Source organism: Oryza sativa, chromosome 10 (genome assembly GCF_034140825.1).
Source record: "Oryza sativa Japonica Group chromosome 10, ASM3414082v1".
Classification (NCBI taxonomy): Eukaryota; Viridiplantae; Streptophyta; class Magnoliopsida; order Poales; family Poaceae; genus Oryza; species Oryza sativa.
Window position 1 is genome coordinate 2,689,764 of NC_089044.1, and position 70,950 is coordinate 2,760,713.

The following is a 70,950-nucleotide window of genomic DNA, read 5'->3' on the forward strand; positions in this document are numbered from 1 at the left end:
CAATGGATGGTGGACAGAACCGTCGTTGTTTAAAGTGAACACTGGTACTAAAATTTGATCAGTCTATGCTAGGTTTTAGGCTTGTGAAAAGAATTGTAAAATTAGCTTTATGCAAAAGAACCTGAAGCCATTCCTTGAAATACCCTCTATCATATGCATTGTTATTGTGGTGGCTTGCTGAGTACGGTTGGTACTCACCCTTGCTATTTATATATCTTTTAGGAGAGTGTTGAAGAGAAGCCCTTGTCGGTACGCTTGCGTATCCCACAAGATGATCGGAGTGCGGTCTTGTTCTAGGTCTCGTTCCCCAGTCGACTGCTTGTGGCATGTTAACCGGGCCCTTATATTATTTTGTCTTCCGCTGTTGTTCTCTGATAGTTGTTGGCCTACCTGGCCCTAATGTAAGTATTTAACTCTTTTAGCCTAAATTCATTCGTGATATGTTGTGATCCAACTATGTATGTGTGTACCAACTACTGATCCAGGGATTGGTACGGATAAACACAGAAGATTTCCGATTTCCAAAATCGGGGGTCTACAGTAAGAGTTGACACAAATTTGTAAGAGACTGTTTTAACAATGACCTTGTTATTTCTAACACAAAGTCGGCGTGGGGGCAGTTTGTCAAGTCAAGAAAAAAAAATATATCATGGACCCCATGCTGGCGTATCCACCCTAGCTGGCTTACACACATGTATAAACAAATTGTCCATTAACTAGTGTTAGATGAACATGACATATATGTATGTTAAGACTTGAACAAGTCCACAAGAGCACAGTCAAGGAAAATATATGATTACAAGTTAATTTCCTGTATGATAAAATGTTGCCGCTGTTACCGGTCGCACTTAATTAGTTATATACTACTACGTATGTGCTTATATATATTGGATACGCGGGGGAGTTTCAAATCACTCAAATCCACCTCTGATCTCTCGCTTGGTCCGCATTTGTGTGTAAGTGAGTAGATAGAGAGAGAGAGAGAATGGGTGTCTCAGGTGTTCTTGAATGGTGGCAGGAGTGGCAGCTGCGCACCCTGGTCCTTAGCAGCACAGCCATTCAACTGCTCCATTACCTCTTTGCTAACAGGCGTAAGCATGCCACTTCTTCCCAGTTCAGAACCATAATATGGCTTTCTTACCTTGGCAGTGACGCTATAGCTATATATGCTCTCGCTACCCTATTCAACCGTCACAAGAACCAAGATTCCACATCTAGCTCCACCGCACAAGGCAGTAGAATCCTCGAGGTGGTATGGGCTCCCATCCTCCTAATCCACCTTGGTGGGCAGGATTCTATAACCGCATACAACATCGAAGACAACGAACTCTGGAAGAGGAATGTCGTCACCATGGTGTCCCAGGTAACCGTGTCTATCTATGTCTTTTGTAAGTCATGGCCAGGCGGCGACAAGAGATTGTTGCAGGCAGCTATTCTCCTGTTTGTTCCCGGAGTCCTGAAATGCATTGAGAAGCCTTGGGCTCTCAGGAGTGCTAGCATTAACAGCCTAGTTAGCTCCGATGACCTTGTTCCAAGGACAGGAAAGGGCAATGAACAAGGGGGTAGTATTTCTCTTGAGTCCTACGTGGAAGAAGTAAGGAAATTTGTCATAGGAAACGGTGATCCTTTTGAAGTTAATGTTAATGCAAGCGACTGTTGGAGACAACCATGAGCCCTATAAGCTATTCGTAGATCTCTCACTTCCATACTCTATACGGCTTCTTGACCTGAAATCATGGTGGAAAATGACGCAATTAATTTGACGCATATATCCAGTTGACAAAAAAGCTCACCGAAACGTTTTATCGTCTCTACACTAAATCAAAGATGCTCGACAAACAACAAAATAGATACTTACTTACAGGCTTTCTACGGGTAGTATCTGTTTACCTACCGTTTGCAGCAATTGGCTTATTTCACAATAGTCATAGACAAGCTTATAACAGATATGACATAAAGGTTACATATACAATCTTGTGTTGTACTGCTTTTGTCGAGGCATTTGCCGCACATGGTTGGAACACTCCTATGATGGATAATGTTCTGCCATGGTTTTACAAGGTTTCCCAGTGTAGGTTAATAGGTTCCTATGCTGGTGGTAGCACCAAGTCATGTGACTCAGTTGTCGACATTATAGAACTGGTACTGCAACATTTAAAATCTGGGTGGAAGGATTGCATAACAGATTTTCCCTCTTATAGGGCGTTTAGTGATCATAGGGGTCAATGGGCGCTTCGGCGCAACAACTGTGACCAAGAAGACCTGGCTTGGAGTCTTAGAGTACCATTTGATGAAAGTGTCCTTCTCTGGCACCTCGCCACAGATTTCTGCTTCATAAGTAAAAGATGTACCAATGAAGTAGCCACTCGGAGCATAGAAATTTCCAACTATATGATGTACCTTTTGTTGGATAATCCAGAGATGCTAATGGCTGGTACCAGAAGGAATCTGTTCATAACTGCCATTCATGAGTTGGAGGGCATCCTTGGGAACGAACCACGTGAGATCCAGGGTCTTGCACAGAAGATAATTGTCAATGTGGAGTCCACTAATGGTGACCCTAGTTTTATCCGTGCGACGCTTGTGCACTTTCTAAGGTGTTGTTGAGTTTAGGTGATGAGAAGATGTGGAAGGTAATCAAAGGTGTATGGGTGGAGATGCTCTGCTTCTCTGCATCTAGATGTAGAGGGTACCTACATGCCAAGAGTCTAGGTACAGGTTGGGAGTTGCTCACCTTTGTCTGGCTCTTGATGTTATACATGGGGATGGAGCCCTTGGTGGAGAAATTACAAAGGGCGGAGTTTTCAAGTGTAATAGGAAGTGGAACCACCGCTGATGCGCCATCGTCCTCTAATGAGACCTTGGCAGAGAGGGAACCGAAGACTGAGGTTCCAAATGGAGGAGGCATCAGCGCTGCTGCTCCATTGTCTTCTGATGAGACCTTGGCAGAATGGAACCAGAAGATTAAAGCTCCAAGTGGAGATGAAGGAAACATCGGTGATGTGCCATCGACTTCGCCTGACATCATTGTTATTGATATCAAGGAAGACAATGCTTCTTGATGTATATGATGCTTATGGAGAATATTTTACTGGTGTTTCTCATTCCTAGTTCTAATTTCCTTTTTCCTTTGCAGATTGTTCAGTAGTTCCGTTTCATCATAATTCTATCGTTATGGTTCTCTACTATTGCTGACAAATAAAATCTATGTAATGTCGTGTGCGTTTCATGTTACAATTCCTACCCTGTGTGCAACAATTGGATCTGGTGAGTATAATTTGAACATTTTATTGATTATCTTTTGTATCGTTGCCAAAAGATTACAACTCCACTTGTGTATTTTTTATTTTTTGTCATACAAAAATCCCATGGATCCATAATCCATTCTACCAACACGCAGTGTCCCGTGCAGAAAAAGAATAACAGAAACGCTACTTGAGTTTGATTTAGGACCTGTTTAGTAAAGTTTTCACTTATCCCGTAGAGCTGGAGTTATACAACTCGGGTATTCTACTCCTAAAAATTACATATAAACATAAAGCGACATTCTTTTCCTCCAACTTTAAAATAGGAGATGTACTAAATGGACCTTAAAACCTTCCTCCCGCCACGAGCCACGCACCACATGGCGTAGCATATACTATGCGTATGTTTGGGGGAGCTTTGTAGCAGTTGTATCTTCTCTCAGAATCAAAAGCTTTCCCAAACAGTCCAGCTTTTCAAGCTACTTCTCTCAGTCTCAAGCTTTTATATAGCTGTGCGGCTGTGTTGGGCATGTGAGTGCGAGGGTGTGGCATCATGCAAGCCTTGGGCTTGGCACACGACGCAAGGCTAAGTTCACTCTAGGTCCCTCAATTTGTCACCGAGTTCGAAATTCATCCCTGAACCGAAAAACCGGATATAATGTATCCTCCAACTTACAAAACTGTGCAAACAACGTCCCTTGGTGGTATTATCCCCTGGTTTTTGCTGACGTGGCACATGGCTCCTTTGACTAGGTATTCATCCCGCATGACATTGGCGTGGCGCTCACGTGGCAGTTTGGTGTAAAAAAAATGAAAACTAAAAAAGTAAACAAATATGCGGGACCCACAATTCAGTTAAACAAAGAAAATAAAACAGTGGGACCCACATGTCAGTGGCCCCACTTTCCTCCATCTCACCCTGAGATCTCTCTAACTGGAGGAGGAGACGAGGAGGCTGAGGCCGTAGGCCTCTCTGCCACCTCGTCGGCCACCGCGCGCCACTTGTCTCTCCTTCCGATTGCCGTGTGCCGTTCTTCTATCCCGTCGGCCACTGCGAGCCACTCCTTTCTCCCTTGACCACCGTGCGTCGTTTCTCTCTCCCTGCCGCGCCGCGCGCCGTTCTCCTCTCTCCCGTTGGCCGCCGCGCGCCGCTCCTCTCTCCCCGCCACGCCACGCGACGTTCTCCTCTCTCCCGACGGCCGCCGGACGCCGCTCCTCTCTCCCCGCTGCACACCGCGGGCCGTTCTTCTCTCTCCCGTGAGCCGCCTCTCATCGCTCCTCTCTCCCTCCGGCCACCGTGACCACAAGTCGCTCCTCTCGCCGCTTCTCTCTCCCCGCCGTGTCACGCGTCATTCCTCTCTATCCCATCGGCCACCACGTGCCATTCCTCTCTCTCGCCGTGCGCTGCTCCTCTCCCTCACCTGTGTCGTGTGCCGCTCCTCTCTCCTGCCGACCACCGCGCACCGCTCCTCTCTCCCCGCCACGCCGTGCTCCGTTCTTCAATCCTGTCGGTCGCCACGGGCCGCTTCTCTCTCCCTCAGGCGGCCGTGCGCTGTTCGTCTCACTCTCGCCGGCTGCCACTCGTCGCTCCTCTCCCCCATCGGTCGCCGCTCCTCTCTTCCGCCGATCACCGCGTGCCACTCCTCTCCTCTCTGCCTGCAAGTTCGGGCGCCCTTCCCGCAACCCGTCGCTGGTCGCCGGCCGCCTGCTGAGATTGGAAAAAGGAGGAAGAGAGAGATAGGTGCGGAGAGATGTGAAGAAACGCTGACATGTGGGGCCCACGCTGACTCATCGATGTAAACTCGGGTCAAATTGCCACGTAGGATAAAACCACTCACCATACTGCCTTAGGACTTATATTGTGCCGGTTTTGACAGTTGAGGGACCGTTATGTCTGGTTTTCTGGTTCAGGGACAAAAATTAGATTTGTTGTCTAGTTAAGGGACCTAAAATAAACTTATTCCCCAGCGTGCAATGTGAGCAGCTCAGGCTGGGCCGAGGTGCATTGTTTGGTGATGCCTTCCTCGGCTAGGCCTGCCTTAGTTGTGGGCTAGGAGGTAGCGGCCTGGCCTGCTTGGTTGGCTAGGCCATTCGGCCTGCTTTGGCTCGGCCGTCTAGATCGGTCTTCGTGCCCAGGTGAGCCTGCTTTGGTTTAAGGAAAAAGTACACCGAAGGTCCCTCAACTTGTCAGCGAGTTACAAAATCATCCTTGAACCGTAAAACCGGATAGGACGTATCCCTCAACTTATAAAACCAGTGTAAACTATGTCCCTCGGCGGTTTTGACGACTCAGCGTGAGACCCACGTCAGCCTTTTTTCCCCTCCCCTCTCCACCTCTCTTCCTCTCTCCTCTCTTCTCCAATCTCCACGGGCGGCGGCGAGGGAGCAGCTGCACGGGCAGCGGGGGGAGGAGCCACGCGCGGGCAGTGGTCGGCGGGTGCAGGCGGCGGGGGAGGAGCTGCACGGGCGGAAGACGACGGCCATGGTGCACGCCGACACACCCACCGCCTGCTCCTCATACGCCACGAAGGCGTGGGAGATGTGCTTGAACTGCATCTCCGTGTGGCTGCGCCCGTGGACGGAGGCGTCATAGGAGGACGATGACGACGTGGATGCGTTGATGAGGAGGAGCGCGGAGGAGCGGCCAACGAACTCGATGAGGTGGAGGGCGTGGACGCCGACGGGCGACCGGCTGGACGGCGTCACCACGTCGTGGAGCGTCAGTAGCGCAGGCACGTAGGCCAGGATGCGGAGCTCCGATTCCGGGTGAGCCCACGCCACCGTGCACCGCTTGTAGAACACGAGGCGCCCACCATCGCCGTGAATCCGTGATCAGCGATTCAGTGTCGACACGAACACCAGCACTGTGAACGACTGGTAACTCATGCTCTACACAACACAAGCAGCTACCTAGCCTTAATTAATCACGACATGCATCGCATGGCGATCGATTAAGTAATTAACTAATGGATTACCCCATTGTTCCTTGCAATGTTGAGGATGACGAGCTCGATGATCCCCTTGGTGTTGAGCAGCAGCCCGATGGATGTGCCGTCACTGAACGGCATGCCGAACACACCGGCGACGCCGACAGCGGCGGTAGCCTTCAAGACCGCAGAGACCATGGCGGCGACCATGAGTAGCACGGCAGAATGCATGCTGGTGATATCCCAACCATGAACAGGTCCTTGTTCCCCATAGCCTCCACGCTCTGTATCTCCACCACCATCTCGCTCGCGTTGAACACGTCGCGCTCCCTGTACTCCACCGTCGCACCGTCGCCCTCGTTCGCCCTCTCCAGGAAGTCACGCAGGCACCCCTCGTCGCCTCATCGGCCTTCCGCTCTTTCAGCGCTTTGGAGGAGCTCGTGCACCGCCGCCCAGCTGCTCCCCCGCCGGCTTCCGCCCGTGCAGCTGCTCCCCACGCCGCCTGCGTCCGCCGGCCGCTGCCCGTGCAGCTGCTCCCCCGCCGCCTCCCATGGAGATCGGAGAAGAGAGGAGAGCGGAAGAGAGGTGGAGAGGGGAGAGAAGAGATTGACACAAGGGGTCCACGTGGGTACTATGCTGAGTCAGGTGCCACATAGGACAAAACCAGAGTCAAAACCACCGAGTGACCTAGTTTGCTTGATTTTGTAAGTTGATGGATACGTCATATCCGGTTAGTTCAAGGACGATTTTGTAACTCGATGATAAGTTGAGGGACCTTCGGTGTACTTTTTCCTTGGTTTAAGGCCTGAGTAGTATTAGAGGGTCTAGGTTTTATTGGGCCTTGTGTTTGGGCCAGGTCGACCTAGGAGGAGTGAAGAAATTTTTATAACAGGTTTGAGAATTCTGAAAATACTCCCTCTGTTAGACATATTCCATATTTTGGTTTTTCCAACCAAGTTAGTTATATTTGTAGTTTTTGTGTATAAGATATAAATTAAATGTTTAATCGAAACTTGAGGAGCTATCTTAATACTCATTAGTTGCATATGTATGCATACACTTCTTGATCATTGTTACGGTCCCGTTTCACACAGCTCCAGCTCCAAACTCTAACTTACCTAGAGCTGGAGTTGTGCCAAACGGTATAGATTGTCTATTTTTTCGGAGCGGAGTCAGCAGAGCTGCTCCATTAATTTGTACTACGGGGGTGGAGCTAGGTTTTTGCTGCTCCACAGCTCCACTCCACCTCAAAAGACCTAGCACCCTTTTTTTAAGTGTATTTACACCAAAATACCACTGAACTACCCCTTCCTACCCCATCTCCTCATGTTCTCTCTCCTCCTCATCTTCTTCCCCTCTTCTTCCATTCTCTTCTCCCATCAGCCACCGGCGACAGGATGCGGCGGTGGCAAGCAGCGCATGGTTGGCGGCGGCAACGACGTCTACAGGGCGATGGCACGCGCATTCAGAGGAGGTGGCCGGTTGAGCGATGGGCGGTGGCACTGGCGGCGACAGCGCACAGGCTAACGTGCGGCGGCGGAGGGTTGAGCGACGGGCGCCGTCGCCGTCGGTGCGCAGGCTGACCTACGGCGGCGGTTGGTGGAGTGACGGGCGCCGACGCCGCGCGGGCTAACCTGCGGCTGTGGTGGGTGGATTGACGGGCGCTGGCGCCGGTGACACGCGGCGGACCTGCGGCAGCGGCGACAGGCAGGCTGACCGGCGGTTGCGGCTGCAGGGCGATGCACTTGCTAAGCGACAACGGCAGGACCACGTCAACAAGGTGTTCGATAAAATGGCGACGAATAACGTGGTGGAGTGGAGCTGACCAGTGTAACCAAACACTTTCATACGCAACTCAGCTCCTATAGGAGACAGCTCTCACTGGAGTTGAAGTTGGGAATTAGGAGTTAGAGTTTGGAGCCCACCAACTAATATGAGTTAATATGGCTAATTCTCCTTGGCCTTCGTGATAAAAATAATATGTTAATTCTCGCGGATGGAGGGTGTACTTTGCACTTTTCGGAACACAGTACTCCTTTCCGTTTTAAACTACTTGTCTGTGGTAGATTTGTCCAAGATTTGACATGTCTATATTTAGCCACTATTTTAGAAATCCATATAATTTTAAGAACATGTGAATTATGTACTACTCCCCTGTTCCAAAAATACGATGATTTCTAGGATTAAAATCTTATTCCACTGTAGAAGCAAATGGCGATTGGACTCGATGGCGGTTCGGCTGAACCACACTAGTGGTTCGGCCGAACCCAAAAGCCCACCTCTCGGGCTATCCTTTGGTTGAGAAGCTTCTTATTGCGCCTCCAACATTATGTACTATGTTTTGGCTCAATTATAAGTTGTTTTGATTGACATATGGGTCCTCCAATTCGTGTAATCGCGTCCTGATTTTCTAGAGGTGTATTTTATCGCATGACGGGTGATTTTCATCCATAAAATACCTGCATACACATATTTCACCAACACTATTAAAAATGATTAGTAATAATCCCTACCACTAAGTTGAATACCATATTTTATTTCATTATGTGCAGACATTGAATGTCAGATATTATTATTTGAGGACCGTCAAAATACAGTAAAATTTAATTGACTTTTATTTATTATAGTAGAACTAGAATGAATCACTAGTTTTGAAAAAATAAGTACTTAAAACTAAATGTGTATAGACAAAATGGTCAACATACTTAAGTTGTTGGATTACTTATTAATTAATTGTGCCAAAATCACACCCAGCTCACTTATTAAGTTCATATACTAAATTGCACCCTATTATACTAGCACACTCACTTCTTGAGCTCTTACACTAAATTATGGCCCACCTACCAATATATATAGTGTAAATGCAATTTATACTCCTTATTTCTATCTATTATTATTATATACTAAAAGTCCATCAAACTTCCTAAAAACACTCTTGAGTCGCCATGTGGCACTTCTATTAAAAGTCCATTAAACTTCCTAAAAACGCTCTTGAGTCACCATGTGGTACTTCTACAAACGCTCCTAGATCGCTGTAATGCCCCGATTTTCGTTCGAGATTAAAAATCATTAAATAATACATTTCCTAGAAATTAAATAAAAATTTAATCAATTTAATCAAGTAAAATTATAGAGGGAATTTAAAATTTTCCCTTAAAAATCATGGCCGAGAATATTTTGTAATATTCTCTGTGCTCTAAAATACTCTCCGGATTTTTCCACGAATTTTCGGAGCTCAAGAAATTTAAAAGTCACAAAGTTCATTTAATCAATTAAAATAAATAGAAAACCAAGTTAAATCTCCCCTTCCTCCTTGGGCCATTTTCGGCCCAAGATCTTCTCCCCCTCCTTGGCCCGCTCGCCCCTCTCTCCTTCCCACCTCCCAGGCCAGGCCGTCCTCCCCTCCTCCCTCCTCTTTGGGCCGCTCGGCCTGTTCGCCCTCTCTCCCTTGAAGTCTGCATCGCGTCCCCCAACCAGTCTCCTCTCTCTCTCTCTCTACCTGACAGGTGGGACCCAAGGCCCCACCTGTCAATTCCTCCTTCCACCTCCAGCCGGCCAGCAACTGCCATTGTTGCCGACGCCACTCCACCACCAAATCCATGCCATTCTTTCCCGTTTTCTCTGGTCAAACGTGTGGAACCGCATCCTCTCCACTCCCTCCACCATTTCCCCCACTTTTCCCCAATTTTTGGCGCCAAATTGAACCCCTCTACTCCCCGCTTCGCCCACGTCGTCGTCACCCACGTCGCCGGCCGTTGCCGCCTCGTCCCGGCCTCCTCGCCACCTCCTCACCCTATAAAAACAATCCCCATGCCTCCCTCTCTCTTTTCCCCTTTTTTCCCGAGCCCTCCGCATCCTCCCTCGCTCTTTCCGCGCCGAGCCCGTGCGCCACTGCATTCCGACGAGCTCCGGCCGCCTCTAGCCACCACTCCCGTCGCTGCCGCACTGCGCCGCCGGCCCCAATAGCTTCGCTGCGTCGTGCCGCACCCCGTCCACCGCTCCCCTTCCCAATCCATTGTCGAAGTCTACCCCGGCAGCCGCTCCATTTTCCCCAATAGCCACCGGAAAGCCGCCCCACCGCACCACCAACCTCCGCCGCTCGCCGGCGTCGTTCAGCCGCCCACCGCCGCCGTTCCCGTCGCCGTCGCGCTGCCCCGCCACCGCCGTCGGCACCGCTGCGCCAAGCTCCACCTCGGCCTCCACTATTTCCCCATTCCAGTGCCGGAGCTCCGCTTCCACCACCAACCCGAGATCGCCGTCGTGTTTGCTGTCTCCAGCTGTGTCGAGCCGCCTCCCCGGTCAACGTCGACCTGCGTCGTCGCCTTCCCCGGCACCACAGTCCTCATGTGTAGCTCGGCCACCCCTCTGCCTCTTCGAATCGTCGCCGGAACCGGGTTCCCTTCCCGCGCCGGTGAGCTCCACTAATTTCCCCGATCTTCGGCCGGCTTTCCGCGCCTCCTATTCCTCCCCTAGTCCCTCCTCCTTGTTCCCCAGGTTCCGTCGGTCCTCGGCCGCGCCTCCGCTGTGGTCGGGAGTCGCCGGAGCGCCGCCTCGCCTCCATCATGGGGAGCCCGCCGCCGCCGGCCGTCGGCCGTCGCCATGCCCCATGGCGGCCGCTCCTTGTCGGTGCCAGCTCGGTGAGCACCCTCCTCCCTCCTCCTTGCCCCCTCCCCTTCACCGCTCCCCGCGCCGCCCGCCGGTCGCCGTCGCTGGTGGCCTCGCGTGCCGTCGGTCCAAGGCTCAGCTCCTCGTCGCGCCCGTGCTTTGGCCGCTCGTGGACCACTCCTGTGGTCCGGGTCCACGGTGCCGCTAGGCCGCGGTGGACCGAGTCCACCGTGCGCCCTCCCCCTTTGACCCGCTGACGTGTGGGGCCCGCCTGTCGGCGCTGGTTCACCTTGCTGACGTCAGCGAATGCCTTTTCCTTTGAGAAAATAATTAATAAATGCGTCATAGACCGATAATAGTTATAGAAATTCAATTAAATGGCTCAAAACTTCTAAAATTTATATCTAATTCATCCGAACTCCAAATTGAGCCATTCAACTTGCAAAATTCATCTAAAATTGAGCTCTACATATTTGTTTACTTTTATATACTATTTCCTTGGTTTTTATTAGTGTTTTTCCTCGTTTTGCATGCCAGCGTGTAGTTTCCGTCGTTTCAGAAGTCCGCGGTTGTGAGGATAAGAGTTCGGAAGATTGTTCGAAGAAGCAAGGCAAGTCACACATTCCCCTTGAGCATTTTGATCCTACTTTACAAATGTTTTACCGTTTGCAAATAAATATGCATGTTTTGCTAATTACATGGGATCAGAATTTACCTATCTGCTCGCTTGTGCCATGTTTACTTGTTATCTGTCCCTTGTCAACCTTGGGTGATAAATCGACTAGCTCATGTTACTTATGTGACACAGCTAGAACTATATGCTCAGCCATGCTTAATTGCCACTAGCTCAGTAGATGGGATAATTGCAGTATTAGACCTTTTTAGTATCAGAACGAGCTGCGTGCTCGAGACATCCGGCTATGTTTCATGGCCGTAATTATCCAACTAAAATGCGATTGAATGGTGGGCTGTGGGTGCATGGTTTTGCGAGTCGCACCCATGGCAATTAAGGACCGGCTCATGGGAAACCCTGGAAGACTAACAGTGCTTACCACAAGCGGGAGTGGGTAACTACTTGATCTGAAGTATAGCTCGACCCTTTCCTAGGCACCGGTGGCGAGGGTGGGCGTGATGGAGTTGGGTCGGCCGGGGTGTCCGGTTGTCCAGCTGCCGAATTCACCGCGGCGCATGAGGGGACTACCCGTTGCCTTGCGAGGAGTGGGGGTGAAACCTTAGCGTGGTGTGGATGGTTAGGGGAGAGTTATATGAAGGATCTTGTCACAATCACTCGATGTGGTGATGTGTTCATCATGGGCACATGATGACACGGTGACATGCCGGTGGATTGTGTTTTGTGGGTACAGTTGTGCACCTCTGGCTAGAGTAAAACTATTCGAATAGCCATACCCGCGGTTATGGGCGATCGACCAGATTTACTGTGATTAGTCTCACCCCTAATAAATCGACCCAATGCACTGTAGTTCAGGTGGGTTGGTTGGGCCTGTTCAACGTGGTGTAGCGTTGATAAGTGAAGATCTAATTTACTTTAATTAATCAACTGTTTTACTGTTTTGCTTAATAAAAATGTTTTACAACCGCCTTTATGCAAATAGCCACAAACCCCTCTTTGTGTCCCCTTGCACGAATGCATAGTTGGTGTGGCTTGCTGAGTACGGTGGTTGTACTCAGCCTTGATATTGTTTCCCCCTTTTCAGAAGTGTAGTGCTTCTGAGCTGAAGACGAAGTTAGAGGACCAAGGCTTAGACCCCAGTTGAGTTTTGCCTGTGGAGTGGAGCTGAAGCCCCGCTAAGATCGCCTTTTTCCGCTGCTGCTGCTTTCGTTTCGGTGTAAGGACTAAGTGCCTCTTCTGTAAGTATTTTACGCTTTATTTACGTTTGGAACTGAATATTACTTGTCGTTTTGTATACCCTGGCTGGTTCTGGACAGGGATTTAATACACAAAAGTAGTCTGGAAATTTGGGTTAAATTTATGGGCATGACAATCGCCACATAGCATTATCTAATCTTACCGTCGATTTTCATTTAAATTGGTGGCCCCTATATTTTTTTACCATTAGATTAGATCTGTTATTAAAAAAATAATACATTCCTCCCACACAAGAAATATATAACTGTTTGTACTACGTACGATTCAAAGGAAAAAAAATAAAGCTTACCTACTGTGCCGCAAGAAAAAACAAAAACCATATACATGTACTTATATATACGATATATAGAAGAAAATAAAGCCAAAGAAACATATGTACGTGTACTATCGTTGGAAAGAAAATCGACGGGATTTCCTACAATTTTTTTAAAAATAAAATATATCTATCTATCTATCTATCTATTATATACTAAAAGTCCATTAAACTTTCTACAAACGCTCTCGAACCGTCACGTGATGCACTAATAAATTAGAGAAATTCCTAGAAATTCTAAGAATAAACAAACCAAATACTATGGGGTTCCACCTCTCCTCTTCTCTCGGGCATGTGTAGGTATACTAAAAGTACATTAAACTTCCTACAAACGCTCTCAAGCCGCCACGTGACGCTCTAATAAATTAGAGAAAATCATAGAAATTCTAAGAATAAACAAACAAAATACTATGGGGTCCCACATCTCCTCTTCTCCCGCGCATGTGTAGGTATACGTATGTACTTACATTCCTCGCCTCAACCGCCGCCGGCCATCGCCATCAACCGCCACGGTGTCGTCATCCTCCTCTATGGTGTGTCGCCGATCTGTGTGCTAGGATGGTGTGCTAGGATGGTGGATCGATTCAGATCCGAAAAAAAGGAAAAAATGAAGTGGGGGCGAGAGTGGTTGGTTGGGTACGGGAAAATAAAATATATACCAGAAGTAGAGAAGTTGTTTTTTATTGAAGTAAATCATTTACTCCGATAATGGTGGAAGCACGATGCGGGACGTGGGGTGGGATCAGAAGCAGGGGAGTTGTTTTTATTATCGAAGTAAATTGTTTACTCTGACAATGGTAGGAGTGGGATGACGGGACGTGGGGTGGGGTGGGCCTGGGCTGATGCATGTTTGGCGCTTAGAATATTCTATATTTATTATATATATATATTATAATAGAAAAATAAGGTCAAAGATATATTTTGTAGACCGTGTTATTGTCCAAAACTTCAATTAGAATGAAACCGGAGGGAGTAAGATAATTTCCACTTAAACCGTCATACTCATTACTTTGTACTATTATTTTCAAATAATACACTATTTTAAAATAAAGTTTATACAATTATATTGTGTACCTATCAAATAAAAAATTTAAGATATATATTAACTAATTTATACGTGCACTTAAACCGGTGAACCCATTATTTAAATCATCGGATCAATTTTTATTACATTGGACTATCATTCTCAAATAATGTACTGTTTCAAAACAAAGTCTACGACATTATATTGTGTACCCACTAATTTACACTTACACTATAACCGGTGGACCCATTATTTAAATCATCAGATCTATTATTTGCTAATAAATAAAGCGTCCAAAGTTCCCTTTTTGGCCCGCTGCACAATACACGTCTGCTCATTTCCCTTTTGCACACGTGACAAAGCATCGTATCTGAGGCATAAGGTGATCACGACCGCCGTAGCACTACCGCTTTGCTACATGTCAAATCATATATGGAGATGATAAATTTTGTTAATAACATGAAAAGAAAATTAAAGGTGTGATGTAGCGAGAGAAGAATTAAGCACCGTGGGTTGTGTTATTAAAAAACTTAGCTCCATTTAAGCCGAACCGATAGTTGATTACAGAATAATTATAATGTATTGTAGTATTGCGTTATGTCGTATTGAATTTTGTACTATTTGTTCGTACAAGTGAAAGAAATTATTATATTATAAATGTGAGCACAATATTAACGAATATCACTAGAACTCTTATAAGACAAGGGAGTTTAAGACCCTCTTTTTTTCGACTCCATAGTTTGGATTTTCATTTGCACGCTTTCCAAGTTTCTAAATGGTGTCTTTTTTAAACAACATTTTAACTTTTAGAAGTCAATTCATTCGTTTATACCCTCAAATAGCTATCATGTAAATCAGATAATTCATCAATTTCAATTGTCCTAGACCCTAAGTAGTACATATTTTTTTCATGCGAGTCATGGTGAACAGTAAATTGGGGATCAACGGATACCCAAAATCATAAGATGAGTATGTAAGAGCTACTATGAACAACTGTAAATAGGTGCCAAAATTAATTGCGATTAATTAGATATCTAATGGCTTGCTAGCCATATACTACCTCCGTCCCAAAATAAGTGCAGCCATAAGTTTCCGCGCCCAACTTTGACCGTCCGTTTTATTTGAATTTTTTTTATAATTAGCACTTTTGTTGTTATAAGATGATAAAACATGGATAGTACTTTACTCGTAACTTATGTCTTTAATTTTTTTCAAAAAAATTTTAAATAAGACGAATGGTCAAAGTTGGGCGCTGAAAACCATGGCTGCACTTATTTTGGGACGGAGGTAGTAATTAATTTCTCTCTACATTCATGTATATAAACATTGACGAAGCTAGAATAAATATTACCATATGCCCCACATATATATATTACGCATTTAATATTCTAATTACATGTGTTAAGTCCTTTAAAATTTCTTAAAATACTCTCCGTGGTGCTCTAATAAATTAGAGCAAATATTAAAAATTCTATTGAAAAAAGCAAAGTATATATTACTTAAATCGGTACGCCTAATATTATAAACCGTTAGATTAAATTGATCTTAGAAAAAACTAAATACTACGAGGTCACACCTCTCCTCTCACGGCATAGGTGCGCACCTACATACGTGGGTACATACACTTCCCCTCCCTTTTTTCATTTTCCCATTTGTTCTTTCTTTTTCTTTTTTCATTCATACACTTCCTTTCCTTTTTTACTATATCATGCGCCTTTATGAGACGATTTAATTATAAGAATTTTGAATATATTGCTCTCGCATTTTTCATTTTTGGACATACTACGCGATATGTATATGGATGGATTGTATGATATATAATTAACTAGCAATTTAGTTTGCCTTTAATCTATTTGACAAAGTTTTTTAACAAACAATAATCTTACCTTTCAATAATTAACAATAATATAAGTGCCCAAGCATGCGCGCGGGCCACCTTCCTAGTTAACTAAATGAGAATATTGAAATCCTACTATTACGAGGAAGAGCCTTATAAGAGCTGCCAGGAAACAAACATAGACTGTCCACATCTTGATAGGGATAATAATTGCACTTGTATGATTTGCCAAATTTTATTAGAGGATTTGACTTTATAAATTTTAATTTCTAAATATTAATTGCATTTATTTGCTTTGGTACTGGCAATAAATTAAAGAAACAACAAAAATCATCCGCAGATTAAAAAAAGATTTAAAACTTTAAGTTCTCCAACTTTAAATTCACAACTTTGAGGTTGTTACCTTCCTCTTCTAGATCTGCTTCCGTCGCGGGGCAACGCAGACGCCGAACAGCCACAGCTCGCACGCGATACGGACAGCCAGCCCAAGCGCGAGCAACAACTGATCCCTTGTTGGCTTTGTTGCAAACTGTCCTACTACACCTCCAGAGCAAGGTAATTAGTATAGAGATAATATGTAGCATCATTTTCTGATTTGTAGTATCATAATATCGGGGTACACCATAGGATCGGGATAATATTAGATTTTACAAAGTACATATTTTTATATAAAATATATAATATGTGGTATAAATTAAAGCATATATAATATTGATTTTGATAAATTTAATTGGTTTTTATGTAAACTTAAGCACATTTGTTCACAGTATTTTTAATTCACCATATTTTAAATAATATTTGATGGGATCATAGGGATCGTAGTATCGGATACTATCTAAGATTTCTTAAAATTTGTAAAAATGAAGATTAAGATCAAGATACTAAAAAATTAGGATATCAGATGGGATCATCATTTTGGTTTTATAGGATTGTAGTATCATAAGATACTAGAATACGGATAGAAGAATACGGATAGAGATACTAACAATTTTGCTCCAGAGATACAGATATGCTCAAATTGATTGCGTTTCTGACAATTCCGAGACTCAAATCAACCCGAGTCAGGATCTAACTAGTCATCTCCTTCACCTCGTCCAATTACTCCACGCCAAGCTAGGTTCGTTATTAAGCCCGTACACCCCATACTTCCCATCCATCCATCAATTTATGTTTCCTGGACCTTGACATGTCGATCGCTGCTGCCTCCGACCTTGACGCCTCAACATACGCCTCCAGCGTCCTTCTCCTCGTCACGTATGAGGTTCATCGTCTTCAAGCTAGCGTGGCGACGAGCTTGGCCGCACAGGCTTGGCTCGGATTCAGTAGCGGACGCAGAATTTCAGCGAGAGGTACAGAGTTACTCAAGCAAAAGCATTATCCAATGAGAAAAATATCAAAGTGCTAATATGTATTATTAGCGCAAATAGAAATCATTATTATATATAGAAAAATTATAAAATAGTTAAGGGAAAATGATAATAATCTTGGAAAGGATAATTACTTACAAATGATTGTTTTGATGACTTACCGGTTAGGTACATGTATACCAAACATATTAAATCACATTTGTTTGAAAAAAAAATTGGGGTACAACTGTACACCCATCTCCTAGTGTAGGTACGGCCCTGAGCCCATTGGTGATGATGGATGGGTGCTCGTCATGTGCGGGTGAAATGTATAACATGAGTAAGACTCATCCCATACGCATCCGCCCATGTCTCTCCAAAGAAAAACAAGGCTCATCCAGAATCCCTTCAATCATCCCATCCCATCCATCCTTTTCTCTATCCCAACCTTCCAATCAAATACAAGTTTATAGTTAAAGCCTCATTCTCTTTGCGACACGTGCGGAATATCCTCCCTCCTGTTCTCATCAACAGAGAATTGTGTTTTTTTGATGGCCTGGAAAAACCTGTATAATAAATTGTAATATGCTTTTCTAAATCAGTATCACCACTTATTATTATATGACCACTATCTAGCAATTGGTATATTCTTATTTTTCTGTGCTTACCATTAGCCACAAACTGAAAGTATTTGGTATTGGAATCATCTTCCAACAAGTCCTTTACTTTATCACGTTGGTACCACTTAATCTCCTCATCTTTTAGAAGCATAGCTAATCTATTCAAAAACTGCTTTAAATCTAATTCCTCTTGTGATAGTAAATTTATTATCAGTGTATTACCATAATATCTACACAAATAATAGTGGCAATCGTTGTCGTTGTACCAGGTTGGTGATGGGTGGTAATAGTGGTGTGGTGGTGGTTGTGGTAGGTAGTCAAGGTTACGGATAAAATATACTCTCTATCTTAGGAATCATCAGATATACGGATACGTTGTATCCTCAAGTATAAGAAAGTATCCATTTGAGTTAAGGAAATCAGTGAGTTCTTATGGAGATATTCTTTAAGGATGGGAAATATCAGAGTACTATTCGGAGGGGATAAGGAATGTATCATATCGTAAGGGGTCCGTTGTCTCTGTGTTCTGGAGAGCAAGATGATCTGCGGTATAAACACATACCTGTCAGGGTTATGGACCCACCACATACCATGTCCTATACGGAAACAACCTGCGGATATAGGAGAAGTTACGGATAAGAAAAGACAAGTAGAGTTCTACATGGAAACGACAAGGACTACTCGGATTGTATCCATATTAGGTTTCCCTAGTTCTACTTAGACAAAGGGACACCTATGGGTATAAATATAATACCCCCTAAGAGGAGAGGGGGGAGCCACCACAATCAACAATCTACGGAACAACAAAAGCCACAATGTACAAGCCAGCATACGCCAAGACAAGACGCCGGATATCGACTTCAGGGATAAGCACGGCTAGTCCCCTACGGTGTCTCCGGATACTGTCAGGAGAGACGAAAGCGTTATCTCTGATCTCGCCGGATGCCGATTCGAGGAGGAAGGCTACCCTGTTGTCGACTATGAGTCAGACCTACAGACCGCCATGTGACAACAGTTAGATAGGCTATCCCAAATATTGTACTGGTGTGATTATGGTGAATAAGATCAATACCGGCTTTGCTTAACAGGATATAGAGTTATTACCTGACAATTCAGGGCCCGAACCTGTATAAAAATCCTCGTCTATGTCTCTTTTACCTCAGTCTCGCGTATACCCTAGTACCAACGATCCCCATACTATGCAAATACCGGAATCGCGACATCAAACGTCGACAGATTTATATTGAAAAAAAGATTTATGTGTTGGAGACTTCAGTGCACAAGCGTTGGTTTTCAGGAGAAAAATTGCGTGTTCCAGAGTGCTCTATGTGTGTCGTGTGACTCGTGTCCCAACGAGATCGGAACCATCGTCATCAACAATTTGATCTCGCGAGATCGACCAAGCTTCAGGAAATCGTCGCCGCAGAGAATCAACAATATTCGCTGCATACGGAATCGATTTGATATGAGCCTGTTCTGGATCGGGATCAATCAGTGCTCCATCTTCCTTCGTGCAGAGTTGCTGATCAAGTTCTCCGCCCACGACATCGGCTGGTATGGCTGGTGCAAAAGCATCAGCAGCCCAGGCCGAACACGACGCCGTGTCCGAGCCGAGCACAGTGCAATGCTACATACTGCACGGGGACTCGTTCGAGTACCTATGCCTTTGTATTACTGTGTTCTAATCGGAGATGATCAACAGAGGGTATTTCCCTAATCACGTCACGTGCATATGCACACGCGTGCGAGCATATGACGGGTCATCATGCTCCACAAGACCAACAAACAATCAAGTCTAAGTTTACTGCATACATGTGTCTTCTGCAGTGTGTAGTAGACACTAACAAGGTAATTAGTAGATTAGATTAATCTAATTAATCTACTAATTTCATATATATATCCGGCATATATCTACACAGGTACGCAATATTTTATATAAAATTTATCGTACCTATTTTTTTAGACTTATACAGCATTGTCAGATTTATAATTTATTATGTTTACCTAGAGCATGTTTTTATATAATATCTATTGCGTGAGTGTCCCCGATGTTAAATCGACTACGGTCTAACGCTGGGGGCTTGCTCTATTCTCTTCTGTATGAATCATGTTTGTTTACGGTTTACATAATACCTGATATTTACATCTGCTCGTTATATCCTGATAATACTAGAAGATCCATGCAGTTTTTCGAATACATACTCGATATTATCTGCTATATGTCTTGCCTTCTAGAAAATATTTTTCAGGAACAATTGAGCACTCGAGTAGGTTGTGGTCAAGTACACCGCATTATCGAGAACGATCTCGACGAATGCAGAGTCGTCGCGCCCAACCTGCCAACGAAGACCGACAACCTATCTCACAGCACCGGCCATGGCTGGACTACTCGAGAAAAGGTTGTTAACGGATAATTCCTCGCGAACGCTGTCGGCTTGATCACCCGACATGATTGCGAACGGACATCCGGATATGCTACAAGTTGGGTGTGTAAGTCATGTTGGCCACATGAGATGCACATGTAATAAACCAACTATAGCGCTTCCATTGATGTTCGAGAGATGATTCTACTCACTCGCTGGTTCTCGAACCAGTACGTAGCAAACTTCCATTGGTGTTCGGGAGATGATTCTACTCGCTAGCTGGTTCTCGAACCAGTACGTAGCAATCTCCTGCACCACAAACTTCCATTGGTGTTCGGGAGATGATTCTACTCGCTCGCTGGTTCTCGAACCAGTACGTAGCAATCTCTCGCACCGCAAACTTCTATTGGTGTTCAGGAGATGATTCTACTCGCTCGCTGGTTCTGGAACCAGTACGTAGCAATCTCCCGCACCGCAGCCTCCATTGGTGTTCGAGAGATGATTCTACTCGCTCGCTGGTTCGTGTTCGAGAGATGATTCTACACGTTCGCTGGTCCTCGAACCAGTACGTAGCAATCTCCCGCACCGCAAACCTCCAATGGTGTTCGGGAGATGATTCTACTCGCTCGCTGGTCCTCGAACCAGTACGTAGCAATCTCCCGCACCGCAAACCTCCATTGGTGTTCGGGAGATGATTCTACTCGCTCGCTGGTTCTCGAACCAGTACGTGGCAATCTCTCGCACCGCAACTTCCATTGGTGTTCGAGAGATGATTCTACTCGCTCGCTGGTTCTTGAACCAGTACGTAGGAATCTCCCGCACCGCAAGCTCCATTGGTGTTCGAGAGATGATTGTACTCGCTCGCTGGTCCTCGAACCAGTACGTAGCAATCTCTCGCACCGCAATCTCCATTGGTGTTCGAGATATGATTCTACACGTTCGCTGGTCCTCGAACCAGTACGTAGCAATCTCTCGCACCGCAATCTCCATTGGTGTTTGAGATATGATTCTACACGTTCGCTGGTCCTCGAACCAGTACGTAGCAATCTCTCACACCGCAACCTCAGATGGTCGAGATACGACTACAGCAATAATGCAGCGGTCCTCTTACCACGACTTCAAATGATCGAGAGACACCTACTCACTGGTTCTCAACCAGTCAATCGTAGCGATCTCTCGTACATTTACTTCTAGTGGTTGAGTTACGACTACTACCTGGTTCTTGACCAGAGGTGTAGCGATTCTCCCATTACCTCTACTTCAACAAAGTTGATATCAAGTACACAATATCGCCAAGTGTTTTACCTAGAGATCCCTTACCACAAAGACACCTAGCATTGAAACCTATCCTAATGTCCCTTTACGCCGTCTTGACAAGGCCTCTGAGGAACCTAAGGGAACTTCGGCTGGGGACGCCCAGAGTGGATAAGGCCTTGTCGGATCCTTTAGAGACGAAAGACCATGTAAGATCTGGTCGTGTAAGAGTTCTCGTCGTGCGTATTAACCAAGCCGTGTAATCGGAAATTGGGTTTTCCAACTTCACGGCTGGGGGCTAGGATCAGTGCTTGTTCAAACGAGGCAGGTCAAAGGTCCAAGAGCCTTATCCTCCAAGAACGATTCTCCGACGACAAGGCTGGGGGCTAGGGAGAGTGTATAACTCAACAAACTGACTGATCGAAGTCGATAAAAGAGTAGACGCTCATATACAAAACATTGGTCTGTAAGTTTAATTCATTTTCAGTTTTCCATACATATTATAACATGTCACCCTTTGAGCGTTCGCTCGGGGGGCTATTTCTATCTAATATTCTTATCTGAGTATTGATTTCAGGAAAATTCTATTTGACATTATCGAAGACTTCATGTATCTATTGTTCTACACCAAAATCGACTAAGGCGAGTACGACAAATGTTGACAAGACTTCGTTGCAGATTTTACGCCTTCTCGATCATTCGAGAAAGGTTGGTGGATCTCGGCAAGGAATACGGAATGAAAAGATGGTGTACCCGCCGAGATAAAATTTCTTGACTTCAATCCAAATTCTCGATTACAGCAAGACGGGAGACTTAATTGTATGCTCTGTACTTTCTTGGTTGACGTCGGAGATTGACTCAGACAAACCCTTTAGGTGCCCGTACGAGGCTAATAAAGGAAGTCTAACATTATCTCTGAACTCACCGAGAACGGTCACGTGAGCTCGATAACAGTTACTCCAAGGTCTGCAGTTGAGAATATGAACTCGCTCATTTGCATTAAAGTCGGGGGCTACTGTCAGGGTTATGGATACCACATACCTAATAGTAGTTGACTAAATCTCGGCAGGACCCACCACATACCATGTTCTATACGGAGACAACCTGCAGATATAGGAGGAGTTCCGGATAAGGAAAGACAACCAGAGTTCTACATGGAAACGACAAGGACTACTCGGATTGTATCCATATTGGTTTCCCTAGTTCTACTTGAACAAAGGGACACCTATGGGTATAAATACAAGACCCCCTATGAGGAGAGGGGACATACCCACCATAGACGACACGGAACATAGATCAAGACAGAAGATCAACATACAAGCTTACATACGCCAAGACAAGCCGCCGGATATCGACATCAGAGATATGCCTGGATCGACCCTATCCGGTACCTACAGAGGCCGGCTATAGGGATCTAGCGCTGTCTTTGATCTCGCCGGGCACGAACTCGAGAAGGAAGACTACCCTGTTATCGACTACAAGTCAGACCTTCAGACCACCATGTCGACAACAATTAGATAGGCTACCCCAAATATTGTACTGGTGTGATTATGATGAATAAGAGCAACGACCGTCTTTGGCTAACAGGATGTAAGGTTATTAACTGACAATTCAGGGGCCCGAACCTATATAAAAATCCTCGTCTCCGTCTCTTTTACCTCAGTCTCGCATATACCCTAGTACCAACGATCCATATACTATGCAAATACCGGAATCGCGACATCAAACGTCGACAATACCCCCAGGGAGGTACAGGGCATCTAATCTTAGTATAAGACACTCGCCACCACAAGCAATCTGAAGAACTTGAAGCCTGCTCGCTGATAGATCTCGTCACGAGTACTTCTTAACAAGGATCTCGTCAGTAATCTCGAAATTCAGTTGTTCTCTTTTATACTCTGTAGTTTTCTCTATAATCCCATATAAACTGGATTAGAGCTATTACCTTACGAGATGTCTGAACCGGTATAATCCTTGCTTTTTTGTGTGCTTGATGTCGTATCATGTAGATCCTCGTATCAATGTACCCCAATACTCTCAGAAAACGGTTCATGGGTATCCCCGTCGAAAGTAATGGTAGGCTCTGTTAGTAATGGTGGCATTGGTAGTATTCGTTTGTTGTCGTAGTAGTGGTGGTAGCGGTAACTGTAAAAGGATTTTCTTAAGAGGATTTCACTTTATAAATTTTAATTTCTAAATCTTAATTGCATTCATTTGGTTTGGCACTGGCAACTATAATATTTAAAGAAACAAGAAAAATCATCCAAAGATAAAAAAAATATTTAAAATTTTTAATTTTCCAACTTTAAATTCACAACTTTGAGGTTGTTACCTTCCTCTTGCTCACGCGTGATACGGCCAGCCAGCCCAAGCGCGAGCCACAATTGATCCCTTGTTGGCTTTGTTGCAAACTGCCCTATTATGCCTACAGAGCAAGCTAATCAGTATCGAGATACTAGGTATGATTGTTTTCCGATTTGTAGTATCATAGTATCGGAATAGTACCATACGATCAAGATACTATCAGATTATCGAAAGTACATATTTATATTGTATAAATCAAAGCATATAATATTAATTTTGATAAATATAATTGGTCTTTATGTAAACTTAAGCATATTTGTTCACATTATTTTCAATCCACCTTATTTTAAATAATATTTGGTGGGATCGTAGTATCAGGATACTATCTAAGATTTCGTAGGATTGTGTAAAAATGAATAGTATAATAATTAATCGAATATTACGAAAATTAGAATACTAGGTGAGAACAGCGGAGGAGAAAAAAGCGTTCATCAATCAATTGCACAAGAAAAAGAGGGTCTAGGTAGCAATGTACTTGGGGAAAGCGATGCTCACGCACCAAGACAAAAATGCCCTAATGGTCCCTTCCACTTTGCCGTAAGTGTTACTTCCATACTACTGTTTCCATAATACAACATCACCTGTAATTCTCTGCAGCGACCACTACATACTATTTCTAGTATATCCGTGGGACCACTTGGTCGTCGTGCTTGATCCGGCACATTATGCCGAGAAGACATTCACGGAATTCCTTGTGTTGTTGAACTTGTAAGTATTGTTATACACTACGCAATAACTATTGGCTCTTGTACTCACAATTGACTCAAACAAAATTTTTGGCTACATAGAGCACACAAGTATTACAAAGACCAAAGCGGACGAGTAAAGGATGCCAGTAAGAGTAAGCTTCTCGTGAAGACACGATGGCCGGTAATGAATGGTATGTCCGCTATAGTAACATTTTTTATACTTGTTAGATTGAAATATTGACGTATACAGAATTTTCAACACAGTGTTGCAAGCAACCACCAGGCACTAACTTATGTGGATACTACATGTGCGAGATGCTTCAAATTAATGGGAGGTACACAATAGAGTTTGCAGATATGAGTCTAGAAAATATCGTGTACACATTAACATATTCAATAATTTAATTTCCCTAACTTTCAATATGTATTTTTCTTAAACAGATCATGTCAATTCCATGGGTAGCAAACCTGTTCGACAAAAAAAACCATTCTCAACTTGTGTGCAGATATTTGTCGTTACATCCGCCACGATGTTTGTAACCATTTGGGCGAATTCTACGATCCGGAGAGCGACCTTGCAAAGAATGACGCTTTCAAACGCCTAAGAGAGTGGGAGAAAGAATTTACGTGAAAAAACAATTTAGAGACATAAATTGTATTTGGTTTTGAATTATTGTAAATTCCAAGACAATAATTATATATATATGTGTGTATGTGTATATGTCTATTACATATTTTATGTGAATGTGTGCATTCTACTTTCTTATTTATATCATAATGTGATTTCTTAATTCGTGCGACTAATGACAACCCTGATATGTAGAACGCGTACCATTTGATAATCCGGTATTGCTACCGGTTGAGATAGGACGAGATACTCCCAAACGCCTAGGTTATTGTATATAGTGCCGCACGGGATAATACATCTTCCCGTGCGGTTGGGTCAATCGCATGCGAAAATTTGATTATCGCAGACCTTCTCGGGCGGGCGTGCCGGCCTTCCGCACAGGAAGATGCTTTTCGGTCCACACGCAAAAACCCTTTCTATAGTAGGATAAGATCAGTATCGTTTCTGTTATTTTGGTTTTGTAGGATAGTACGATACCTCACATCCATCCATCAATTTATGTTTACTGGACCATGACATGTCGATCGCTGCTGCCTCCGACCTTGACGCCTCAACCTACGCCTCCAGCAGCCTTCTCCTCGTGACGTACGAGTTTCGCGTCACGAGGTTCATCATCTTCAAGCGTTGTGACGAGCTGGGCCGCACAGGCTTGGCTCCGATTCAGTAGCGGACGCAGGATTTCAGCGAGAGATGCAGAGTTACTGAAGCAAGAATTATCCAATGACAAAAATATTGAAGTGCTAGTATGTGTTATTAGCTCAAACAAAAATCATTATTATAGAAAAATTATAAAACATCTAAGGGAAAAAGAATGATAATAATCTTGAAAAAGATAATTTTGTACTTACAAATGATTGTTTTGATAACTAACCGGCTGGGTACACATATACCAAACATATTAAATCACATTTGTTTGAAAAAAAATTGGGGTAAGCTCCTGAGCCCATTGGTGATGGATGGGTGTTTGTCATGTGATGATGAAATGCAGGACATATGAGTATGACTCATCCCATCCGCGCGTCCACCCAAGGCTCATCAAAGAAAAATCCCTTCAATCATCCCATCCATCCTTTTCTCTCCAATCAAATAAGGCCTATCCCAACGACCTTCCAACCAAATACAAGACAATAACATCTCATCATTTCCCACTTTATGTTGAAATCAAACATATATATACCTAGGATACACATGAACCTTACAAAAGCTCCTGATGTTATCTGTTTGTTCCTTAACTATATGTAGTACTATAGTTCTCACTCCATGCTATTGGCCTCGTCTACAGTAGTTCACTGTCATTAGCCCATCTAAAGCCCAATCAATCCATCTGTGGCTGGTGCTCTCTCTTCTGTCCGTATGCTAGCTTCGAAAGAACTACACTAATATTGTCTTGTTGCCTAATGGAATGAGATTGCAAATTAAACTTGCATTATTTGGATGGACTTTAAGTTCAAGGTTATCAGTGTGTTACTATAATATCTACACAAATAATAGTGGAAATTGTTGTTGTTGTACTAGGTTGATCATGGGTCCTAGTAGTGGTGTGATGGTGGTGGTGGTAGGTAATGGTAGGTTATTGCAGCAATGGCGGCATTGGTAGTATTCGTTTGTCGTCATAGTAGTATAGCAGTAGCGGTAGCCATAAAAGTAATAATATTATCTATTAGTTTAAAAATATAATTACTTCTCCACCTATTTTCTCATCTTAACTAATCCCAATTATATACTATTTAATTTCTCAACTTACTTTTTTTCATCTCACTACTACAGACAAGATTTTTTCGTGCGGTGGTCCGGCCTATTTGCACCCAGGTGTCTGTGAAAATCATTATTTTCACGTGCGGGTGGGCCGACCGCACAGGATAATCGATTATCCCGTGCGGTCGTGTTATACCACCCGTACGGAAAAAAAACCAAAAATAAAAAAAAACAAGAAAATCGCCGCCGGCCGCCGGACCGCACCCACCCGGCCGCCGCCGAGCCCGCCATCGTCGTCGCTGTTGAGCCCGCCCGCCGCCGCCATAGTTGTGCCGGCCGCCACCGCCGCCAGATCCGCTGCCTTGACGATGCACGTGATGACTAGGAGGAGGACGACGAGCGCACGACGGAACCTTGCCTTGCCTTGCCGGAGCGCACGACGTCTGTTGCCTTGCCTTGCCTTGACGTAGCCGAGCGCACAACGAGGACGACGACCAAGAGGAGGGGAAGCCTGGCCGCCGCCGCTACTGCCGCCTCGCTACTCGCCGCCGCGCCCGGCCACCGCCGTCGCCCAGGCCGCCGCCATCGCCGGCCCAACAGAGGGGAATGGGAGGAGGGGAGGGGGAGGAGGAGGGGAAGCCGGCCAGGAAGGTGTGGGGGAGGAGGTGGGAAGCCGGCCGGGTGTGTGGCTGGGAGAGGAGTAAAAGGAAGAGATAAGGTAGAGAGAGAGAGAGGGGAGTGGTTGAGGGAGAATAAAAGGGAAAAAGGAAGAGAGAGATGGGAAAATTTTGAAGTGGGTGAGAGGGAAAGGACGGAGGATTATCCCGTGCGGTTGGATTAGGACGTCCACACGGGAAAATCGATTTTCCCGTGCGGGCGACAGCCCAGCGCTGGTCCCCCTATTTTTTCGTGTAGTTCCACTTACGGACCGCATGTAAACAAAAGGGGGGGCGTCCAGGAAAATCAATCCTGTAGTAGTGTCTTAAACCAATCACAATCATTCCCTATTTAATTTCAGATACTTTTTATAAATCCGTCTTATATTTTAGGATAAATGACACATTTTATTCGGGAATACATTACACAAATTACACATTACACAATATTCTTTGCTATAGCATGTAGGGGGGTCGCCATAGACAGTGTTATTCCAAACTTTTCTGCCATGTCTACGCCACCGTTCTTCTTCACTACTTCAGGCAGTGTCCACTGAAACTGATGAACTAGCGAGGCAAGCATAACATGCAGCATTCTATTTGCTACCGGATATCCGAGGCAGAAACGTCGTCCGGCACTGAATGGAATAAGTTCCATGTTGGTACTACCTGATGACAAACTGATCTCCTTTTGTAGGAATCTCTCTGGTATAAACTTGTCTGGTTCAATCCAAACCTCTGAATTCTGATGAATTGCCCATGTATTTACTATCACAGTGGTTTCTTTGGGGATTTTATACCCTTGTATTTCAACTGGGACGGCTGCTTTGTACATTAGCAGTGGTATGGCTGGATGTAGCCTGTGTGTTTCCTTGATGACTGCTTGAAGATAGGGAAGTTGGTCGATGTCTTCTTCATCTATGCAAGTTTTTGAGCCAATGACCTTTTTGAGCTCTTCTTGTAATTTTGTCATAGTTTGAGGATTCTGCAGTAGCTCGGCCATTGCCCACTCTATTACAGCTGAGCTTGTTTCACTGCCCGCCATTAGTAAATCCTGAAATTGGTTAAGCAATGTAAGTAATTTAGATAAATCGAATATCTTAACCAAAAAGTCAATCTTTACAGAATTCAATCTTAAAATATATGGTTATTTGCTACTGAACACCACGTACATTAATCAAAATATTCATTTTCGATTGAATAGGAGAGCAAAAATAGTGCGAAAGGACAAATATGCCACCGGCCTTGGTCATTTCGCTAGCTAGTACATTTGTCCTTTCATACTATTTATCTCTCTTTTATTTAATAAAAATGAATATTTTAACCAACATGATGTCCCTAGTAGTAAATAACCATACTTTGAAAGTATCTTTCCCAAAGATCAACTTTTAGTGTCCAAAAGCTAAAACCACTTAGGAGCCGTACGTGATGTCCTCCCGTAAAATTTGCCTTTAAATAAATGTGTAAATACCACCAAACTTATATTGAAAACACACCCACGTGCAAACAGACCAACCCAGAGAAAATATTTAAAGCCTAACAAAAACCTAGGCAGATGATTATAGAAATCACCTTATGCATAAAATATAGTTTGTTCTAAAGTGTTTTCGCTCCTTCAATCTTTATTTTTCATGTACCTAAATAGTTGTAAAAAATTTTGGAAAATAACTTTGTTAGAGATAACTCTAGCCGTGGTCACTGGGCTTCCGTCCACCCATTATGTTTTAGTGACTACGAAGTCTAATTAATGAAAAGTAGCCACAAACTGTCATGCCATGATTATTACTATCTTCTATAACAATCACGTTGTTTATTGCTCAGTAGCATTTTTTTGCCTCTTTGTAAAACATATGTGCATGCGGTGAGAAAAGTTACTTTTGGGCGTGGTTTTTCTGTTCTGAAAGGGTGATGAATTATCCAACTTTTTATAATATGTTAAGATACAATAATCGAACAGATTAACTATTATAAAGTTGTAAAGTAATTGGAAAAACATCCTTAACAAACCTATACTCCTTTTTTAAAATAGATGATGTGGCTACCTTTTTATATGATATTTAACCATTCGTTTTATTAAAAATAAATAAATATTATTTTATTATGACATGTTAATTATGTATTAAAGAAATTTTAGATATGATTTATATTTTAGAATATTTATACTAAAATTTCAAAATATGGCATACAGTCAAAATATAATTAAAAGTAAACTGTATAATCTGGTAAAAAACTGAGATATATAGGATACATATACTTACGGCCATAAATGCTCTTATCACACCCCGGTTCATGGTGAGGCTGCTGTCGTCATTCTGCTCCTCTTTCTCCGACATGTCCAGCATCACATCAAGCAGGTCCTTCTCCTTCTCCCCGTGCGCGGCGCCGCAGCCACCGGCCGTTTCCCGGCCACGCATCCGCCGTTCGACATGGCCGTCGATCAGTTGGTACATCCACGTGATGTGCCTCGCCGTCCTTCGCCGCAGGCCCTGCAGATCGGCCATGGCCACCACCGGGAAGAACTCCGACACGTTGGGCGTCATCGTCAGCAGCGCGAACTCCCGCGCCGCGTCGCGGAACCGGCACGACGTCGCGGCGTCGATGCCCGCCGAGAACAGCGCCCCGAACAGTAGGCTCGCCATGGCCGCGAACGCCGCCCTCCCGACGTCGACCACCGCCGCGCCGCCTCCGCCGGACGCCGCAGCCAGCTCCGCCACGTGGCGGAGGAGGCCGCGCACGGCGTCTCGGCGCAGCGGGCGCTGCTCCTCGACCCGCCGTGGCGAGAACAGCTGCTCGGCGCCGAGCCGGCGCAGCGCGCGCCACCGGTGGTGGCGCGTCGGGAACGCGAAGATGGAGTTGCCGTCGTGCCCGTCGGTGCTCCACGCGTCCGGCGTGCCCCGGTCGGTGATGCTGGCGCCGTGCCTGTGCAGGACGTCGCGCGCCGTGGCCGGCGAGGAGGCCACGACGGCGAGCATCGTGCCCAGGCGGAGCGTCACCAGCGGGCCGTACCGCTCGGCGACGCACGCCAACGAGCGGTGCGGGAGCTCACCGGCGACGTCGAGGAGGTTGCCGATGACCGGAAGCGGCCTCGGGCCCGGTGGAAGACGGCGGCGAGCGTCTGAGAGAAGCTGGAAGACATGGGAGCAGAGCAGCAAGAGTGCAAGTGAACAGATGCATCCGATGAAGATGGCCATTGATGAACGCTGGACTTTGGAGAATGAATGAACCTGTACTGCCGATCGATCTCGATCCATATGGAAATATAAAAGCATTACCCGTTGAAGAGTATGCGTTTTATGATTTGATGTGAAGTGACACCGTGACAGAAATTAAGAGGACAATAATTTAACTGAACATTTTCGCTTGAGTCGTGTACTAGGCTTTCATCTGTTGGCCTCTTTTGATGGAGAAGCTAGCAGCCATTCAAGAATTCTTTAGCTTTGGTTCATCCGTTGCTTTCCATTATGTCCTTGCATGGTAATACATGGGTTTCTTTTCCTGCTAGTTGATACTCCATTCGTATTTTAATGTATGACGCCATTGACTTTTTATTAACGTTTGACCATTCGTCTTATTCAAAAAATTTATGTAATTATCATTTATTTTATCGTGACTTTATGTTATTATCAAATATTTTTTAAGCATGACATAAATATTTTTATATTTACATAAAAATTTTGAATAAGATGAATAGTCAAATGTTGTTCGAAAAGTTAACGGCGTCATATATTAAAATACGGAGGGAGTAATAACCTTCATTCAACAAAAAAATCCCTCCTTGCCCCCTCAGTGTCTTGCAGATTTTGGACCCTTCAATAGTCAACACCTTTACCTTACCTCCCGCTCCGATGATCTCGTTGATCTCCGGCGGCGGCAACGGCGTAGGGAAGAAGAAGAGGGCACAGGGGAATTATTCCTAACTTCTCCAACGAATCAAAACAATCCAATTAATGGCTCAATATTCCTAAAATTTTAGAGGGAATTTTCTATCAAATGTAGAGTAGGCAGTCTTTTTCTTTTTCACATACCTTCTTTTCCTCTGCCGATTTTGTATAATGTTTGTGTTCATTTCTAGCTATATGCAGAAGCCATGAGTTACACTTCTTAAACCAAGACAACGCCACAGTTGGTTGATGTAGCAATTTCAAATTAGATTTGGAGATAGAAGGACAAACAAATAACAGAAGAATCTATAGAGTTCATTTGGAACAGACGAAGAGGAACGATATATTAAAAAAGAGAAACTTTCTCATGTACACCAGAGTTTGGTTCAATTCCATCTACGTCCATGAGTAACAGACCGTCTTGGCCTCTCGGTTTCTGTGATGAACTGATAATGCACGTGATTACCTGTTAGCTAGGACTGTTCATCGTTTAGTTAATTTTGTACAATTTGTGCTAAACAGAAGAATTAATGTGACATACTATTACTTGGTATTACGAGAAATGTGAATAATGGATGGTTCTCATTATTTAGCTCTAGGACTTTGCTCCAGATAGTACTGGTTCTTCTGCATATGGTTGCTTACCACTTTAATTTGCAAGAAGTTTTGGAAGCTGCCTATGCCTTAAAAAAATTATCCGTTTAATTGCTTGGAGATTTATGAATGTTGGGAAACTTTTTTTTAGCAAAGGGCACAGCTTCATTTTCATTAATAGAAATGATTCGATGAGAAACAGAATGGAAAAACAAAAGAAAGCACAAACAAAAGAAAGCACCCCATACATGTATGTATGTATGTGTGTGTATATATACATATATTCCTCTGAAGGGGACTATTTCTCGAGATGAGAATGACATCTCATTCTCTGCTCCACTATTCATGTTCTGGCAAGACAACGTAGAATAAAACAACTTTTCCCAACACAAAGTTTATCTAAATTGTCAGCTTTTTTTTCTAGGCACCTTGAACCTAAAAAACTCAAGGGGCACTCTCAAAACAACATAAAACCAGCTTTCATTCCATCTTCTCGACACTTAGAGTCGATTGTTGGTAGCCCTCATGCCAACACGGTTGTGTCTTCGATGGTACTTCTCCTAACATAGCTGAAGACTTGCTGTTTGCAAGAGAAGAGTTGTATGAATAGGGTTTGGCCGGGCCTAAGGGCATTCTTGTCCTCATGCCGAACAGTAAATAGTGTTTGCTTGTAATAGGTTGAAGTTGTCTTTTGGTCTCGTGTAAGGTCTATTGTGTGTGTTGTAAGGGTTCTTATCCTCTTCTTTCTTCTCCTTAATATAATGATAAGTAGCTCTCCTGCGTATTAAAAAAACGTTTTTGGGATCTCTCTAGCTAAACTTGGACTTGAAGATCTTACTTGTGACTTGTCTGAGCAGTCAGCTCGCCCTAGCACAATCTTCCTTGCTTTCCACAATTCAAGGGAACCTATAATTGATAAAATGTACAGACATGTTGTATATATGTGAAATTGATTAAAGGGAGATATGGAACACACTATACACCACAACATCAAATAGGAAGCGTTGTCATGCGCATGGGTTCCATGCCTTTGAAACATACCTTCATGGTTTATCATATATATATAGTTATGGATGGAAGGCATCCTTCGAAACCTCTGCAACTTTTCTATCCAAGATAACACAGCTGTGGCAGATAAATGCTACTGTTTTGCAGCGCCATGTTTACACCATCATCATCTTGTTGCTGCCATCAGCCATCATATTTCACAAGATATAGTAGGGAAACAGTAGGGTGGCACCACATCAAACAAAGGAGCAGTGCAATGAATATACAAAACGTAAATAACAATTAAACATGATACATATACGTACTATGTTGTACGAAATTTGAACAATTGACAACTTCACGTACTGATGGGAGAAATCTACACTGGTGGAGAAAGGGGCTTTACTCCTGGTTCGTAACCCCCCTATAGTCCCGGTTTTCAAATCGGGACTACCAATCCGGGACTAAAGATCACTATCTTTAGTCCCGGGTGAAAAAACCGGGAGTAAAAATCCATTTTTAGTCCCGGTTGGTGTTACCAACCGGGACTAAAGATAGAGCCTTTTTAGTCCCGGTTGGTAGAGCTAGACTAGCTAGATCCGGTTGCTCCATTATTATTTTCTTTTCTTCATTATATTGATTTCACCCCATCCCCTTCCCAAAATCCCAAATAAATTATCCCCAAATCCTCAACTCCCCAAATCGATACATCACAGATACATCACAAATTTTACAAAATTCATCATAGATACATCACATTCACATCACACACAAATCAAATACACAGATCTGAATCACAAATTCTAAAAAGAAGAAGAAAAAAAAAGCCCGTTGCCACTGCCGCGCCGGCCGCCAGCCGCCGGCCGCCGGAGCGCCGCCCGCCGCGAGGCCGCCTGGCCCTTCGCCGCACCGCCCGCCACCGCACCGCCCAACGCCGCGCCGCCCCCAACCACCGCGCCACCCGGGCCGCAGCACCGCTCGGCCACCGCGCTGCCCGCGAGGCCGCCTGGGCCGCTGCGCCGCCCGGCCACCGCGCTGCCCACGAGGCCGCCCGGGCCTCCGCGCCGCCGGCCGCCAGGCCCTCCGCCCGCCGGCGCTGGTAGAGGAGAAAGAGGAAAAGGAGGAGAGAAGTTAAAAGGAGAGGAGGAAGAAGAGGAAGAGATATGGAGGAAGAGATAAGGCCAGGGAGGAGATAGAATATATTAACTGCTCCTCCTCCTCCTCGATCTGGTCTCGTACTCTTCGCCGCCCATGTTGCGCATGCCGATCTTTTATTCCGGTTGGTGTTACCAACCGGGACTAAAGATCTATCTTTAGTCCCGGTTGGTAACACTAACCGGGACTAAAGATAATAGAGATCTTTAGTCCCGGTTAGTGTTACCAACCGGGACTAAAGATAGATCTTTAGTCCCGGTTGGTAACACCAACCGGGACTAAAGATAAAAAAAAACTCTATCCTTTTGAACCGGGACTAAAGATATCTTTAGTCCCGGTTTTTATTGCAACCGGGACTATTGTGTATTTTGGCCGACCGACCAAAGATGGTTTCTCCACCAGTGCTAGTTATCTTTTCTGTGCATATTTTTGAAGGTAATTAATTACTATACGTGTTCACTCTATATATCAAGCCATATGCATGTAGGAAGTTCAATGTTGGTTCAGTATCTATATATTCACAGATGAACCAAAATCTTTTGCCTCCATCCATTAAAAACAATATAATCCACAAGATTTTTTTAAAAAAGGAGTCTGCAGTGAAAAAAAAAAGTGAAGTAATGAATGGTAGTGGAAAAAAAATATCATGAAGATAACTTTGATATACTTTAACCAACATAGATCATAGAGGCTGAATTGGAAATCAATAGGAAAAATAAGCTAGATGAGATGCAATAACCAGATTTTCATGCGTCCAAAAATCCACCTTGATTTCATACATGAGTCTCACAACAGAAGTTACGCATGCAGTCATTGAACAACAAAAATCATCTAAGAGAGTACAACGAGTACAAAGTCATTGCAACAAACATATTACATGTATTATTTGTATCAAACAGGTTCAAATTTAACGAAGCAAAAAATCACAAGGCATCCAATCCCTAAAAACTCCATTGCACCTTCATCATTAATCTTCAGCGACATTTGTTGTAGCATGTCAACCCTGTTTTGCTGTTTCTTCACTGCCTTCTGAAAAGAAGTGATGAGAAATAGTGTGATCAGTATATATGTTGCACTCAACAAGCAATTTAATTAAAACTATACAGTTATATTTAATTCTGCAGAAACTTTGTCAAGGATGTTCTATCAGACGACACATGTTACTCGAGCTACAGCAAACTTTTTCAGTAGGGTAAAACTCCCACAAACAGTAAATAATGGAATATTCATATATATTGCAGTCGCAATATGCTTTAACAAATACGGTTTTATATGTTTTCTTATTTGCAAGGGAGTTTTATGTACATTCATATTCCTAGATCAGATTAACTGAGTCCCAAAAGTACCATTGAGCTAAGTTTTGTTACATATTTACAGCAAATAAAATAACTATTTCTGAAACAGAATGGCCACATGTATCTTATAGTAATCTCTAAATTAATGTAAAAATGGCTCAACGGACAATGATTGAAGCATAACCGCACAGAAAGCTAAAAGGTTCAGCTAAATAACAATAATTCACATGTGCTACTGATTCATACAAAAAGCTAGTATTATCACTATATATTATGTTCCTAATTGATTTCTGATAAATCCTGTACATTTCTATATGTTCCTTTGACATCCCAGAACATATATATTTAACAGTTACTTTAGGCATTTCCAATAAGTTAACTGCAATAATCCAAATTGTGTGAACATACTGAAGGTAAAATGGATTTCAAGATTATAGCATTAGTAATGATATGATTATATGGGTTCAGTTGAATGCAAACAAATACAAATTCTTAACTGCTTTGTGCGCGCTTCAGAAATGAAATGGAGAATTTTGTATAAATAATCCATAAAACATTATGTTTGAATGGTAGAAAGCAAGGATAATATATAAACATATATACCTGCGGGAGTTGCGAGTTGGGACATAGAAGGATGCGTATGGGTGCACCATCTCAATATCTCGAGTTTCTTCACAGACCTTCTTAAGCTCCATGGATCCTGGACAGAACATAAAGATCCCGAGCATCGTCCAAAGGAACACTGCGTCGCCCTCCTCAGCGACGCCGATGATCTTCACCGGTGGCAACAGCGGGAACCGAGCATCAGAGCTAGGCAATCAACAACAATGCCATTGTCAGATACCCGGATCACATGATTGAAGTTAAACTCAACCAATCTGGGGTTACTATACTTTTTTTTTTCTTTGGCTCGATTTGGGGCTATACTAGCTATACATATATACACAAACAAAGAGAAAAACAGTGGCAGACACAGGGGTTCCCGGGTATTTCTAGGAAGAATACCCAAAAATTTGTGAAATAAAATTAATATATATAGGTATATCACACATGTATATATTTCGTTCGATCTAATACTTCATTCTAATTCTTTTGTCAACAAATTTATTTTTTTATTGCTGGCTCACCCAATTCTAATCCAATAGCTAACTACCTCAAGTCCCTTAACTCTATCCCACTAAACACAATGGACGGTATATTTCCTGTGTCTGCCAATGGACAAAAACATACAGTACAGTGGTTCTTAATTTCAGATTCACAGTTATAATAAGTTTATAACATAGCACATATTCAAAAGTTCCCAAATTTTTAGCAAAAGAGATTTCTTTATCAAGGTAACAAAACAACTAAAAGTTTGCCAATTTCACGAAATTTCCAACAAAATATCAAAGAACCCATTGGTTTTTTTCAGACCTGGGCAACGGTGCCGATGGGAGATCACGAAGAAGCCCCATGTCGGAGAGCTCAACGGTGCTACGCAGCACCCAGCCTCCGGCCTCCCGCGCCCACAGCCGGACGGTGAGCTCCAGCGCCCCGACGAGGCCGAGCACGCCGTCGCCGCGCGTCTTCATCAGCCGGGCGTTGCCGCAGCGCGGCGGCCGCTGGAACGTGGCCATCGTCCAGTGCTCGACGTCGAACGCGAGGACGAGGTAGCTGTACGCCGAGAGGTACGCCGTGCTCCCCACCACGGCGGACGGCTCGCCGCGGAGGTCGATGCCCCGCGGCAGGTCGACGAACACCTGCGGCGCCGTGGTCCACCTGCCGGTGCGCGACAAGAACGCCGCGCCGAACAGGCGGCCGCCGTCGGTGACGGTGGTGTACACGGCGGCCACGCGGAACGGCCCGTCGGCGTCGGCGTCGTCGTCGTCGCAGATCAGCGTGGCGTTGCATCGGATGGAGTGATGGAGATGGAGTCGTTTATGGGATGCCGCCTTGACGAGGCAGCGCTTGCCGGTGATGGGGTTGTAGACGAGGAAGTAGCAGGAGAATCTGCAGCAGCCGAGCAGGACGCGGCCGCCGCGGCAGTCGAGCACCGTCCATGCGTCGCCGGGGTTTACGTGGGTGTGGCAGCAGGGGACACCCTGGCGGCTTACCGACGGCGGAACGGACAGGGCGAGGGGGCCGGCGCCGGCGCAGACGAAGCGGGCGCCGCCGGGCGCGCCGCCGAAGACGACGGTGTTGTGGAAGAACCCCGCCGTGGCGGGCACCCCGCCGTGGAGCTCGCGGTGGCGGCGGAGGAAGGCCGCGTCGCGCACGACGCGGCGCCACTCCGGGCACACGGCGGAGGCGCGGGCGAGCGCCTGGGGAAGCGCAGGGAGGCGCACCATGATCTCCAGATGGAGCTCGTCGGGCACGGTGGCGGCGGCGGCGGCGGCGAGCGGTCGGCTCAGCGACATGGCGGCTGGCGCGCGCGCGCGACGGCGGCGTGGATGGAATGGATCAGAGCTGAGATCTCCCGGCGGCGCGCGGCTGCGAGATCGGAAATGGGGAATTAGGGTTTGGGGATTGGATTGAAGGCGGCTGCTCGCTGAAGGCGGAAAATGCGGACAAGCGGCGAGGTAGCGATGCTCTCCAGTGACCTGACGCGTTCTTCGTCAGCTTGTCAGTAACTGTTCTTCAGTGAGACTTTTACGCAAAACACCCCGGTTTTTTCTTTTTTTTTTTTTACTCATTTTCTCGCACCATTTGTCTCGTGTGTATTTGCAGTTACCTCGGCAAGGCAGAGAGAAAAAGAAAGTAACCGAATTTTCTTCAGGTAAATTAGAAAACATTTCGGCTATATATTGATCCATGCTATTAGTTTTTAAAGAGTTCTTAATTTGCAATATTGTTTTCCCTAAAAGGGATTTGTTACATTTTAGGCGTCTGAAATTTTATAAATTTTCCGTCACCTAAAGTTTCATATGGCTAAGCTAAACTATGTTTGCAAAACTATGCAATGTACAATTTTGGTCTATTTTAACTACAAAGTTATCATTATGTATATGGTTTTACATTTTTTTTAATCAAGGGACAATTGTGTCCATGCCTCTGCTTTGAACCTCCATTGTTGCTTTGCCCTCACTTTTTAAGGTTTGTAATTTACACCGTTTTCTGAAAACGAAGAAGACATTTGCCAACACTTTAGACAGTTGTTAGGTATGTCCCACGAAATTGAGTTAAATAAATAGGAACGAAAATAGAAAAATGATTTATGAAATATAGGTTTACTCTTCTACCCTTGTAGTAAAAGAAAAGGTTACCCCAACCATCCCGTTGTGTTCCCTGCCACAGCTTTCACCATAAAACCCCTAGGCAGGCAACGGCTAATCCGGCAAGACCACGCGGCGGGCACGGCGGCGGCATTCCAGTGCGTTGAGGCATGCCGTTGTGGCGGGGGTGGATTCGTCATTCCGGTGCATCGATGCAACTATGTGAGGCTGGCGGCCACAGTGTTTTTAGCACCTCAGCACGCGAGAATCATGCAATGCAGCGGAGAGGGTGGTTTCAATGTACCGACGTTGCTGGATGTGTGAAAGAAGGCAGGTGGCTCGGTAGCATAAGGCAAGACCATGTTCATGCCAGCACCGTACCACCTCACGGCCACCGGCCTCAGCTCATCCTCAATCCCTCCCCCTAGCACTCTCCTCTTCCTGCCGCCTCCCCGCAGCACTTTAGCATAATGATCGCCTTCTTCCTCAAAGGCGACAACATCTTTGGAGGGAAGGAGCAGGGACAGGAGGTGGAGGGAGCGTGAAAAGAAGAATAGGCTAATGTAAAAATGGGAGGTAGGAGGAAGACCCGACGAGATGGAGGGCCATGGCGAGCGAGACAGCGGAGGGAGCGTGAAAAGAAGAAGAGGCCAATGTGAAAACGGGAGGTTGAAGGAGGAAGACCCGACGAGGTGGAGGGCCATGGCGAGCGAGACAGCGATGGAGTTGGGGGTTGTCTTGAGGGAGTGGAGGGCGATGGCAAGGACGTGGGATGGGTCGGGGCAGCTTGAGGCATGTGAGGCACTTGTTGAACGGTGGCAGGATGGCCTCAAGGTGGGAGAAGGTTGCGAGGAGGTCCTTGGTCCTCTTCAGCGCCTTGAAGGCCTCCTCCACGACGGTCACAGCAATAGCAACGGTGAGCGGGGGAAGAAGTGGCGGAGGGGCGGATGAGATGACGGGGAGGGTTCGATGTAGGAAATCCTATAAATTGAGCACATTCTATCAAAATTTTAACAAAATTCAATTCAAGTACCATCAAAATTTTACTTGTGGTAGTATTTGTCATTTTTTTTGGCAAAAGTAAAAAAATGCTCATATTTGAATTATTTAACACAATCTTACTTCATATCATTCAAAACAGAATAGGGACGAAATCACTAGAGATGAAAAAAAGTAGTGGCAAACAACAACCAAGGATATATATGCCTTTTCGCCATTGAATTAACACCATCAAAACAGCAGGCCAAACCAATGGCAAAACTTTGCTTCATTTAAGAAAAAACAGCAATAAAATTGCAAACCCTAAAAAGTCGGGACAAATTTATCTATGTTTGAATAATTTTACATGTAATTTTGTTTTTTTATTGTAAATTTATTTCGTATCTACTTATAAAATTTACCGTTCAACAGGAAAGAAACGACTTTGTTTGCATGAGTAATAGTGGAAGTGACAACTCTTGGCATGCTATATATTTAAAGGATGATAAAAGTGACTGAAATTTCAGTCACCTGAAATCTAGACACTCGACATACATTATGCCCGTTTGAGCAAAAGAAGAGTAGGTAATTAAGAATTTAATATCACAATTTTTTGATAAATAGAAACAAAAATATTTTTCACTAATATATATTTGGATGAAATTCACCAAATTAAATGTCTACATATAAGGATCTCACTCAATAAATGTCTAGCTCAGATGTTGCTTTGCAAAAATGTATATTACATAAGTTTGACAATTAATTGCACTCACTAGTTGTAGCGCCCGTTCCGTCGTGGCGCCTAGCGGGAAAATTTAAATTCTAAAAACCCTAATTGCGAAAATTATTTCTTCGCTTGCAGTTAGTCTCCGTGCCATTCCGGATCTCGAATCCCCGATCCATCGCTAAATCCAAACCCTAATCTCAATTTTCCTTCCCAATTCAATTCCTCCGCAAAAGTCCATTTTGCCTCCCTCAGGTTCGGTGGGCCGATTTCCTCTCGGCCCATCTCTCTCTCCCTCCCTCTCTCTCTCCCTCTCTCTCCCTCTCCCTCTCTCCCTCGCTCTGCCCGTGCGCCGCGCGCGCGTGCGCGTGAGCCACGCCGCGCCGAGCGCCTCTCCCTCGGCTCTCCCCTCCCTCGCTCTGCTCGTACGCCGCGTGCGCGCGCGTGCGCGCGAGCCGGCGCCGAGCCGAGCGCCCTCCGCCCTCGCTGCCGCTTCCCGCCAACGCCGTCCAAATCGTCATGTCGCCCCGTTGCCTCCCGCGCGCGCGCGCCGTGGTGGCCGACCGGCCAGTCGCCACCGCCGTCAGCACCTGCCGCGCCTGCCCCGTGTCTGCCGCCCGTGTCGCCGCTCCGCTCCAAACCGGTCCGCCGTCATCGCCGTCGTCATCGACCCGGCCCCGCCACCACCGCGCGCTAGCTTCCAAGGGACGGAGGCAGAGCTCCTCCTCCCTCTGCCGCGTCACCCCCCCTCTCCCTCCTCCTTTTCCCAAAGCGACAAGGGGCAAGCCCCCTTTCTTCCTTCCTTTTTCCCTTTTCTCTTCTTCTGCCGGTGTCATGCCCTCTGTCGCCGTTTTGGCCGCGACCGCTGAGCTCCAACTCGCTCCTTGACCGCCCTAGGTCGGTTCCCAAACCGACATTGCCCTCCTATTAAACCAAGGCGCCCTCCCTTCCTTTCCCTCCCCCATTCTCCCTCGCTCCACCGCGCCATTGCCGTCCCCTCTGTCTCTCTATCACCGACCGCCGTCGTCGCGTGTGCCAGAGGAGCCGGTGCGCGCTAGGACGCGGAAGGGGACTCCGGGCGCTCGTCTTCTTCCTCTTCCCCGGCCCGAGGCCGGAGAGATCACTCCCGTGCCGTCGGCCTCTCGTCACAGCGCCCTCCTCTGCAGCGGTAGTGCATCCTCCCCGTTCTCCCTCCTCGTCCCACCTCCTCCCCTTAGACTCGGTTAGTAGCATGTGTAGCCTCCCCGTAGCAAACTGGCGCCGCCCCGACTGCTGTCGTCGCTCGCAGTGGACTCGCCGGCGTCGCCGCCCGAGTCCGGTAGCAACCTCTCGTCGCCGACCTCCCACGGCGTGTTTCCTCCTAATCCGGTGCTAGGAATGCTTTACCTTAGCTGCGTAGATGCTCTCACCGCCGGGAATCAGCCCCTCATGACCTCGTCGCCGTTTCCCCCTTTTCTCGCCGCCGGTTGCCGCCACCGCAATCCGCCGCCGTCGAACTCCCTCCGGCGAATCCGAGCCGTTGGCTCGCTCCCTCTCATTCTCCCTCGTCATTCCGGTGTACACCCCGTCGCCCCTCGTCGTCGCACGGCGTCCCGGAGAAACCGCCGTCGCCCGCCGTCCATTCGCGGCCGGCGCCTTCGTCTTCCTCCAGCCGGCCCGCGTGGCAGCCACGTAGGCGCCACGTCGGTGCCACCTCGGCACGACCGGATCGGCTGACCCAGTCAGCCACTCCCTCCGTTCCACCCTCCCCATGCGCATGGTCCACGGTGAGCCGTGAGGCTGCGCGTGGGCCCGCCGCGCACCGCGTCCTCCGCGAACCGCGCGTGCGCCGCGCCTCCCCTTCCCAAACCCTAGCACGCCCCGCGTGCACCTTGCTCACGGCGAGCCGAGCCGCCGACAAGCGGGTCCCACTCGGGACTACGCGGGATGGACCCGGCCCACCGGCTCCCTCTCTCTCCTCCCCGCCCGCGCGCGCGCCTTGGGCCGCCTTCTCGGGCCGGCCAGCCCGTTAAGTTCGGCCGAGCCGCCCCTTTCTCTCGGGCCACGCCCTAGCCGCCCGAGGGAAGTCTAATTCCCCTCCCTCTTTCTTTTCTTTTCTTTTCTTTTCTCAAAAAGGATTTAAATAAATCCTTTTCCTTTAGATCAAAAATCCAATAATCTTAGAAATTCCATATCTTATCAACCGTACATCCGTTCGACTCCGTTCAACTTCCAAAATTCCTCAAATCTTGAGATCTATCTAATGGCACGCTTAGAGGTCAATAATAGGGCTTTATTTTTGCCGTTTGTTGAGTTGTCCCGTTTCGCGTGTAGTTTCAGAGCCCGAAGACCCACAGTGCGAGGATTACGAGGATCAAGCTCAAGATCTTGAGCAAGGCAAGTTACCTTTGACCATCTTGCACCTATAATTTAAATCTAAGTATTTCTTTTCCGCAAATATTGCATGAATAGGATTAACACAAGTAATTCGGCCGCGGCTTGCGAGATAGCCCGTCGGCCCCCAATCCTAATTACTGCAATTACCCTCCTTGAATTATTGAACACTTAACCCTCCCTTGTCGACTGTTGTGCTTCGATGTACGGGCCTTCGGGCACGCGCATCGGGACACCTCCCCTCAAATATAAAACATCCAACGATGGTTAAAACTTGGGTTTTACAAAAGACTTGGAAAACCCGACACCTGGGTCGGTGCTTGCGAACTAAATGAATTTCCAAAATCGCAGGCCGGGGGACGTACCGGGAGTACGGTTTCCCGCTCTTGCACTTAAGGACCGTTTCCTTGGAATTTCATCCAAACATAAGACAAGTGCGGCCACATGGGTGAAATGGGACACCCCTGGCTGAGTAAATTGCTAATCGGGGGAGCCTTGATGCCAAGAGACATGTGGATTCAACGGGGTGGTGTCGGGGAGAACTCCCGGGCTTCCTGGCACAGTATGGTCTGGGACCTAACCTGGTGTTGGTCTGGAACCCCTCTCGTTGGCATATGGTAAACCTGTGTCGGCTTTCGAAATGCCTTGTCATGAAAGCGTCAAGGTCTCCAGACGTGGCCATTCTGCACGGGCTGGGTGATCCGGGTTAGTAATGTCGTGTGGGTAAAGTGCACCCCCTCTGCAGAGGTTAACAAACTGTTCGAACAGCCGTGCCCACGGTCATGGGCGGATGTGAGGTGATTCCTAGCGTAGTTTTGTTTGACTACTGCTTTGTGAAATTGCTGTTGTGGAATGGGTTCGATGTTTGAAAAATCTGCGGTTGATGGGATCAACCAGGCCCGGGTGACCGTTTGAAAGCTGTTGGCCGGGTGCCAACCCTGATCAATTCAAAGACTGATACATTGCACATACTCCGACCGGACAAGACGCACTGTCCCATCCGTGTCGTTTGAGAAGCACTCACTTAGTTGTTTCAAAAAGGAGTTTAAATAAAATCAATTGCAAAAACAACAGCCTTTCCTTTGAAGCCTGCATTAAACACTTAATTCCCATGGCTTGCTGAGTACTCCTGTACTCACCCTTGCTCTATATAAATAATCCCCCCAGTTGCCGAAGAAGATGATGTGGCCCCCGCTGACGAGGAGTTCTTCCAGGAGCAAGTCGGCTACGATGAGTTTTAGGGTTTTGGCCTAGTTCCCAAGTCGCGCCTGTGATGTTTGATTCAAGTCTTGGCTTCCGCTTTCCCTTTTGTAATGCAGTTGTGAGCTCGGGATCTGTCCGCAGCCCAACATGACTGTACTCCTACTCTGTAATAAAGAGACCCCTGTGGTTGTGATATTCTGTCTTCCTGTGATACCAGCACTGTTTCCTGGGACTGGTATCGATTAACAGGTTAATTTGGAACGTCACGGGCTAGTCCCGTTCGGGGCTAGTTCGGGGCGTGACACTAGTTAAATTTCATCCTCTTTTACAAGCGTTTATTCTCCACCATCGATCCTCGATCCTACTTGATTTTGTACAACCGTACGTAGACCTTCCCGGTCAAATCCAATGAACATAGTGACGGCAAAGAGCAGCGTGAATCGAGCTAAGCTCTCCCTCTCACATCTTAATAGCGCCCACAAGGTCTGAAATAGGGATTAGGGTTCAGGGTCAGGAATGCGGATTGATTAAAGGCTGTTGAAGCGGAAAATGCGGGAACAAGAAACGATCGAGCAACGCTCCGGTGACATCCTATGTTCTTCGTTGGCTTGTTTGTAACTGTTCTTCAGTGATAATTTTGCATCCAGCACAGCATAGGTTGGGTCATTTTTGTATCTGCCGTGTCCTCCTCAAGGCAGAGAAAATAAAAAGAAACCGCAAGGAAATCAAAAAACTGTTGCTATATATTGTTCCAAGGTATTAGTTTTCAAAGTCTTCTATGCAAATTTTTTTTACAAAAGGGATTTTCTAGATTTTATGTGCAAATTTTATAAATCTTCAGTCACCTAAATCACGTATGGCTAAACCTAGGTTTGCAATACTATGCAATGTGCAATTTTAGTTCGTTCTAACTGCAACTTTTTCATTGTATATGGTTTTATTACAAAAGGCAAAATAATTATTTCTTAAATAAATAGTGGCCACATGTATTTGATATTTGTTAAGAAATCCTCATATTGCATTATCTCCAAATCGAAGTAAAAAGGCTCAGTGGAAGTCTAGAAGATGATTGAAGCACAAGCGCATAAAATTAACTAAAAGGTTCAACAACAAAGCAAGATTTCACATGTGCTACTGATTCATACAAAAATATTGTCTTTTATATTATCACTATTTATTTATGTTCCTAATTGATTTCTGATAAATCCTGTACATTTTTATATGTTAATTTGACAACCTATAACATATATATTACCAGTTAATTTAAGTATTTCCACTAAACTTATTATAGAAAATGGACTAAAACCTGGTCTCTACATTTCCATAAACTTAACTAGGACAATAATCTGAATTAATTGTCTAAGCAAAATGAAGGCAGAATGGAAACAAACATTTCAGGATTCAAACATAAGTAATGATATGTGATTACATGGTTCAGTTGGATGTAGACAAATAGTAAAAATTCTTAACAGCTGTGCATTTCAGAAATGACACTAGAAAATTGAAATAACGAATCCATGAAACCGATTTGAATTGAATTGCCTATCGGAAGCTAGGATGGTTTGCGAACATATATATACCTGTGGGAGTTGCGAGTTGAGACATAGAAAAGGTCACATACGGATCGGATGCACAATCTCCATATCTTTAGTTGCTTCACAAACCTTCTTATTAAGCTCCATGGATCCAGAACAGAACTTGAAGATCCCCGACAATGTCCATAGAAACACCACGTCGCCCTCCTCCGCAACGCCAATGATCTTCACCATCGGCAACAGCGGGAACCAGTGATCATCAGAGCTATAGGCAATGCAAGTAACAACGATGCCATTGTCAGATATCCAGATTACATATGATCAGTAATTTAGCAGTACATTTTTTGGCACTAAGAAATCATTTTTTTGGCAAATATATATTTGGATGAAAAATCACTAAATTAAATGTCTACATATAAAGATCTCATTGACTGAATGTGCGATAGCCTGATTATTAGTAGCTAGCCACGCCGATCGAGACATCCTGAATGTACGCCCAATCTTGATGCCCCGGTGTATAATAATTAATAAGATATATAACTATCATCAATTATCAATTATAAAAACTGATCCCAAAGTCCACACATTTACTGTTGTTCCAGAAAAATAATTTCTCCAAATACAACTTGATGTAAATATTTTTACAAAAAATGACATAGTGAAATGATGGTGTGTTGCTAATGAAAACGTCATTTCTTTGCCCGAAACTTCTTAAGTCTATCTTGAATTGGGGAACTGGTAACTAAATAAACTAAAAGAATTGAAGAATATATGAAGGCGCAGGTCAACATATAAAATGCATCGTCAGACTATAATTCAAGTCTATCTTACAAGATTTTTTGCTAACTATTATGTCTGCATATACATCCAGTTTTTTTGCTATAATAAATAACTAAGATTAATTATCTGCAGTTTGTTAAATTCAGTATGTATAAAAGCACGAATTCAATTCTAGTTATCACTTGAGTAACAAAGCTATTGAATAAACTAAATTTCTGTTTGAATAATTTTCAAGATGCACTTGGCAGTTCATATTTCGAAGGTGTTTTCCTGTTGTATTATATTATATATCCCACATGCTTGCATAGGTCTTGCTTATTAGCTCAGCTCAAGACGTTGTAATAAAAATATACATTAGTTGATGAACTTAATTGTATGTATAATCTGCTGTGGCCAACCATAAAATGCAGAGAGGAAAATGGAATTGACGACTAGCTAACAAATAGTTTAAATAAATATGTATTTTATATTTAGGAAAACCTAATGTATTGAAACACATATGCAGTTTGTGAAGTCCTATTGTAGCAACTACATATGCAGAAAGACTATGCAAAATTTGGTGAACAATGATCAGAATAACTCATATGCTGCCCCACACCTCAAATAATTAGAACAAGAAAAATTTATTCAGCAAAACGGAAACAACATAGCACTATACACTTAATGATAGTCTACTCATCATATGAAAAATGGGCAACATGATTGAAGAGGGAAATACTGATCATGAACAGAATTCTATGGAAAATAATTAGATGGGTTGCCATTTTTTAGTATAATAATGCAATGTACACTCTATAAATTTGCACTTGCTGCCCGAGCAAAAACACATTTTTAGGAGTCTAACCCTATAATATAGAGACTTGAACTTTTTTTATATGTTTGCCCCTAGCTAGCTAGCTATATGGTTGTTGCACTAAATATACAGCAAACCCGAATGCTAAGAAACTGCAGTGGAAGATAAATCTGTACTAACACTTGGTCACTTCAAAACTTAGACATACATCCAATAAAAGATATCCTGCAGTACGTATATGACTAGTCCACATACAAGGTGCATGTCTTATTTGATCATGGCCGAAAAGGTTGGTAACACAAAATGCACATATGAATCTGAGCTCACAGAAAAAATAAATGCATACAGGAAAATGGAATTAGTGACTAGTAATTAATTCAAAATATGTGTTTATTTAGGAACATAGTGCAAATTTGCATATATCAAAACACTGCTTACACTGATTGCACTAAGAAATCAATTTTTTGGCATATATATATATATATATATATATATATATATATATATATATATATATATATATATATATATATATATATATATATATATATATATATATATATATATATATATATATATATATATATATATATATATATATATATATTCGGATGAAAAATCACTAAATTAAATGTCTACATATAAAGATCACTCAATAAATGTCTAGCCCACATATTATGTTGCTTTGTAAAAACAAAAATGTATATTGCATAAGCTTGATAATTAATTGCACTCACAAATTAAATCTCATCCTCGAGTTAATTAATTAAGCTGATCCCTCTCACTTCCCGGCGGCGCGCGGCTGCAACCTCAGAATGGGGAATTAGTGTTTGGGATGAGGAATGGGGATCGATCGATTAAAGGCTGCTGAAGCGCAAAATTCTGGCACAAGCGATGATCGAGCGGCACTCCACTGACATCTCATGTTCAGGTCTTCGTTGGCTTGTCTGTAACTGTTCTTCAGTGAGAATTTTGCAACACCCTGGATTCTTCATGTTTCACACATTTGCTCGCAGCACAGTTCAGGTCGTGTATGTGTATCTGCCATCATCTCCGCAAGGTAGACAAAATGTCAGGGAAATACGAAAACCGTGTTCAGGTCGTGTGTGTGTCTCTATATATAGACACACACACACACACATACATACATACATAAATTTTAATTTAGAATTTCCAATATATGTTTTTTAGAAAATGGATTAAAACCTAGCCTCTACATCCAAACTATATGTACATAGCCAAGCATTTCCAATAAACTTAACTATGACAATAGTCCAAAATATGGAAAAAAAAACTGAAGGCAAAATCAAAACAAACATTTCAGGATTCTAATATAAGAAATGATATATGATTACATGGTTCAGTTGGATGCACACAAATAGTAAAAATTATTAACGGTTCTGCGCTTTAGAATGACACTAGGAAATTTGTATAATGGATCCATGAAACCTATTTGAATTGAATTGTTGATCAGAAGCTAAGATGATTTAGGAAGATATAACAGTGGGAGTTGCGAGTTGGTACATAAAAGGACATGTACAGATGCACAATCTCCATATCTTGAGTTGCTTCACAAACATTCTTAAGCTCCATCGATCCAGGACATAACTTGAAGATCCCCAACATTGTCCACGGAAACACCACGCCACCCTCCTCAGCTACGCCAATGATGATTTTCAGGCGTCAACAACGTTAACCGGTGATCATTAGAGCTATAGGAAATGCAAGCAACAACAATACCATTGTCAGATATCCAGATCACATGACTAGTAATTTAGCGGTACATATATCTTTTGGAACTAAGAAATCAAAAAAAAAATTGGGCTATATAGGATGAAAATTCACTAAATTAAATGTCTACATATAAATATCTCACTCAGTAAATGTCTAGCCCACACATGATGTTGCTTTGCAAAAAAAAAAAATGTATATTACATAAGTTTGACAATTAATTGCACTCACAAATTAAATTTTATCCTCAAGCTAAGCTGAACCCTCTTGTTTTGTCTACATATAAATATCTCACTCCATAAATGTCTTTCCCACATATGTTGTTGCTCGCAAAAAAAAAAAGTATATTACAAAAGTTTGATTATAAATTGCACTCACAAATTAAATTTCATCCTAGAGGTAAGCTGAACGCTCTTGCTTCCCAATGGCAGCCGCAACCTCAAAAATGGGGAATTAAGGTTTGGGGTGAGGAATGGGGATTGACTAAAGGCTGCTCGCTGAAGCGGAAAATGCAGGCACAAGTGGCGAGCGACGCTTCGGTGACATCACACGTTCTTCGGTCGCTTGTCTGTAACTGTTCTTCAGTGAGAATTTTACATCCAACACCCCAGAATCCTCTCATAAACACTCTTTGCTATACAATTACAGTGTGTCATAGACACTTTTGCTCTGCCAAAATTGGGCATCACGAAAAAGTGTAGCATATGCCACCCCTTCTTAATTAGATGCCATCCCATCAGTGTGATGCTACTAGGATAACCTATACAAGTTTTCAGTACAGCTAACGAGAACATCTGTAATAAGACAACTAAAACTTCTGATGGTACTAAAGCATCACAGGACTTCATCTCCCCCTCATTTTGTTGGTCAAACCACCAGGATTGCCAAAATTCAGTCCAGCATTCCAGTTCCGAACCTCCAGCCAGGTTTTGCGCCATACATCTCACTTGCTACTTGATTTCTGCAAAATAAGCCAGGTTTAATCCAAAAGCAAACATAATGGATCAGCTCAACAGAATGTGTTTTAAGTACATTTATAAAACATATCACATATGCATTCCTGGTTTTCCAGACAGCTCAGATAACAGCAGCAACACCCACTACAACCATTTTTCTCATCTCTTAACACTTATGAAACCAAGCACCAACTATATGCACATGTGGTAAGCTATTTAATGTTTCATTGCACCCTTAAAGGAAAAGAATACAGTGCAATAAGCACCAAAATTGTTTTGTGTTCATATAAGCACCATGCATTATCATCTATCATTCTATTGTTTCTATAACCACTACAAAATAGCCCTTTAACCCTAAGGTTCTAACCAGGGTTTGAAATTTCGAAATTGGATTTTATGCCAGGGGTTACCAAAATTTCGGAAATTTCGAGCCAAAATTATTTGAAAATTTGACTGAATTTGAATGAATTTGAATAAAATTTGACCAAATTCACAAAAAATTACAAAAAACCGAAAATTTCGGACGAAATTTGAGCATGCCGATGGGGGGCGAAATTTCAAACCTTGGTTCTAACAGAGTAAGCAGACAACTGATGTGGAATTAACACTGGGCACCCAATACCAATGATTTTGCTTGCAACTCATAGGCCCTTGATATATCAAGACGGGTTGTTTGTATCTCATATTCTATTAAAACCGCTTTACCTTAATCACATTTTTTAAAAAAAATTTGTGCAAGTAAGCGGTAAGAAAAACTGGGTTTCAATAAAACCGGGAAATCATGTTTAATCAAAAACTACACAACAATTTTACGAAAAGTAGTGTTGTTCTCAATCAACACAGCACGAAACATATTGACCGTGCCCCTTTTTTCTCCCTCGCAGCAGCCAGCCAAAGTGCCAAACACACATCTATCGCAAAACACATATTTAGTATTTTCCACCCAAACATGATGTTAAATAAATGATCCATAACAAACTAACAACCTATAAGTGTTTATTATGATAAATCAAATTAAAACTTGTTTTATGAAAACCTGTTTTTTATTTGTCTTCAAACCGACCACTGAAGGAAACAGTCAAACAGACTACAAGGTTCATAACGCCCACACCACCTTTCAGCAGCAAACAGGTCAAGCATCAGCCAGGTTGTTCACATGGTGCCATCCTACCATGTATACCAACCGCTGGTTTACAACAAAAGTTGAGTTTCAAAGCACAAGACTACAACCAACATGTACCGAGAAATAGCATCCAGAAAGTGATGATCAGCTAAACAGAACTTAAAACTAGAAAAGACCTGGTGAATTCTCCCAACATATAGTGACATCCTCCTTTGTGTTCATCCTTCCAACTGTCCTGAGCACAGTCTCCATCTGAACTTGGCGCGGAAGATCTCACTTGCCACCTGCCTCAGAAACCTGGTTCCCCACTATAGCACTCTCCTGTTTTCCTCCTTTTTCTGCATTAGAGCCCAAGATAACATCCATAAGCAAACAAAATATATTATATCTGTAGGATCTTTAGATAATTTAGCTTTGAAACAGGCTGAATTTCTAGCTTTCAATAAATACCAGCATACAAAAGCAATTCCAATCAAAATGAGTGACTAAAGTTTCTTCTTAAACTTGTTTAGCCAGGGTCCAAAAAGATGATAAACACTAAGAACTGGACCAACACCAAAAGTACAACTAACAACATTCCAAACAAAGTAAGCTAAGGGGCACTTAATGAATAAGTGTTCATCTTTTCAAAACCCTGGCAGAAAAGGCGTTTGCTATCTCCCTTTTTTCCAGCCGTATTAATCAAATTGTCAGAACCGTATTTTTTATTAACAACTACAACAAAAGTTAAATTTTAATTTTCAGTGGGATCTTTATAGAATGAGCTCACCGTAAAGAAAAGGTACAACTGTATTTTTTTTTTCAATCAAACAAGTTCATTACTACTATAAATATAAGTAGAACAGATACCAATCAATATTTGTCATACTTTTGCTTACACATAAATGTGGCATTAAGTGGAAAAGGCATTTTAAAAACTAGTATAAATAGAAGTGGAAGAGACACAAATCAATACTTGTCATACTTTTGCTTAAACATAATGTGGCATTAAGTGGAAAAGGTATCCACAAACGATACATGAGGTATTATTAAAATCGCGCAAGGAGATATCCCCATTAACCCACTTTCAACCTTAGTGTTAACGATGACTACTGAACATCAGATCAATAAAACATAAAATAAAAGTGACTTGGCATGTGTTGCTCTATTTGATATTAATTGCTAGTGCTCCTGAACTGGAACAGGATATGTACTACGTAGTATTGGGTTCAGCACCAACAGAGTAAACATTGTAAGACTTTTCATTATTTAAAGACTACTTGACAGAAAAGGACAAAGGGATAGTTGCTCATACCATTTGGAACATAATAAAAGCTCTCATAGGGATGAACAGTCTTGATGAGTAGGGAACCATCAGTCACCTTCTTGAACTTCAACGTGTCAAGCTCAACCAAGAAAATGCCAGCAGGGGTCCCAATAAACACCACATTTCCATCCCCAGAGAACCCACATATCCAAGCAGGCACGATACGGCGCCGACTGTCCTCCGTCGCCACTGGCAGCGAAAGGAGCTTGTCCATCTCAACGGACTTGCGTGGAACCCAGTTCGTCGCGCCATCATCGGCAACCTCCCGCACCCACAGATGCAGGCAGAAATCGTTGAAAAAGGCGAGGCCAAGCAAATCGTCCTCCAAACTCACAGGACGGATGTTCCACCTGTGGGTTGCGGGCATATCCGATGGCCGCGAGATCAGAGCTAGACTTTGGCTGCCGCAATTGAACTCGAGCAAGCTGCTGCCATTAACAATCCAGTACAGGGCTTCCCCAGCAAGGGCAGCGGGCTCGTCGTAGATCATCAGCAGAGGTAAAGTCACCGGCGTCGAGATCACGTCGCCCCAGGCGCCGATCGCCGAGGAGAACATGCAGCCGAACACGTGGTCGCCGCTGACGAACACGACGGCGACGTTGAAGGCGCCGGAGCGGCGGTCCTCGTCGCCGGCGGAGGCAGCGCAGAACACGGCGGCGTCGCGGTCGGCGTCGGCTTGGACCATCTGGATGGGGGCGGGGAAGCAGACGAACCCCTCGGTCATGGGGTCCCAGACGAGCAGGTTGGCCCAGTCGCAGCTGCGGAGGAGGACGCGGCCGTGGCGGCAGCCGACGAGCCACCACAAGCCATCGCCCGTGTTCCTGCGGAGGGAGGCGACCTGGTCGGCGATGCGGCAGAGGGGCGCGTCGGTGGGGAAGAAGAGGGCGCCATGCGAGGAGTTGAGGAAGAAGCCGAGCACGGGGGCGGTGCGGTGGAACTCGCGGAAGCGGCGGAGGAAGCTAGGGTTGCGGGTGTGGCGGAGCCAGCGCTTGGAGACGAGGGACGCCGAGGAGAGGAAGGAAGGGTGGGGCGGGAGGCGGAGGAGGATCTCGGCGAGGACGTCGTCGGGCAAGGTCTCCGCCGCCGCCGCCGGAGGGGAGGAGTGGCCGCCGGTGACATCGGCCATCGTCAGATCTGGGGATGAGAGAAACGGGGGATTGAATTTTGTGCACTGAAGGGCAAATGCTATGGTACATGTGACTATCACCTCTAAATTTATCTATTTTATTCACTCATGAACTAAGAGCAGGTACAATAGTAGACTATTAGCAAGCTACAAACATATTTTAATAGGATAAAAGATGAGAGAGAATAGCAGCGGGCTATAGATCTGTAGCCAGCTACAGCATGGACTCCAATACGCAATGTGTGTATGACAGGTGGGACCATATACTAATAGTATAGTAAGCAATTATTGTATGAATTGGCTATTAGATTGGCTATACATGAATTGTAGCTAGCAGTGGGCTATACTATTAAACTTGCTCTAAGAGTCAACCTATACAATGCATCACCTCTAGTACACAAATACCAATACAAATACCATATCATTAAGAGCAGGTACAATAGCAGCTGGTATGCCGGCGATATGCTGGCCACGTAGACCGGAGTGATGATTTGGCAGAAAAAAGACAGGAGAGAGGGCGAGTCGGCGACTAAATTGTCGCCTGGCTGCATGCGTTTTTCGAGAAAAGTGGGCCCCGTCGATGCCATAGATCATCAGCGGTGAAATAATCTCCAGAGAGAGAATAAGATGAATGAAGAATAAAATACTATTGTCATGAAAGGATGGACAGACGGGTTAGAGCATGCTTATTGTGCCGGTAAGCTACTAAGGTGGTGTTTGAATCTCTTGAAGATGAAGATGAAGATAAAAATTAAGTGTTTCACACAAAATGGGGTGGTAATAACGTGTGATTAATTGAGTTTTAATTATTATAAACTTAAAAAATGGATTAATATGATATTTTAGTACAACATTCATATAGCAAGTTTTCGCACGAAACGCACTGTTTAGCAGTTTGAAAAGCGTGCCACGAAAATCTTCATCTTCATTCAAATATTGTTGGATAAACGAATGGGACCTAAACCAACTTTTGATGATATGGTGAAAATTGCAGCCAACTGTGGGCGTTACTATTATCTTTGCTCTAAGAGCAATATAGCCAACTACTAGCTTCAATTCATATATAGCCAATCTAATAGCTCATTCATACAATAGTTACATATTACACTATTAATAGCTGGTCCCACCTATCATATACACACTGCATCTTGGAGTCCGTGCTACAGCTGGCTACAAATCTGTAGCTCGCTGCTCTTCTCTCTCCTTATTTATCTTCTTAAAATATGTTTACAGCTGGCTTATAACCTGCTATTGTACCTGCTCTAATACTCTCACATCCTTCTTAAATTTTGTGAAGGTTGCCTCTTGATTTAGAGGTGGCTCATCATCTCTCTCCTCACTTCTCTCTTCCACATCATCACTCAATCGAATGTGGCACTCTTAGGGGCAACATATGAGATATTATAGTAATTGCCCTTAAATTTAAAGGGAATATTTGATGCGTTGATTTTTTTAAACTTGACTGTTCGTCCTATTAAAAAAATTTAAGTAATTATTAATTCTTTTTCTAAAGGGAATATATTGAGATATACTAAAGTATGCGAATTGACTATCCTTAATTTATTATCATTAACATATATCAGTATGCGAATTAACTTTAATACCCTTAGCAGATAATTGTAAAGATATATACTGATATACAACACCCATATTAATGTGTTGAATAATGTATACATGTTGTTAAAGTGTGACTAACAATTTCCTATCCACAAGTTTCACAAATAAAGGTTGGACATGGGATACAAAGTGGTGTGGTACAATTATGATAATGACTAAACATTTAATTATGGAAACTATAACATAACTAACATTTAGCGTGACAAAGTGAAATATTCAACCTTAACCTCCGATAATAAAAGAAGATATTATCTTAATGTACAACTCTTTAAAATAATCAAGTTCACAACAAAGTGGATCTTAAAGTTTTCATAAACTATTCTTCGACCGTTCGACTAGCGATATCTTTGAAACGAAACGAGTAGTTATAATGTTATATATTACTGAGAAAGATTATAAGATTATTGCTACTGTTTCATACCTTAGGCTCTTGTTACGGTTAGCTAACTATTTTCTACAATAATTTCACTATCACCAGTGATTTCAAGATCTAGAAAACAATACTCATGTATCATCAAAGTTATTTACGATGGAATGTATATGTGTAATTTATTACGATGCTAAAATGTGTCCATAACTAGAACATTAGAAACTAGTAGTCTTTAGTGCAATACTTACTATTAGCCATATGGTTAACTACCTAATGGCAATGTGTTAAAACTTATAAGTGTGCTGGTTCATACTTATGTATGATCTTAAACCTAAGAGTGGAGAAAGGAGAGAAAAAAGTTTGCAGAAGTAGTGTGATCCTTTTGTTAAGGATAAAGAGTATGGTCGTATCACACAGCTTATAGATCCACATTAGGGTGTGTTCTATAATTTTCTATAAGAATGTTGCTTTACAAAATCATATTAATATATTTTTTAAGTTTGTTAGTTAATACTTTCTCCGTTTCATAATGTAAGTCATTCTAGCATTTTTCACATTCATATTGATGTTAATGAATCTAGATAGATATATATGTCTAGATTCATATTTACAGCAATATGAATGTGGGAAATGCTAGAATGACTTACATTGTGAAACGGAGGGATTACTTAATTATTCATTCACTCATCCGCCGTTCCATTTTACCATTTTATGTGTCGGGAGGCGGGAGGAAGGGAAGGGTTCTGAACCCACATGTTCCAACACACCCTTAATAACAAGGGATATCAATATTAGCAATATTTTTGAACTTCACATAGAAATAGTATTGAAATAGGGACATAAATATATCCAATATTCATCCTGAGCATTCAATTTTGTTTTTCATCTACCATCAGCATAACTCTCCTACTTTGTATTATTATTTCGAAGAAAACATCCAATCTTCCTAGCTAAGACAAATAAAATGCAGAGACCAATATATCTAATCTACTACCGCAGCATGCCTATTACAGATGTAATACATTTTTCCTGGTAGCTAACAGGAGGGATTGAAGACTGACACAGGGGTGGATTTAAACCAATTCTTTACAAAATATCAGCTGGGGTTTCGGGGCCAGTCGAGCAAACGATTTGAGCTACGTGCAACTGCAACTCATGCACATCATGAGATCACAGACCTGATGTCAGATACCCGTGGCGTATCCTGCAGAGGAAAATACACAAGAATTCAAGTAAATCCAGCCTTTAGAATTCGAGTGAAAACTACCTTCTTGAAACATCTGTACACAAAAGAGCTCCTGTAAGCCAGTGGCAAAGTGCTGCAATCAGGTACAAATTACTAAAATCTATCCATAGTTTTAAATGATTACCAAAGGTCTAGGAAAGTCTTTTCATTTGACTAGTTTAATTAACATGAGTTAATCTGCATATAGATTATTTACTCACCAATCACCACATCGATCTACTTAAAAAACATGACTTAGTATAAGAGCCAAAAATGTATAATTGCTGGTGCTATGCTCTAGCTTGTGAATTATGATAAAGCTCAAGAATGGAAAATAACCACTGCAGTTTCAATCAATAAAAAAAAGAACCACTAAACGCAAGACGAGCAAAAAAACTTTCCGAAGGCTGATGTCCAGGCTGCCTCACCTGCTTGAAAACGTCAGTATTTCCTTGCCTCTGTCAACACATTGGATCTCATGGGCTTCAATGGAACTTCCAGTCATTATTCTGTGACATTAGCTAACACCAAACAATAAGATATATAAGCTATGAGCTTTGATGAATTAACACAATCAAAGTCAGACAATACCAAGAGTAAGTTAATGGTGTACCAATACTTGTACTTTGCTATTTCAGCAATCTTAAGACTAGTCTTTAGTATGGCACATTGGCCATGTATAGAATATCTTAATTAGAAGTCATCTTATGGGCTATTGCTGATCTAGTATTGCCACCAGATGGCTACCATGCCACATTTTGCCACACTTGAGTTAAGCAGGTCCATGCCACAGACCTACAGTTCTTCAACATCATGGCCTACTTGTCACTAGGGTTTTCAATTTCGATTTTGGCTAAAATTTCGGCCATTTCGGTTCGGTAATTTTTGGACCGAAATTTTCTGAAATTTTGACGCAATTTAACTGATTTTGACTAAATTCACAAAAAATTGAGAAAAACCGAAAATTTCGGCCAAAATATTGACATGCCGGTGGGTTCCGAAATTTCGGAAATTTCGAACCGAAATTTCAATCCCTGCTTGTCACACACACACACACACACACACACTGTTCTGCTAAATTGGGCACCACAATAAAGTGTGGCAACAAGAAATGTTTCGCAATTGGTGGCATTCATCCAAACAGCTCAAAATAGCTCATAGGAACCAACATGCCCATAAAATTCTGGATCGAATGTGGTGTTTACCTATTATCTTTTTCCTAGTTTCGCCATTAAATGTTCCTAATTGAATAATGGGATTTTGATGTACAAATGCAGGACAAAAAAAAAGACAGCAGACATCAATATAATTGCACTTCCCTTATGGACTCAAGTAAAACACATGTACTACAACGGAAATCACCAGTTTGAGGAAGGTAGAATGACCAGACAGCATAAGATATTTTCCAGAAATGATGTAAAACTTCATGAAGAATTTGAAGTATAATAGTCACTCAGTCAGCCATGTTCAGCAAACAATAAAATGGTCCATTGGGTTATGTATATTTTTCCTGGAAGCATGTTTTTTTTTTTTTGGCTCTGAGTGACTGAGTACTAGGCCTAGGCCTTTTTTTCACATTGAAAAGGCAGTTTAATACTAAAAAGAAAGCGGTGAAGCTGCTATAGATGCTCTGGTTAATTGGCTGTAGACAGATCACTCAAGTGTGCAATTATAGACCTTTAAGATTGTCATACTGAAGTCAGCCCTAGCAAAGCCCAAAGAATCCCAAATATTGGTTGGACTAACCCAACCAGCAATTTCTGTCTTCCTGAATTGGGATAGTCAGCTTCAGTTCTAGCTGCCTTTTAACTAGAAAGTGACTGTGCCTTGAACAACACTTTTCAGATAGCATTTTTATTAGCTTCCAAATATTTCATGTTTTAGAATGGCATTTTATGATATCTGGTGCAGTTTAATTTTGAAACACTAGCTCATTAAGATTACCGATTTTAATGTAAAGTACTAAAATTAAGATACAATCAGTCCAATACTCGAACTTAATAAGTCAATAACCACAACAATACAATGAAAATCAGCAAGTAGAAAAAACAAACACCTACATGATTTGTTGATTCGCAGCTCAATGGCCTGGCTTGACTTACAATAAGTCCAACCAATAAAGAAATCATAAATTAGCGTAATCAAGTAATCACGCATTATAGTACATGAGAATTTAATAGTGTTATACTATATGCAACCTATACTAAAAGAATCATATATTAGCATAATCAAGTAATCAACACATTATAGTGTAAGAGAATTTAATTGAAATCATTCCCATGGAACCAATACAGAGAATAACATATTCCTGAATGGTCATTGAAAAAGTACTCATGTCCAAACATCACAAGTTATCTTTCTGTTACTGTTCTTTTCATCTGAAAGTTTTTACTCTACAATATATGCAGAATGAGATATCAATCTGGTATTATAAAGCAACTTTGGCAGTACCTTTTGCACAAATGTCTCAAAGTGTCAACAAGCTAATAAGGTTTGTATTACAGAAGATGTGCATGAAAGCTCATGGAGTTTTCGCATCTTCGTTCACTTATAAGTCACAGAGATTGTGCCAACATACATTTCAATGCACCCTTGAAGGAAAAGTATACTATGTCTACATGATAAGAACTGGACTTATGTTTTGTTCATAAGCATCAGAAATGATGCTTTATCTGTTACCACTACACATTAGCACTTCATCTCTAAGGCTCTAAATGATGTAAAATTAACACTTGCCGCGCAATATCAATGTTTTCGCTTCCAACTCACAGGCATTGATTATAAAGAAAAGGTCATCTGCATATTTATTTTAATCAAACTACTAGATCATTACTACTGTAAATAGAACAGATGCTGAATCAATACTTGTCATATTTTTTTCTTACAGAAATGTGGCATTATAGAAAAGATTTTCCAAATCATAAATGATATATTATTGAAATTGGCGCAAGTAGAATCAATCCACTTCCAACCATAGTGGTAATGCTGACTATTGAACATCAGCTCAACAAGCCATAAAATGAAAGTGACTTGGAAAAGTTTGGTCTATTGTATACTCTATTTGCTTTCACTCCTAAACCACAATGAGACACATAATACTGGGTTCAGCACCAAAAGAAAGACACTGGAAATCTTTTCATTAGCTAAAAACAATACTAAACAGCAGAGGATAAAGAAAGAGAGAGAACTTCCCATACCATTTGGGACATAAAAGCTTGAATATGGGTGAACAGTCATCATGTATAAGGGGTCAGACATCTTCTTGAACTTCAATGCTTCAAGCCAAACAAGGAAAACGCCGGCAAGGGTCCGTATAAACACCACATTTCCATCCTCAGAGAACCCACTAATCGAAACAAACATTTCACCACACCATTTTCCGGTGAGCACCCTTGGCATCGGCAGGAACTTGTCAAGCTCAATGGCCCTGCGCGGTATCCATTTCCATTTCGGCGCACCATCATCGGCAACCTCCCGCGCCCACAAGTGCAAGGTGGAATCCTTGATGAAGGCAAGACCAAGCCCATCTTCTTCCAACCTCACAAGACGTACATCGGCAAGCATCTCCAATGGCCGTTTCATCAGAGTTAAACTTTGGCTGCCAAATTGGAACTCAAGTATGAGTCCCCCATAAGAAAGCCAATACGAGGCTTCCCCAACCAGGGCAGGGGGCGTGTCACAGAGCTCACATGGCAATGGCGCCGGCGTTGAGATCAGGTCGCCCCACGCGTCGGTCAGCGAAGAGTACACGCAGGCGAACGCGCGGCAGCCACCGGTGAACACGACGACGACATGGAAGGGGCTAGAGTGGCAGTCTTGGTCGCCGCCGCCTCCGGAAACATCGCAGCTGCAGAACAACGCGGCGCTGCGGCGGGAGGTGCCGGCGCCGCCGCCCTGCATCTTCTGGTTGGGGCCGGCGATGCGGCGGCGCTCCCCGGTCATGGGGTCCCACACGACCAGGTCGGCCCAGTCGTATCGGCGGAGGAGGGCGCGGCCGTGGCGGCAGTCGATGAACATCCGCGCGTCGCCGCCGTCGTCGACTCCGTCCATGCGGTTGCGGCCGGGGACGCCCTCGGCGGGGACGAAGCTGGGGAGGTCCCGGTAGTTGTGGAAGAAGCCGAGCACGGGGGGTGTTCGATGGAATGCGCACACGCGGCGGAGGAAGCTGGGGCTGCGGATGAGGTGGAGCCAGCGCTTGCAGACGAGGGAGGCGCCGGAGACGAAGGAAGGGTGAGGCGGGAGGCAGAGGAGGATCTCGGCGACCACGTCGTCCGGTAACGACTCCACCGCCGCCGCCTCCGCCTCCGCCGCCGCGCTCATGTCGTGTGGATTGGTAGGGGAGTGCTGCCTCTCAAGTCTCTCAAGCCAAGGGTTGGCATTCGGTCTGACCCAAAATTTTGGTATCGGTTTTCGGTCTTTGAAAAAAGAAAAGTGAACACCAAATTACAACGAAAATAAAGTCAGGACCAACAAATTCGGTCTCGGTCTCGGTCCTGACCGAAATTCAATAACATTTTCATATATGCAATGAAATAGAAATTTTTAACACAAAAATCACAAAAAAAAAATTCGCAAGCATGTATGAATTGCATGTCTAGAAGAAGTAGGGATGTGAAAATTAGAGTTTAATCCTATTGAACTTAGCGGATTCTAGGTTGCATTTAGACAATTTTTTTTTGTTAATTCAGTCTTTTCGGTCTATTCGGTTAACTGAGGAGACTAACCGAATTGACCGAACCAAATTCAGTCTTTCACTGTTTAGGACTGAATTGATGACTGAATTTCTCGGTCTCGGTCTTTCGGTTCAGTCTTTTTCTGCCCACCCCTTCTCAAGCCTGCTCAATTTTTTTTTCTTTTTTAAAACACAGTACAAACACGTAAAATTTAAACATGATTTATAACTTCAAATTTTCACTGCTCCATTAGCACACCGAAAAAAAATATTCCGAGTTTTTTTTCACTTATAAATTAAATCTGTATAATGAAAAAAAAAGTGCTTTGAATAATTGAGTTACCGCATCTCTTCTTATAACTTATTGTACCACAAAATCGCAGCTACCTTACAACTTTACAAGTTGTTCTAATTATAAGCTTATTATTTATAAATTTTTTAGCCACTCACCTTTTGCACTAGGACACTCATTTCTTAAGTTTTTATCTAAATTGCACCACCCAACTGTTAAGTTGATGCACCGTGAATACAATTTACCGTCTACAATTAGTCTAGACGTTCTTTTGCCGCTTTTCTATACTTTGGGCTTAATTATTGGATCACCTAGAGTAAAAGTATCCCAAAGTCTTATCCTAAATTTATATTTTGAATTGCTTCGTTTATCTTTGTCAGATTATAAGCCATAGATTAACCATTGGAAATGCATAATGCAAATAATGAGAATTTCATGCAAGCATTTGATGGCTTACTTCAAATAATTGAAATACAAAATTCTGTATCTACACAATTTAAAAATTCTTTTCAACCAAGAACACTTTTTTACAAAAAATGGCTCTTTTTTTTCCACGGAAGACACAATATGCACACCACACAACACAGGCGAACACAAAACGGAAAAATTGGACGGTTCACCCAATTGTTGCATGAGCTTCTATAATATGATCCAAAGTTGTTTGCACTTGATTTTGGCCCAAAGTTTTTTACATAAGATCAAGTGAACACAACTTTTGGGCAAAATGTATATGCTCAATCAGCTATGGAGCAAATGATCAATGTTCCATTTGAAAGATGAATTGCCTATGAGAGAAAAAAAAAAGAACTAGAGCAGCTGGTGGGTCATCACAGACAATCAAACAGAGTAACCAGAGATAGGAATACAACAATATCATATCGCACGCACAAAATAAAATGTACCACATGAAGTATTAACTGTAATCTCCAAAGGCGAGAAAATGTCAATTTCGCCTTTTTATTGAATTATGGAGTAATCTGATATGCGTTGGAGTATTAGTAGCTGTTATCTCCAACGACAACAAAATGCCACTTTAACCTTTTCATTGAAACATGGAGTGATCCTTCAACACCCTCTGCAATCAGGAGAAAGCAGCGCAGATGCATAACTGATCCTTCAACACCACTGCAGCCAAGAGATTCTAAAGCCATCCGATTCCATGATTTGCACCATCATCTGTATCCATCACAGGAGCGGTAGAAAAAATTAGGGGACATCAATAGATCATCATACAAAGGAGCAAACTAATGGCATGTAATGATGTAACCACTTTTCTCATTGTGAGTAAACGAGCTTCCGTTTAATCATGAACAACAGGAGTACAATCAAAAGCAAGCTACCAACACAGAAAAGTTGGCACCTACCCAACAAAATCCTAGGAAGATTGATGGCGCAAGTTGAATGCAACATGGCACTAACAACACATATAACGCAATTAAAAACTCTAGCAATAACTACTTATTATTCTTCAAAAAGAAATTAACAGCTACTTGTGGTCAGTGGGATTCTATAATTCAGGTCCTTACCCAATTATAGAATTAAGGTCCTCCCCAAAGAATTCATCTTTCTGATGGTCTCTAGAATGCATTTTCATCCTAACTGAAATGAGTTCAGTGTAGTGCAGGAAGGAACAGATCTTTGTTTCCATCTATTAAAATAGCTCAGACGAGAAAACGAATGAGAGAGAATTATACATGAAAAGGTTCCTGAATACTATATAGTCGAAATGGTTCCTGAATACTACAATATAGTCGAAAAGAAGATTATTGCAGTACCCTTTACCGACAAAACTCATAGCCCAAATTGCACGTGCACAAAAACAGTGAAAGGAAAAATAAAGGCAAGTCAAGATAGAAAGTTGCTACACTAGATCACACCATCTGTTTATGCAGTCATGTTTATAAGAAAACAGCTTGGTGGTTCTGAAAAGAAAGAGTATAGTTCTGCCAATTATAATGTCATAAATTATTGAATTTTCTTATAGGAAAACTCTTGTGGAAATGACCTCAACTTTTTTACTTCAGTGATAACAAATGTCTCAAATGTGAAATGTCTATTACACAAATGTCTCAAATGTCAAATGTCTATTACACAAATGTCTCAAATGTCAAATGTCTATTACACAAATATCTAGACATATTTTTGTTTCATCTACCATCAGCATAACTCTCCTGGTATTTAGTTGTTTCAAAAAAATATAGAGAGACCAATGTACTACTGCAGCATGTGTAAGTCTTGCAATAGCAATTACAACTGAAATACATTTTCCTGCTATATAACAGAACAGATTGAGCAACAAAAATACAGGGGTGAAATTAAACCAATCTCTATATCAATTGGAGCACGATTTTTTGGTAGAATTGCTCAAATTTGACATGGACAGTCACTTGGAGAGGCTGTTGGAGATGCTCTTAAGAGCAAACAATAAGATGTATATAGCATGAATTTACTCACCAATTGCCATATTGATCTATGTAATATGAGTTAGTATAAGAACCAATTGCTGGTACTAGGCTCTAGCTTGTGAATTGCAGTGAAGCTAAAATGTAAAAGAACCACTGCAGTTTCGATTTTTTTAAAAAAAAACTGCACATAAGACAAAAGAACAAAATATTTTGGAAAGTCTGATGTCCAGGCTGCCTCACCTGCTTGAAAATGTCAGTAGTTCCTTGCTTCTATCAACACATGGGATGTCATGGGCTTCTGTGGAAATTTCCGTCATTATCCTGTGACATTAGCTAACAGCAAACAATAAGATGTATATAGCATGAATAAGCTATGAGATTTGATGAATTAACACATCCACAATCAGACAACACCAAAAGTAAGTTAATAGTGTACCAAAGTCATACTCTGTTACTTCAGAACTCTTAAACTAGTCTTCTATATGGCACATTGTCAATATAGAATAGCGTTGCCTAATTGATAGACATGTTGCTCTGCTAGATTTGTACACCACAATAAGTGCTGCACGCGACACTTAGCAACACATCTGTGGCAATTGGTGGCATTCATCCAAACAGCTCCTAGGAACTCGCATGCTCATAGATTACTGGATTGGTTGTGGAATTTACCTATATTGTTTTCCTAATTTCGCTATTAAATGTTCCTAGTTCAATACTGGGATGTCTTGCATATTCAGGAAAAAAAATACTGTGATGTGATGTACAAATGCAGAACATCAAAGGAAAAGACAGCAGACATCAATAATTGTGCATGTGGACTCACAGAAAAACACAGGAACTACGACAAAAATCACCAGGAGGAACGGGGTGACCAGAGAACATAAAAGATATTTCCTAAATATGAAGTAAACTTGGTGAGCAATTTGAAATATGACAGTCACTCAGTCAGCCATTTTCAGCAAACAATAAAATGACCCATCGAGTTATGTATATTTTTCCTAGAAACACGTATGGTTAGTTTGCCTCCAAGTGACTGCCTGTGTAGCCTCAAATGTAGTTACGAAGTAGCAGTGCTTGAAGCCTTGAATAACACTTTTCAGATAGCATTTTCATTAGCTTCCAAACTTTTCATGTTTCATAATAGCATTTAATGATATCTGGTGCAATTTAATGTTACGTACTAGCTCATTTAAATTACCGAACTTTCATGTAAAGTAATAGACTTAAATTACTCAAGTCATAGTCGAACTTAATGAGTCTTGGATCAGTGTAATACAATGAAATGTCGCAAGTAGAAAAAACAAATGTCCACATGATTTACTATCTGAATCTCAATGGCCTGGCTTGATTTACAATAAAGACAACAAATAGAATTCATAAAACACTTAACTATACTCGCTATAGTATTCTATGGTGCTATACACAATTTATACTCAACAAATCATAAGTTAGCTTAATCAACTCATTTAGTTACAAGGGATTTTCATTGACATCATACCAGAAGGAACCAACACTAAGAATAATATGTCCCATTCAGGAATGGACATCGACAAAGCACTCATGTCCAAAAATAACAAGTTAAATTTTCATGTCGGCTCTTTCCTCTGAAAGTTTTTACTCTACCATGTAGAATGAGAAGTTAAGCAGATCTCATAGTTCGTAAAGCTACTTTTGGCAACGCCTATTTCACAAATGTGTCAAGTGTCGACAGGCTAACAAGGGCTGTGTTACACAAGATGTGCATAAAAATTCATGTGGTATTTACATCTTTGTTCACTTATAAGTCACAAAAATTGCTTCAATGCACCCTGAAAGGAAAAGTATACTATGTGATGGGCACCAGTTTCTTCATAAGAATCAGATATTACTCACAACTGTATTATTTATATCAGGACTACACATTAGACTGTTACATCTAAAGCTCGAAATGATGTAAATTTAAAATTTGCCGCCCAATATAAATGTTTTTAGCTTGCATCTCATGGGCCATTGATTATAGAGAAAGACTATATTTTTTTAAAGCAAACTACATATGCTGAATCAATACTTGTCATACTTTTCCTTACAGATCATGTAGCATTAAGTAGGCAAAATTTTCCAAATAATAAATGAGGTATCATTGAAATTTGCACAACTAGGTATTCCATCAATCCACTTTCTACCATAGTGGTAAACTACTGAGCATCAGCTCAGCAATGAGAAAACCATAATAAGAGCAAGTTAGCAAAGTGTTGGTCTGTTTTATACTTTTATATAGCTTGCAGTCCTAAACCAGAACAAGATACACAGTACTGGGTTCAGCACCAAAAGGAAAAACATTGGAAGTCATTTCATTAGGTAATAACTATACTTCACAGCAAAGGGACAGAGGCATAATTCTTCATACCATTTGGAACATAAAAGCTAGCATAGGAGTAAACAGTCTTCATGAGTAAGGAGCCAGACACCTTCTTGAATTTCAATGTATCAAGCCAAACCAGGAAAACTCCAGCAACAGTCCGTATAAACACCACATCTCCATCTTCAGCAAATCCACATATCCAAATAGGCATCGCACGGCACCGATAGCCCTCCAGCGGCAGGATCATGTCCAGCTCAATGGCTCTGCGCGGAATCCATTGCGACGCACCATCATCGGCAACCTCCCGCGCCCACAAGTGCAGGCTGAAATCCTTGACGAAAGCAAGGCCAAGCACATCATCGTCTTCCATCCTCACAAGACGGATGTTCCGCTTGAGGATGGCATGATTCTCCACAGGATGATCAATCAGAGCTAAACATAAACATTGGTTGCCGAATTCGAACTCAAGTATACGGCTCCCATCAAGAAGCCAATACAGAGCTTCCCCAACAAGAACAGGGGGCTCCTCATAGAGCTCACATGGTGATGTCACCGGCGTCGAGATCGGGTCCCCCCACGCGTCGATCCCCGAAGAGTACACGCAGGCGAACACGCGGCCATGGCATTGGCCGGTGGTGAACACGACGACGACATGGAAGGGACTAGAGTGGCAGTCTTGGTCACCGCCGCCGGAGGCAGCGCAGAACACGGCGGCGTTGAGGTCGAGGGCCCCCTCCTGGATCTGGCTGGAGACGGTGATGCAGCGGCGCTCCCCGGTCATGGGGTCCCAGACGAGCAACTCGGCCCAGTCGCGGCTGCGGAGGAGGGCGCGGCCGTGGCGGCAGTCGACGCACCACCACATGCCGTCATCCCCGTCCCTCCTGAGGGAGGCGGCCTCGGCGGCGACGCGGCCGGGGACGCCCTCGGCGGGGACGAAGCGGGGGAGGTCCGGGGAGTTGTGGAAGAAGCCGAGCACGGGGGGTGTTCGATGGAATGCGCGCAAGCGGCGGAGGAAGCCCGGGTCGCGGGCCAGGCGGCGCCAGCGGTTGCAGACGAGGGAGGCGCGGGAGAGGAAGGAAGGGTGGGGCGGGAGGCGGAGGAGTATCTCCGCGATGACGTCGTCCGGTGCAGACTCCGCCGCCGCCGCGGAGGAGTGGCCGGCGGTCGCCTCGCTCATGGCCGCGGACTTCACTTCTAAAATCTCAACAGAGGATGGATGGACACGTGACACGTCTGGTTCTCTTGAATATACTTTTTTTTTTCCATTTTGAATTTTTTTCGATTACATGATAGACGTACACGTATACACATCACTATAACGTCATAGTATACCCGCATATGCGCCCCATCTAACACACTCTCTAAAAGATGAAAAACTAACTACACATCTTAATCTCACTAAAATCATATTAAAAACTATATATGCGTAATATTTGTAAGTTGTGTTTCGAATTTTTGATCGAGAGTACATGAATTTTGACCGATTAAGATTTAAGCTAAGTCAGATCGAGTTGGTTAAAAAAAAAATTAAAATGTAAAATCCTAGTAAAGTACTATCGACTAGAAGTCTATTGGTATGAATTGAATGTTAAATAACTAAATTATTTTGAAAAATATTGTTGGTTCAAAGCTTAACAACTCAAAGTTCAAATAATGAAGGAAGTATGTTTTTATGGTTTTAAATTACCAAAGCTGTTCCAGAAAACAAATACACAGTGCAAATTCTTCAGGTTTTGATGCAAGAATCCCCGATTTTGGCAGCCAAAGTCTGACGTTTTTCCGTATGTTCACGATTTTAAAATTCTTTTCAACAAAAAAACACTTCTAAATGGGAAATTTGATGGTTCGTTCTATAGTTGCATGCGCTTCGACAAATATGCCACAAAGTTATTTGTACAGACTCTTCATGTTTTTGTCCCAAATCTGTTTACAGAAGATCAAGAGAAAATAACTTTGGACAAAATGTAGAAGCACATGCAACTATGAAGAAAATCATCAATTTTCCATTTAAGATATTAAGACGCTGTTCAGATGGGACTAAAACTTTTAAGTCCCTATCACATCGGATGATTGGATACTAATTATAAATATTAAACGTAGACTATTAATAAAACCCATCCATAATCTTGAACTAATTCGCGAGACGAATCTATTGAGCCTAATTAATCCATGATTAGTCTACGTAATGCTACAGTAAACATTCTCTAATTATAGATTAATTAGGCTTAAAAAATTTGTCTCGCAAATTAACTTTCATTTATTTAATTAGTTTTGTAAGTAGTCTATATTTAATACTCTAAATTGATATCTAAATACAAAGACTAAAGTTAAGTACATGGATCCAAACACCACGTAAATGCTACTTCTGAGAAGAGCCTACAGGCTAGAGCAGCTGCTGGATCATCACAGATCAAACAGAATTAAACAGAAGATCTACAGAGCATAAAGATAATCTGATAATATCTTCGCATAAACAAATACGTGCTCAATGGAGTACTAGCTGTAATCTCAAACATAGAGCAACTGTCACATTTGCCTTTCACGACTGAAACATGCGTGATCAAACATAAGTTAGAATAGCTAATTGTTAGTGACATGCCCTAGAGGCAATCATAGAGATAATTATATCACATACTATATTTACATATTTATCCGACTTTGTTCATTGAAATAAATAACTCATTATTGGTTAATGAATATGTGATTCTTTCATGAGACTCTTTATGTTATTTGTTACTATTTCTAAAGGATCCCTGATCAAATATCATATGTGAAACAAATATGTTTAGATGATCAGCACATGTATTAATTGATTATCATGTCTCATGGATCATGGTATAGAGATACCAAATTAATAATGTGGACATATGTTGGGGAACATGTTGTTGGATAGACCCAACATGAGACACTGCAAGAGCCATATGTGTTGTGTCATCAGTAATCTCATTTAGTGTTGGTGTTGAATCCTTAGACCTGAGATTATTATGGTTTCCAACATGTGTAGTAGCTTACTTAGGGACTGCTAAACGCTACTCCGTAATTGGGTAGTTATAAAAGTAGTTTTCGGGTATGTTGTGAAACATGTAGTGGGATATGAATAATTAAAATGGGATTTGCCCCTCCTATGAAGAGATATCTCTGGGCCCTCTATGTTGTAGATTATGGAAGTGCATGGCCATGCCAAAGGTGATTGAGGAGTCAATCATAAGTTAAATAATCTATCACAGGTTCAAGTGAATGATTGAGCTATTAGAGGATGGCATATATCTAGCCTTGAGCTTAATCGATATCGTGAGGCAAAGGGGTTCATAAAGTATACACTAGAGGTTTAGCCGATATGATCTTTATGTATGACCGGTGGGTCAATACGTTCTGCTAGGGGCCGCTGTTGACGCGTGGACCGAAAAGGAGTTTTCGGGTTACAGCCGAGTGTACATGAACCTACAGGGTCGCACACTTAATGGGCCAGAATAAGGGGATTGGATGGAGATCCAATATGAGCTTAATTCGGATAGGGATCTGAATAGGAGTTCTACGGGCCTTGGAGGCCCGAGTGATGGATCCTATATATTCGTGAGAGGTGTGACCGGTGGAGGTATTGCATCACGTGAGAAACCCTAGCCGTCACTCCCCTCCCGAGCAAAACCCTAGCCGCGCGCGGGTGCTAGCACATCTGCGCGTGGCGTTCCGTCCCTGTACGTGTGGATATCGGTAGAGGCGCCGCTGGTTTGCGGTGCTGAACAGCGTGGGAATACGGCGAGGAGAACGCATGAGGAGGAGAACGTCGAGCCGGTGCGATTGACTACTTCCTCTACATCGACGCGCGATACTTCGCGAGAATTCCTTCGACTTCTTAGCGCCTTATTCCACTGCGCAACGCGTCGAGTGGTAACGATCTATGATCTAATACTTGCATGGTTCCTAGTTTACGCGATAGAAAATTTTGATTTATGCTATCGTAGCCTACGCGTATCCCAACACTAATAATACTTATATGGTAGTATGTGCTTAATACGTTAAGACATTGGTGAAAGGAGTTAAGACATTGGTGAAAGGAGTGCAGATGCATAGCTGACCCTTGAACACCTCTGCAAACCAAAGATCCTACAGCCGTCCACTTCCATGAACTGCACCATCATCTTCACCTTCACCACCTAAGTTAGGCCAAATTATGGGTGACCATTATAGAAACCAGCAAAATTACGGGGGATCTTGGTACAAGATCCTCCGGTATATGCGAGATTGAAATAAAAGAGACGGAGACAAATATTTTTGTACAGGTTCGGGCCTCTTATTCATCAGAATCAGATAAATAGCCCTACTCCTATTGGCTGAAGCCGGTGTTGCTCTTATTCAAAAGAATCACACAAGTACAATATTTGGATAACCCATCTAGCCGTCATTGACTTGGCGGCATGAACACTAACGCGTAGTCGACGATGGGGTAGTCTTCCTCCTCGAATATGGACTTGGCGAGATCAGAGATAACGCTAGATCCCTCTTGTTGGCCTCCGTAGGCGACAAATTGGGTATGTTTAGGCTTATCTCTGATATCGATGTTTGGCGGTGGGTATTGGTGTCTATTTTGACTGTTTCGTGCCCCTTTCCTTCTAGGGGGTCTTGTATTTATACCCATAGATGTTCCCTTGTCCAAGTAGAACTAGGGATTCTTTTCCTCGCGACCGCGGACTTCCGAAACGGCGAAATCTACTCGCCGGCACACAAACGAGGAAAAACCCTAATGAACATGAAGTAAACAGTACATAAAAAGTAAACAAACATGTAGAGCTCAATTTTAGATGAATTTTGCAAGTTGAATGGCTCATTTTGGAGTTCGTATGAA

The 70,950-nt window shown here is 43.2% G+C and overlaps 6 protein-coding genes across 10 annotated transcripts; 1 reads left to right on the plus strand and 5 right to left on the minus strand.

The window, feature by feature from the left end:
* Nucleotides 1-6,421: 6,421 nt before the first annotated feature.
* On the plus strand, nt 6,422-25,214 carry LOC107279191 (uncharacterized). Its single transcript, XM_066304882.1, has 10 exons — nt 6,422-6,817; nt 10,139-10,583; nt 10,667-10,809; nt 11,315-11,387; nt 12,493-12,646; nt 16,256-16,394; nt 24,384-24,494; nt 24,575-24,666; nt 24,740-24,810; nt 24,917-25,214. The coding sequence occupies exons 1-5, from the start codon at nt 6,422-6,424 to the stop codon at nt 12,498-12,500; spliced, it is 1,065 nt and encodes a 354-aa protein (XP_066160979.1). The 3' UTR covers nt 12,501-12,646; nt 16,256-16,394; nt 24,384-24,494; nt 24,575-24,666; nt 24,740-24,810; nt 24,917-25,214.
* A 2,591-nt stretch (nt 25,215-27,805) lies between these two features.
* On the minus strand, nt 27,806-30,802 carry LOC4348095 (carnosic acid synthase). The gene is made up of 2 exons (XM_015757995.3): nt 29,713-30,802; nt 27,806-28,508 (listed from the first exon to the last, which is right to left on the minus strand). The coding sequence occupies exons 1-2, from the start codon at nt 30,721-30,723 to the stop codon at nt 27,894-27,896; spliced, it is 1,626 nt and encodes a 541-aa protein (XP_015613481.1). The 5' UTR covers nt 30,724-30,802; the 3' UTR covers nt 27,806-27,893.
* Nucleotides 30,803-34,814: 4,012 nt separating this feature from the next.
* On the minus strand, nt 34,815-37,935 carry LOC112936560 (uncharacterized). 2 transcript variants are annotated; one of them, XM_066304933.1, is made up of 3 exons: nt 36,780-37,935; nt 35,970-36,176; nt 34,815-35,100 (listed from the first exon to the last, which is right to left on the minus strand). In XM_066304933.1, the coding sequence occupies exons 1-3, from the start codon at nt 37,760-37,762 to the stop codon at nt 35,091-35,093; spliced, it is 1,200 nt and encodes a 399-aa protein (XP_066161030.1). In that variant the 5' UTR covers nt 37,763-37,935; the 3' UTR covers nt 34,815-35,090. The 2 variants fall into 2 exon arrangements, with proteins under 2 accessions (XP_066161030.1, XP_066161029.1); XM_066304932.1 differs by having other exon boundaries at nt 34,815-35,097; nt 36,780-37,909.
* A 10,892-nt stretch (nt 37,936-48,827) lies between these two features.
* On the minus strand, nt 48,828-53,242 carry LOC4348096 (uncharacterized). 2 transcript variants are annotated; one of them, XR_001540497.3, is made up of 3 exons: nt 52,048-53,242; nt 50,930-51,091; nt 48,828-49,635 (listed from the first exon to the last, which is right to left on the minus strand). XR_001540497.3 is itself a non-coding variant. In XM_015758433.3 (2 exons), the coding sequence occupies exons 1-2, from the start codon at nt 53,183-53,185 to the stop codon at nt 51,027-51,029; spliced, it is 1,203 nt and encodes a 400-aa protein (XP_015613919.1). In that variant the 5' UTR covers nt 53,186-53,242; the 3' UTR covers nt 50,566-51,026. The 2 variants fall into 2 exon arrangements, 1 of the variants encoding a protein (XP_015613919.1); XM_015758433.3 differs by lacking the exon at nt 48,828-49,635 and having other exon boundaries at nt 50,566-51,091.
* Nucleotides 53,243-55,972: 2,730 nt separating this feature from the next.
* On the minus strand, nt 55,973-60,788 carry LOC4348097 (uncharacterized). Of its 2 annotated transcripts, none has more exons than XM_066305005.1 (3): nt 59,595-60,788; nt 56,826-56,906; nt 55,973-56,376 (listed from the first exon to the last, which is right to left on the minus strand). In XM_066305005.1, exons 1-2 carry the CDS (start codon nt 60,715-60,717, stop codon nt 56,902-56,904), a joined length of 1,128 nt encoding a protein of 375 aa, XP_066161102.1. In that variant the 5' UTR covers nt 60,718-60,788; the 3' UTR covers nt 55,973-56,376; nt 56,826-56,901. The 2 variants fall into 2 exon arrangements, with proteins under 2 accessions (XP_066161102.1, XP_066161101.1); XM_066305004.1 differs by having other exon boundaries at nt 56,826-56,918.
* Nucleotides 60,789-62,088: 1,300 nt separating this feature from the next.
* Nucleotides 62,089-67,325, minus strand: LOC4348098 (uncharacterized). Of its 2 annotated transcripts, none has more exons than XM_015757643.3 (3): nt 66,153-67,325; nt 64,007-64,087; nt 62,089-62,537 (listed from the first exon to the last, which is right to left on the minus strand). In XM_015757643.3, the coding sequence occupies exons 1-2, from the start codon at nt 67,282-67,284 to the stop codon at nt 64,083-64,085; spliced, it is 1,137 nt and encodes a 378-aa protein (XP_015613129.1). In that variant the 5' UTR covers nt 67,285-67,325; the 3' UTR covers nt 62,089-62,537; nt 64,007-64,082. The 2 variants fall into 2 exon arrangements, with proteins under 2 accessions (XP_015613129.1, XP_015613127.1); XM_015757641.3 differs by having other exon boundaries at nt 64,007-64,099.
* Nucleotides 67,326-70,950: the final 3,625 nt, after the last annotated feature.

Excerpts from the sequence above, each read along its gene's own strand:
- LOC107279191 (XM_066304882.1), top strand. The coding sequence starts at position 6,422 with ATGAACAGGTCCTTGTTCCCCATAGCCTCCACGCTCTGTATCTCCACC. Across the intron at positions 6,818-10,138 it reads TGGGTACTATGCTGAGTCAG|CTTCGCTGCGTCGTGCCGCA; the intron begins GTGCCACATAGG and ends CGGCCCCAATAG. Across the intron at positions 10,584-10,666 it reads CGGGTTCCCTTCCCGCGCCG|GTTCCGTCGGTCCTCGGCCG; the intron begins GTGAGCTCCACT and ends CTTGTTCCCCAG.
- LOC4348095 (XM_015757995.3), bottom strand. The coding sequence starts at position 30,723 with ATGCTTTTATATTTCCATATGGATCGAGATCGATCGGCAGTACAGGTT. Across the intron at positions 28,509-29,712 it reads TGATAAGAGCATTTATGGCC|GATTTACTAATGGCGGGCAG; the intron begins GTAAGTATATGT and ends AACCAATTTCAG.
- LOC112936560 (XM_066304933.1), bottom strand. The coding sequence starts at position 37,762 with ATGTCGCTGAGCCGACCGCTCGCCGCCGCCGCCGCCGCCACCGTGCCC. Across the intron at positions 36,177-36,779 it reads CCATCGGCACCGTTGCCCAG|CTCTGATGCTCGGTTCCCGC; the intron begins GTCTGAAAAAAA and ends TTGATTGCCTAG.
- LOC4348096 (XM_015758433.3), bottom strand. The coding sequence starts at position 53,185 with ATGGCCGATGTCACCGGCGGCCACTCCTCCCCTCCGGCGGCGGCGGCG. Across the intron at positions 51,092-52,047 it reads CTTTTATTATGTTCCAAATG|AAAAAGGAGGAAAACAGGAG; the intron begins GTATGAGCAACT and ends GCTCTAATGCAG.
- LOC4348097 (XM_066305004.1), bottom strand. The coding sequence starts at position 60,717 with ATGAGCGCGGCGGCGGAGGCGGAGGCGGCGGCGGTGGAGTCGTTACCG.
- LOC4348098 (XM_015757641.3), bottom strand. The coding sequence starts at position 67,284 with ATGAGCGAGGCGACCGCCGGCCACTCCTCCGCGGCGGCGGCGGAGTCT.